The 72,089-nt window shown below is 42.5% G+C and overlaps 2 protein-coding genes across 4 annotated transcripts; both read right to left on the reverse strand.

The window, feature by feature from the left end:
- Positions 1 to 5,705: 5,705 nt before the first annotated feature.
- Positions 5,706 to 6,399, reverse strand: PRND (prion like protein doppel). Its single transcript, XM_067705164.1, has one exon. The coding sequence runs from the start codon at positions 6,397 to 6,399 to the stop codon at positions 5,863 to 5,865; it is 537 nt and encodes a 178-aa protein (XP_067561265.1). The 3' UTR covers positions 5,706 to 5,862.
- A 15,767-nt stretch (positions 6,400 to 22,166) lies between these two features.
- PRNP (prion protein (Kanno blood group)) lies at positions 22,167 to 34,223 on the reverse strand. Of its 3 annotated transcripts, none has more exons than XM_067707556.1 (4): positions 34,084 to 34,223; positions 31,311 to 31,409; positions 23,808 to 24,468; positions 22,167 to 23,124 (listed from the first exon to the last, which is right to left on the reverse strand). In XM_067707556.1, exons 3-4 carry the CDS (start codon positions 24,456 to 24,458, stop codon positions 23,038 to 23,040), a joined length of 738 nt encoding a protein of 245 aa, XP_067563657.1. In that variant the 5' UTR covers positions 24,459 to 24,468; positions 31,311 to 31,409; positions 34,084 to 34,223; the 3' UTR covers positions 22,167 to 23,037. The 3 variants fall into 3 exon arrangements, with proteins under 3 accessions (XP_067563657.1, XP_067563658.1, XP_067563659.1); XM_067707557.1 differs by having other exon boundaries at positions 34,088 to 34,219; XM_067707558.1 differs by having other exon boundaries at positions 22,167 to 24,468.
- Between the last annotated feature and the right edge of the window lie 37,866 nt (positions 34,224 to 72,089).

The following is a 72,089-nucleotide window of genomic DNA, read 5'->3' on the forward strand; positions in this document are numbered from 1 at the left end:
TCCAATGGTTTGGTGAACCAGGAACCATGGATGAAGACCAAATATATATGAGAAATGGATTTGGTCATCTGAGTGACCAGAATATGACCAAATATATTGATACAAAAGAGGCAGCAGGCCCCAAATGGAGTCACCTGTACTAAGCCCATGTCACCAGATTGAGACTTAGTACCTAAATTAATTACAATTTCAACCTCTCCTAGGAGTGGACTCTTAAGCCAGTCAGTCTGGAATTACCTGGTCAGTACTAGTAAGGTAATCTGCCTGTTAGACCGCTGCTGTCCCCTAAAGGAAGGTGACCTTGCCACAAACAATCCACTCTTTGCTAGTAACTTCCTTTTCCCACCCCCTTCTGTAAATAAACGTCTTCCATTTTGTACAGATCTTTGGAGCTCCTCTCTATCTGCTAGATTGGATGCTGCCTGATTCAAATTAATTTTTGCTCAAATAAACTCAAAAATTTTAACATACCTCAGTTTATCTTTTAACAATATATTTCTTATAAACCACAATATTACAGATGCTATAAGGTCCTTCATTTTGTTCTTGATTGCTAAGTAAACTTGAGTCAAAAGAGCCAGTTAAAAAAATTAGAAACCTGAATTATGGATTTGGAAATTCAAGGAGAAATTCAAGTGTTCAAGGAGAACACGACTGATATGGGTCCTGCCTAACCAGGACCTTACCCTGGATCCTTCCTGCTGCTTAGTCCTTGAACATCTCTCTCCTTGGTGTTGAACCTTGTTTCTTGAGCCCAAAGCCCTGTTGGATGCTGATGACACCTCTGATGAGCCTGAGTGAGTAATTCTTCCCATAGATGGTGTCGACTGAAAAAAAAGGTACAATGTGAGAGCTGTGAGCTAAGTTTTATTTGGGGCAAAATGAGGGCTATAGCCCAGGAGACAGCATCTCAGAGAGCTCTGAGGAACTGCTCCAAAGAGGTAGTGGGGGAGGTCAGTATACATGTGATTTTGGCAATCAGGCACACATTTTGGCAGAAGTTTGCTGTTAGTCATGAGAAGCAGATGTCACTTTAGTGATTTTAGTTCTTTTCTGGATATGAGGAGATGGAAGAATTTGGGCTCATAAAATCTTCTCCTGAAGATATCTAACTATCTGAAGGCCCGTTCTGCCAGTTTCTCCCAGAGCACAGAGTGCCTCATTCCTGATCTCCGCCCTGAACTCCCCTCAGGATGTGTTGAAGGTCAGCAACTGCAGTGGCTAGTGATTTAATCCTTGTAGAGGCAGATAGCAAGTGACAATTTTTAGTTGGCAATGGTCTTCTCCTAGCAGTCTCCCCAACCCCCCAAACCTCTCACCCTCACCCACCTCCATCTATCCAGGGAGACCAGCTGTGTTAGGTCCTCTGGCCCTGACCTGTTTCCAGCTTCCTTGAGTTCCTTTCTGGCCTTCTGCCAACTTCCTTGTATAATTTAAGGCCAAGCCTATTGGAGTTAAAACAATTCGTATTGTTTAAGACGGCAATGATTTCCCACAGAAAGATTTGGGAATTCCAAGGGAAGACCAGGGAGAGGGTGGATGAATGGAGATAAGAAATTCAGACCAGATAGAGGGAAGCATCTTGGGGATGCAGTGACACTTAGGTATTGGAGGATAAGCTTTTTTGGGGGGTCAGCTCTGGCCTGGGTGCAGCTGCCAGGAAGGTCCTTTTGGAAGTGGGGTGGTCAGTCTGAGGCCTCTCATGGGCCCAGGGGAAGGCTCCCATTTGCCAAGGGAAGCAGTTGAGTCTGTTTTTCTGGAGCAGGCTTTTGATGGGATGGGCTAAGAGATGTCTCAAAAACATAGCACCTTATTTCCATTTTGCAGGTGTCTGTTGTTCCCAGTAGCAGGGAAGTTTGGCTCCCTTCTCTTCCACCAGGAAAGCTGGGTGCCCAATTGAAACAGGGTCTCCTACCAGCAGTGAGGATAAGAGAAGAACGAGCCCTGTGCTGTGTCTGACTGCATGGGCTTGGGGCAGAAAATGTGAACACACAGGTGCTGTCCTGAGCTGGGCTTGTCAGAGGTCTGCTCTTCAACTGAGCAGCACCTGAACTTTCAACTGGGAAAACTGAAACTTGTCATGATGCCACATCTGTGTAAGCCTTCTTGATTACTCACCTGGCATGTGTGGTCTGCCCATGTATTACCACTGCCTGCATGTGGGTACGTAGGCCCCACTGTCAGCATTTCAGGTGAGACCCTGGCAGACTCCAGAATGTGCCACAGAGCAACACATCGGCATCTTACGGCATCCCTGTCCAGCCATATACAGCACATGAAGAAAAGGTAGAGATGAAAGATGTGACCAAACCGAAGGTGCAAAGTAAGGCCAAGGGTCCACTTTGGGCCACTGCCCAAAGCCAGTCACTTATTATCGGAAAGCTTGAGGTAAAGGGTGTGGGCAGCTCAAGACAAACTCATGGCACTACCTGGGACACACCTCGTTAGGACCAGAGGGTGGGGTTTCTGAAGATTGCCAGTCACATCCTAAGCCAGGTGGGGTGTGAGGGGCTCCAGGGGATGCTGATTGTCTGCCCAGACAACTCAGAGGAAAGGAGTAGTGTGGACTATTTACACTGTGTGCTCGATTCCTGCTTCTTCTGATTTTTATGACCTAGAGAGCATTCCTGCTGGAATGCAGATACTTGCATTTCTTATTTTACTGCAAATTAATAAAAAGACCAAGACCAAACATCACACTATGCCTCCCCTGACTGTTGGGGAGTGTGGAGTTGTGCAAGCATACCACTCTCTGAGCCGGAAGCCTGCACACATTCTGCCTGCTTTCCAGATGTTTTGGGCCGAGGACCAGGTGTAGGATGGAAATTGCTAACAGCTTTAGAATTTTCAATTGGTTTTTATGGTCAGAAATTAGTTGGGAAGGTTTAGGTGTGTCGTGTGCAAAGTAGAGAAGATGCTCAAGCACCATTTGTGGAAAAGGCAGTTGCTCTTACTTAAATGAAAGTCTTACATGGTAGCACCATACATGGCAGGGGGATGCGAAATGCTCCAGCTATGTAGGAACATAATCTAGTCATGTCTAGGAAAATTTTAATTACACACAGCTTTGTTCCAGAAACTTTCACGTGTAAATCTATTCCACGGAAATAAAAGTAACAGACTGCAAAGTTGTCTGTACAAGGATGTTTATTGTTTGCAGTGGTGAAAAACTGGAAACAACCTGAAGGTCCGTCAACAAGGAAATGATTAAATCAATCCTGGTCTATTCCATGGGATGGAACATTATGCAGCATTCTAAAAGGACAGGTTAACTAACTAGGTAGCTGTTGCACTGGAGCAAGGGTCATGACTCAGCGTTAGAGAGGTAAATTGCAGAGGATTAAATGTGAGATGTATGATTATAGTATTTTTAAAAGGAGTAATCAAACAAAAAACTCTGTCCTACATATCTGAGCACAAGGAAAGTGTGGAGGCTACATCTCAGGCAGGAAGGAGGGTGGGTTGGGGAAGGCAGAGGGGGAGGGAAGAAACCCCAAATCATAGAAAATGAAAAAAGCATAGAATAAAGTTGAGCAAAAATTTAGAATATACAAGCTCACTTACATTATTATTGCAAATATGTACATTTGTATATGCAAATGGTAAGGACTAGGAGGCTATAGGGCAAAACGAGAACCCTGACAATCAGATGCTGGGACTGTGGGCAATGTTTTGGATTTCTGTTGTAATTTTAGTGTCACTTTTACAATAAACTTACATTAAAATAATGAATGCTCAGAAAGGACAAGAAATCAATGGTTGGTGAAATTATTCACATTTAAAATGACTCTGTCAAGAATAATTCAGAAATCCTTCGTAGTCTTGTCCATAGTAGGCACCAGACAACCCTTTGCTAAAGTGAAAACTAGACTCACAAAGCCTTGACTTGATCTCATAATTCATCAATATGAACAAGGATGTTCAAACACATACAGAGTCAATTAAAAGTTCCTTAAATAAATTTTGCATTTGAATCACTATATACCAATTCACTACATGCCCACTTAAATCTGGTTTCTGGAACTATTAATGAAATGAGAAAAGACGGGAATTATAGAAAATGTACTACATCATGGCCTGAGTGTTTTCACATAAGTAATGAAGTCATTTTGCTTATGAGGCTGTGTGTGCCCTTGTAATTAAACTCAGGAGAGCGGGGACTTGAAATGTCAACATCAGCCTATAAGTACTTGTTCTTTCTGTTTTTATTGCTATTGTTATTATTAAAAAATTGACATGTAGGAAATAACCTGTATGTGTTCTGGACTTTAGTCTTTGTCTCTGGTCTAGAACTCACCAGGATTGTGGAAGATGGGCACCGTGCTAGCAGCACGAGAGCCACGGAGGTGGGCGTTCCTCATGTGCTGTCAGGGGTGTGCGGCAGGTCCCTGCACACCCTGGGGAAGGTGCTCCACTGGGCTGCCTGGCTCCCAAGTCTTCCACCCACTTTCTATGTTAAAACCTTCCAAATGTATCCTTGCAAAGAACACTGATTAGCAGTGGAGGTTCAGAACATGAGGTACCATTATCAACACTCACGTTTTAAAATACCTAGGATAGATTGTCTGACAAGGCACATTTTTTCACCCTTACAGACAATTGATAATATTCAGCAACTTTTATCTCCAAATACGGTTCAACAACTCTTGGGGGTGGTCTCTGAGCATACTCCCAGAGGGCCTGTGGGGTGTCTTTTAGAGCATTAGATTCATTATTCTTATTTAAACTGTATTCATATTTTGTCATATATACATAGTTTAACTAATGATAAGTAGAGGTGTATCTGCTCTTGATTGTGGCATGCATGAATTCTTGTTCTTCCGAAAGACATAGTTTCTTTTTAACCTTTCTGTCAAGGCATTGTTTTTTTTGAAGCTGTAAGTGATTCACAGAAATGATGGCTCCTTGCCAAAGTGGCAGTAAAAGAACGGCTAGAGATTTTATCGAGTACCTGTACAAAGGGAGTATATTTAAAGAAGCTCATATGCATGTACCTTAAAACACGCACACAGGGTTGGGGGAACATTAGAAAGCAAACATGCTATTTAGAAATAGTTTCTTAAACACATGGACTATTTCAGAGATGGGAATAGAAAATACTTATCCTTCTTGAGAAAGAACATCTTTGTGCCACAGGCACATCCTGCGAGTAGATCTAGTCTACTCAGAATCAGCAGTACTTCAAGGAAAGGAAATATGGGCTTACAAGGAAATATGGGCTTTTGTTTAGCTTTTATTTCTATTTTAGTTTAATTCCTTTATTATATCTTAATTTAATTAAACTAATTAATCAACTTCCATGTAATAAGGTATCAAATACATGGCCATCAGCATCAGTCTTTTCATATTTCCAAAAGTGGGACTGTACAGAGCAGCAAATCTGGGGTTAGACAAGCCAGGGTTGAATTATGGCTATGACATTTTCTAGCTACTTTACTACTTTACGTCTTGGAGCTTCAGTTTCCTCATCTGTACAATGGGAATAACACCTACCTCTAAGAGTTGTTGGGAAGTATTGTGGAGTGCTTGGCACAGTCCCTGGTGCATTCTTTTATCTGCTTACCAAACATTTATTGCATGATATGGTGTGCCAGACGCTCCACCGGAGCTGAGAATGCAGGGATGAACAAGCCACCCTCAGGTAGAGCCTGGAGAGAATTGATGCCCACACATTTATCAAATACAAACAAGAACCTGAGTGAATACTTGGGAATGTTATTTGAAGTGCTGAAGAATCAATCACTGCTCTTTGGTACCTTCAGAACAGGTGGGGGTTTGGGGCTTGGGGAGAAGAACTGAGATAACTCCCTCATGGTTTGCTCACCCACACTCATCTCTGTGGCTACCAGCCTGCTTGCAAACTTACTTCACAATAAACCAGATGAAAACCAGCAGGCAGAGCATCATGGGCTGGTCCAGAGTGACCCGAAGTCCTGCTCCTCTTTCCAACCAAAAATCACACTGTTTGTTGGAGCAGAGCTCCCTGATCAGCTGCCACAGGACCCGCTGGTAAAGATTGTTGTCTTGTTTCTCGCGGGACAGTTCCTCCTGGTTCACCGCCTGGGTGGCATTGATGCAGCTGGTGACAAACTTCTCCTTGGTGACGTTGGCCTCAGAGCAGCCATTGTAATGGATCCCATCAGGGAACTGCCAATAGTTGGCCTCGTAGTATCTATTGCCCTCAGCTCCGAAGTTGATATCCAGCTTTCGGCCTTGCCTGATGAAGGCCCCTGGGCGTATCTCTGCAGTGTGGGCCTCCGTGACCTGGGAGGTACTTGGCAAGGCCTTCCGGTTCCACTTGATTCTGTGCTTTATGCCTCTCGCCTTGACTGAGGACAGCTGGCTGAAGAGCAGGACGCAGACAATGGCCAGCCAGCATCCACCCAGATGCTTCCTCATTGTGTCAGAATCTGCAACAGAAAAGGCTGGAGCAGTTAACTTCCCCAGTGGGGTTCCCAGTCTCCCCTGCGCCCTCCCACATGTAGGAGATTCTATGAGAGGAATGGCATTCTTGCACCCTTTACATTTTTCTGGAAACATAATTGTTTTCGCAGGCTTGGGCTGTACAGGGTTAAGTCAATTCAATACCAAGTTTCTTGCTTTTGCCTGAAATTACATCCATTCAGGACAGTGATCTTGGTTTTCTCAGACAGATCAGAAGCTGCAACAGGCAGCTTGATTATTCATAGATATCCTTTCCAGTCTTACCCTGGGGACAGTGTGACCCCACCCTCCTCCCTCAACTAGTTTCTTATTGCACTTACTACGTGCCAGCCACTGACATTGCCTAACGTAATTCTCACATGGGGTAGGTACATTATTACTCCCACTTTATAAAAGTTGTACTGGGATTCAGAGAAGTTAAGTAATTTGCCCAAGGCCACACAATAGTGGATGGCAGATTTGAATCCAGCTCTGTCTGATGCTCTTCCCATGTGCCCACTTGCCATGCATGCCCCACTGCCCTTCTGGGCTGCTGGAGGGGATGGTGCTCGAATTTTGTGCTTTTGACTCACTGGGCATGAAGGGCAGCTCCGATAGCCCCTAAGCTAAGTGAATAGCAGGGCCTGTGAGGAATTTCAGAGGAAATGACATGACAGGGAAGACAAGAGGGCTTGGGGAAACACTGAGAGTCAAGGTGGCCCCAGGGCATCTGAAAGGCTGCTGATGACCTCAGGAAATATCCCTCCCCCTTAAGCCCCCCAATCTGGTAGTTCGTCACATCTGGTTCCTGAACTTACAATAGTTACTGTGGAAATCCACCTCTCAAGGTCAACTGTTCAAGGCACTCCAGCACCTGGACCTTTGTCCTTGTGGATCAGGGATACAGGAAGAGTTACTACAGCAGAGCATGCTTAGGCTATCTCCTAGAAGAAGATTTACTGTGTCCATGAGTACCAGAGCTGGTGGAGGTTGAAAAGTTAGCTTGCTTAGGCCCTAACACATCCTCCCTGCAGTATTCCTAAAAGTGATTAGTACTTCTCTGTTAAAATGTTCAACTCTAGTGTGACACTGGTTCCTATGCAGAAAAAGAGGCAAAATGCAACCTAAGTGCACACCCAGGCTCCTCTGAACTCCTGCAAAGAGACCTCTGCTGACTTCTCTTTACTTGCAGGCACCGCCCCAGGGTGGGTACAAGTGTGCCAGGCAGCAGCCTGAGCACCCGGGCTTCCAGCATCCACCCCTCACTTTCCCCCAATCACAGTGAGCTCAGATGAACTTTTTCCAAAGAGATCCAAGCGTGAAGCAAACATTCATTAATCTCCTAAGCAGGGGCTACACCCATGTCATCAGCCCATACCCCTTGGTAGGAGAAATCTTAAATAACAGTAATAATATAAATTATGGGTGCATCAAATTAAAAAATAAAAGCATAGAGATCTTGAGAAAGAAATTAGTCTTCAGAGGCAAGGACTTAAAAGCAGAAGAAAATCCCAACCAGCCAACCCTAAACTAGCATTTTATTGTAGGACCAAAACATAGGCAAGAACACCAGTGATGTCTGAACATTCTCACAAGTGTCCCCAGATGTGGGACCCATCCCAGGAGGCGAGAGTAAAGAAATCATTGCATGGTTTACAGTCTGATTAAAAATAAACAACCTTGGCCACAAAAATGGAATGCACACGCAAATACTGCCCCCCACATACCTTGGGATCTCTCTGGGAGTGCAGTGCACCTCTGGAGCCACGGGTGCACTGTCGTCTTGCACACCTCCTGCACACACTCCTGGGCCTGCCCGGCTATGTAGGAGCTGCAGGGGGAGGTGCATTCCTGTTGCTTTCCAAATATGGGAGCCCTTCCCTCCCTGGCATGACCAATCAGGGGTTCCCGAGTGCTTCTCTGCCTTGAGACAGACGGACCATTTCATTACTCTTTACTAATAAACACCATGTGAAGAACTTGATGAAGTCCAGAAAGACTTGAGAGGTATCTTTTATTTATCTAAGTTATTTATTAAAAATATTTTATACTTACTATTTCTGGTTGATTATAAAGGATATAAATGAACAGCCAGATGAAGAGGTACATAGGGCAGATCTGGAAGGATTCCAAGTACAGGAGTTCTCATGGATTTGGGGTACACAACTCTCCCCGAATGTGAGTGCATTCACCAACCTGGAAGCTCTTTGAACCCCATGCCAGAAACTGGGAACAAACCAAATATAATAAAAAATGCTCCTCTCACCCCTATCACTCAGGAAATGACAAAGTTTTAGCAGCTCTGTGCCAGGAACTGGGGATGAAGATCAAATATATATTTCTTATTATATCACAGTGTCACAGCTGTACAGATAAGTGGCTGCATCTGTCCAAGGAGTCTGGTTAGGGCTATTTTTAAGACTGATATTTGGAGAGGTGTCTTTTAGAATGAAATGAAAAATGTTAGAAGGAAAATGTTTTTCCTTCAATATCTACAAGAGGGTATTTTAACAAATCTTTCTGGATATGCATACTATCCTGCACCTAAAGACCAGTTTCAGAAGCCAAGGCGCCTTTGCTGGGCAGCCTCTGTGGGAAGGGTCATGTTGGGAAGAGGGTGAGAAACCAGCTGGACCACATGACCCACAGCCCAGAACCACAGGGAGTGAGGGACCAGTTTTCTTGGAGGAGCTTCCATGGACAAGCAGGGCTAATGTTGGGTGGAAGATAAATGAGAGGACTCACCAGGACTTTGAGTTGCTGGGGCCATGAAGAAATGCTTGAAACAATGAATTATTCAAAAGGCCGAGTTGAAGGTTTATGGAAACCCAGGGGACAGAGACAGAGGAAGACGAAACCCACACTGTTCAAAGATGGTGCGGGCTGAGAGCGGATTTCCTCAGAGTGCCTCCCTCTCTAGTGGTGCCCAAGCCTAGCTGGGAGGGAGCCAGAGGATCTGCCTTTCTTGGCACGAGGAGCTGTGCGTAGTTATCGGGTGAACGCACAGAAGGGACTAAGGTGTCCGTGTTACAATCATTACTGCAACGCCAAATCAAAAGTGAATTCTGGAGGTGAGATTGGAGTGAGATTTACCTGTAAATAGAATATGATCTTTACCCTGAATATGACCCTATCGATGGTTTCCAAATTCACTTCAAAGCCCCCTTTTAAACCACATTAAGTTGTTGCTTCTGGGATGACCAGCAGATGACGCCAGAAGAGTTTACAAAAACTTTTCACCCTGGAGGAGGGAAACCCCAAATCGAATGCTGTCCCTGCAGGGCTTCCTCTGCTCTAGGTGGATTTTTGGCTTCCACATGGGCCTTTCTTTCTCCCCTGCCTCTACTTTTAAAATTTATCTGATTTTCCCCTCTTAAAAAAAATTTTTTTTTTCATTTTCCTTCTAGAATCATAGACATTTTGGTTTTGTGAACATACACATACACACACTATTAGTAGTAGAAACTTAGTAGAAACTATTTGCAAAATGCAGAAGAGAGGAAGAAAAAGACTCTCAATATTTTGCTACCCCCAGAGACAAGGGTCAGTACACGTTTGTTCAACATAATAGATGCTTAGGGTAATAATTAGGTTTGGGATGTTTAGAGCTGGAAAGGACTCAGAATCCTCTAGTGCAGCTCCTTCACACTATAAGGTCATGGGGCCCAGATAGGCCCAAGGTCACACAGCCAGGAGGCTGTGCTGCCCCTGCAGATCCATTGCCCTGTTCTGTACTCTGTGTACTGTCCACCCTGCCTGTCCCCATCTGGTGCAATTACCTCCATGCCCCCTCCCCTTCAGGCCCTCTTCATTCCCCTTCTTTCTATGCCCTTCCAGAGGAGGACTTTGCCCACAGTGTAGTGGGAGGTTGGTTTAGAGCTGATGAGGCTGCAGATTCCTCCTGTTAGTGAACAAAAGACTGTTCTCAGAGGCACAGAAGAGTGTAGAGGGCTGTGAAATGTTTGAGAAGATGGGAGGAGCTCTGGAAGCTGCAAACAAGCAAGAAAACTGTTAACCAGATGCAGAGCGTACAGAACTGCTCCAACCCTGCCTGGCACCTGGCTCTCACCTGTAAAGATGAACAAACAGCCAAGGAAATAGTGAGAGAACATTAGTTTCTTCAAATGACTGAGAGGCCAGAGCTGAGTAACTTGTGTCTTCTGGCATCGATAATTATAGTAGGAAAATAACTGAATGTAGATGGTCTTTGAGAAAACTGGGAGAATGAGACTGATTCCACAGTGTTTGGTGCTCCATGACACAAAGGACTGTGACATATTTCTCTCCAATGTGAATAATAGAAAATTATGTGGATTAAAAAAAAAAGCAACAGGGAAAGACTGAGTTCTAGAATGCATGAATGGATCATTATTATAGCAAATCCTTGTCTGATTAGATCTTGGACCTTTCTGAAAACATTTAGAAATAAATAAATTGATCGTTAAGATAGGAGATGCCATGGCAAAACAACTGTATCCAGAAAGGTTAGTGTGTGGGAAGATCACCCACCATATCTTGGCTTCTTGAAGATTTATCAAGTGTCTGTTATGTGGGAGAGCATAGAGGTGAATAGGGCAGGTAACGTAGCTCATGGCCTAGTGGTAGAGAAAGAATTGAAATGTGTTTTGGAATAAAATACTTACTAGATAGCTGTGTAGCTGTCTAAACAGCCATACTCAATATTTTCTTTTTATTGAAGTCTACTATACACACAGAAAGCTGAACATATCCTAAGTATACAGCATTATGTAGTTTTACAAACTGAATACACCCATGTAACACACACCAAGATTAACAAGATGAACATGACAAAGCTCAAAGCCTCCTATCTCTCCATCAGGTCACTGCCCCTCCCCTATACTGACCACTGTCCTGACTCCTTACACCACAGATTAGTTTTGCCTGCTTTTGTACTTCATATAACTAGAATTACATAAAACACAATCTTTTGCATCTGTCTTGCTCAAATTACCTGTGAGATTCACCCACATTGGGTGTAGTTGTAGCTTGTTCATTTCATTGTAAGACTTCTCCATTCCCCTGTTGGTGGGCGTTTGGGTGGTTTTGGCATGAAGAGCACTGCCATGAACATTCTTGCACATGTCTTTTGGTGGACCTGTGATCACTTCTCTGTTGGATGTATACTCTGATAGGTAGACTTGCTGGGTCATAGCATATGCCTACGATCAGCTTTTATATTCTTAGAATTTCTATTATTGCCTTGTGCAAACCTTAAATATCACCTTCCTCTATGGCTTGCTCACTCTTCCCAAGCACAGTTAGGGGTCTTCACGTGGGTTCTCATAGCACTTGGCACATAGCCAGCTAGTCATCTGGAGCATTCCCTTGCTGTTCATATGTTCAGCTGAGCACACAGAAGTTGAAGGACTGTGTTTCATCCGCATCTCTTTGCCCCACACCTAGCACAATGCCTAGAATCCAGATGCATCTAGATTCCCTTTATCTCTTCCTTATCAGTGGCCTGGTTGAGGACACGGTTGTCAGAGCTGCACATAGATCAAAGCTGCCAAGGTGGGCTGTGCACCAGAGGGCAGGCTCAACACTCCAAATCGCAGCAGGTCCGGATATATAAAGGCAGCAAGAGGAAATTTAACAAAATAAATGCAACAGTTTTATAATTTAAAAAAAAGAAAATAAAGGGCAGCATGGTGAAGACCCGTCATGGTGGTAGTTGAAACTCCATGGCAGACAGTTGTCTAGAAGAGCAGTATGAGGCACAGGGTGAGCAAACACTTGCAGAGCATAGGCTGCACTAATCAAAAGGTCATTTCCTCTGCAGTCTCTGCCCTTCCCTGCTCAGGCCACAGCTGGTGTTTGGAGCTGGGCTGTGGGGGATTGATTCAGGGCAGGGAGGTGGGAGGAGTGGGAGGGAGTGAGTGAGGGTTGAGAAGTGAGGAATTCCTTCGTGGCACATCAGGGATCACTGAAGGCAATTACTCATCTTGGGCATCACTAAATGTTTGTGGAATAGGATGCTCATAAGTAAGAAGATAGAGAACCACTGAAGATTTAGAGCAGGGGTAACAGCATGAAGGCTTTGCTTTAAGTTGATCCAGAAAGGACTGGACTGGGAAAGGGCTGAAACTTCCACCCAAAGATTCTAAGAAGGGCAGAGGATGCCAGACTAAGCCACCATGTTGAAGTTCCTCATTCAGCCTCCCACCACTTTTCTCATGTTTTTGTAAAGCATAATAATTAAAGCATAATTTGATCTGTGGTTTGTCTTCTCTCCCTAATATGCAGGAAAATGTCCCAAAGGAGAAAGGCCTTCCCCAGAGTGAGGTTACCTGGAGCAGGTGAGAGGGGCCATGTACTGTGTCAGGGCAATGACACCTTCATTATCCACAGTGCCCTTCATTCTCAGGAGGGACCCTGGGGATGCTGCAAAGAGAGAGAGTGTGAACTCGAGACCCAGGTTCTCATTCCCACGCTGCCATTCTCTGCCTCTGGTGGCTTCAGTTATCATCCGTCAGAGGAGACCTTAGCCTTCTCTGTCATGTAAGCAGCACTTTGTCTCAGAAAACAAATGGCATCTTTGGGGCAGGTGGAAGTTCACCTTGAGAATCAGTTTTCACATCTGTGCAAGAGGTATCACTCTGCCCCACCCCACCCCCATCCCCAACTAGGGCTTATCAGACACTGCTTGGCACTGTTGGAATCACAAAATTCAATATAAATCTTTTGCCTGAAATATTATAAAGGGAAGTAAGCTAAGGCCTAAGAGCTGCTTTGAGTGCATGGGCATGTGTTAATTATTGGTCTGCTAGAAATACTAATGAAGGATTTACTGCTATGAAGGCAACTAACAAAGGCTGAAGAGGTTGGTTCCAAAGGCTGGGTCTGTGATGGCTTTCAGCCAGGAGAAAATCAAAGCACTATCAAGACAGTTCACATTTGGTGGGGAAATTAGTGGTCAAGCTGCAGAGCTTATCAAACTGGACAATGCAGGGAGAGGTCACTTCTTGATATTAATGGCTGTAGGGACCAGATTCACCAGCAGATGGGAATGAGGGACCCAACATTGTAAAGAAAAGTATTTACTGAAGTATAACATGAGTACAGAAAAATGTACATTCATAAGTGCAGGATTCAAAAAATTTTCACAAACTGAACAAACTTTTGTAACCAGCAGAACATTCTAAGCCCTTATGCCCACCCCCACCACCCAACCAAATGGTACCCACTGTTCTGACTTCCAATGCCCAAGCTAGTTTCACCTGCTTTTGTATTTTATACAAATGGAATCATGCAATACGTGCTCTTTTGTTGCTGGTTATTTTTGCTCAGTATTATGTTTGTGACATTCATCAGTGTTGTCGTCTAGAAGTGTTATTTTTCAATTCTCATTCCTGTATGATATATGGCTATATAAGTAGGCCACAATTTATTTATCTCTTCACCTCTTGATGGATATTTGGGTTGCTCCTCACTTGGAGCTATTATGAATTCAGTTGCTTTGAAAATTCTTATGTACATCTCTTGGTGAACATAGCTCTCATTCTTGTTGGGCAAATCCTCAGGGACAGAGAGGCTGGGTCATCGAATAAGTGTCTTTTCAGTTTTAGTAGAAGCTGCCAAGCAATTTGCCAAAGTTGTTCAACCAATTTAGATGCATCTGCATAAGAGGTCTCCGAGGTTCCTCTTGCATCTGCTGCATGCCGGCCCCTCTGTACAGGAGACTTCTTTTAATTCTTTGCACCATTGTAGGAAAGGTGCTCAATGGAGAAATTTTGTTGTGTTGTTTAAATAAACAGTAACAACAGTTTGGTAATTTATAGTAGAGCTTAGAACAAAGCATAAAGGTTAGGGGAGATTAGGCCTAACTTCGTCCTGCTAGTTGCAGGGGTTCTTAACCTGGAAGGGGGCTGTCCATGGATAGAATTTGGAAGATACATGAACTTAGGAAAAACCATCATGTCTTTATTTCCACTAACCTCTACCTGAAATGTAGGCTTTCCTCCATGAAAAATGTAGGTAGCAGACACAGTAGCATTATTGTACTTGTGACCATAACCCACTAGAATCACAGATGTTTTCAGGTCACATTACAGGTAGGGTGGCCAACTGTCTCAGTTTACCAGCGATTGAGGGGGCTCCCAGGACATGGGAATTTCAGTGCTAAAATGGGAAGTATGGGGCAAATCAAGACAAGTTGTTCACCCTAATTCCAGGTTTAGCAAATCTCAAAATATCCCTTACACTTATCACTGTGAAGTCATTCGGCCCACTAGTAGATCTTATTTAGTGAGTTTTAGATATTTACATTTAATCAGTGTAAAAATGTTTTGATAACTCTATTTCAGCATAATTGGTTTCCTATGTAACCTCTGTATTTTATGCATTTAAAGCCATTATTCTGAGTAGGGTCCATATGCTTCATCAGACTCACAAAGTGGTCTGGCAGGGATAGACATTTCAGCTGGGTCTTGATGTATTAACAGGAGTTTGTCAGGTGGAGGGGGGCAAGGAGGACATTTCAGGTGGAGTGAACAGCATGAGAAAAGGAATGGAGGCATCCTGAGAGTGCCTCTAAGGCACAATAAGGTAAGACTTCATGATGTGTTTAAATATACCTTTAAAAATTATTCTTGGGGTAGTGATGGTGGTAAGCTGTGATTGCCAGTATGAAACAGCCCCTTCGTTCAGTGTGTGTGACGATAGGTACCAGGCAAGGGTTATCAGAGTGCAGAGGAAGTGGTGATCATTGCAGTGGAAGTCTGCAGATAAAACTGTCTGGAAGGAAGACAATGAGACTAGTTTTTGGAGGGAAGTGAGGATGGGCAGGGGGTAGTGTCTTATTTCAGGTGTGCCAATGGAGGACCAGATTGCCACTGAGAGGGCTGTAGGGAGGAAGACACAGAGAGGGAGAGTTGATGTCTTTGATGTTCTTCTGGATTTCTTTCACAACTGTTTCTGCCCTGCAAATTTTTTTCATCCGACTCAGCTTTATGGTCTGTAGGAAGGGCTAGCACTGAACAATGCATTCTCTTTTCTAGCCCTGGATGATGGTCACTGCCAGGGGAACAATCCGCCCAGCACAGATATGTCTCTACTAGCAGTTCACACTCCATATCCAGCTCTACAACAGATGTCTTGACTTCAAGAGTTGACCAGGTCCTCTCACCCCTTCACTTTAGTTGCCATATGGAAACATTTAGAATTTTCCAACTGGACATGAACCAATACTCCTCTTATATTTTCTGATCTCCTGACCTCAAGTGGAAGTGACATATAGGTATGAAATGACACACAGGAAAGGAGGATCAGGTATAAACTTGGGAGGGAAAACCAAATAGAAGGAAAGCCAACGGAGGGAAAGCCAAAATATCACATGCATTATTCAGATGGGTTCTTAAGTGATATAGCAAGGCCCCTGAACAGGGCAAGCAGGTCAAGGTGAGTAAAACAGGGATGTAATGTGGGCAGCTCAGAAGCTAAGGCTCATATGAAGGCCTCCATTTCTCAAGGCCTGGGTGGTATTCACACCACCCAGTCTTGCCAAAGACTTAGCTCATAGCATGAGAGGGTGTGTCCTTATTCATCTGTGTAACTTCCCTACTAGGTGGAGAGGAAACAGCTGGGGCTACCTCTGCTGGGCAGATTGAGAAGTCAAGAGGAATGCCATCTTTGGGGAAAAGGGTAAAGTTTCCACCAGGTGGATGAAAGTTGTTGAAACAGTTTGTAGGAGGAGTAACTTGTAATGTAGTAGAAAAGGCAATCATCACAAAAACAGGTGCACGAAACAACTTCCAGGTCCTTCATTCATTTTTCAAAGACCATAGCTTTTTCTTGAGGAAATTTTAGCATTCAATGCTGAGTAAAGGGGGTCGAATTTTCTCCACATACAGGTAACAGATTTATTTCACCTGGTAACAATTCTTTCAACTCTTGACACCGGCAGGTCCTCTATAATATATTGGAGGAGGGGCAAGCAGGTTCAATCACTCTGTGGTTAACTATTGTGGTGCTCACCTTTTTAAAGGCAAAGAACGTTGTATTACATCTTTCAGCTTTCATTGATTAGGCTTTGATTCTGTGGCCAGAAAAGGCTTTGGACCCAAGGGTATTAGGAGAATAACAAGTGGGCTGAAATGTTCTTATAACAATTAAATTTCAAAGACGTGCCCGAACCTCCCTCTACCCTCTCATCACTTATATTCTTAGGTAGGTAATTCTATGCTTAAAAAAAGTTTCATTGAGACATAATTCAAATACTATGGAATTCATCATTTCACATTGTACAATTCAGTGATATTTAGTCCATTCACAAAGTTGTTCATTGTCACTATCTTATTCCAGAATATTTGTATCACACCAGAAGGAAACCCCAAGTTCATTTGCAGTCACTTCTCATTATCCCCTCTCTTCAATTGCTGGCAATGAATAATCTACTTTCTGTCTCTATGGACTTGCCTATTCTGGATATTTCATATAAATGGAATCACACAATATTTATACTTTTGTGTCTGTCTTATTTCACTTAGCATCATGTTTTCAAAGTCCATTTACATTGTAGCATACGTCAGAAGTTCATCAGCCTTTTTATGGTTTACACCCATTACCCTGGAGAACACAAATGCTCTTCCATTTGATATTGTGGTTTGACTATTGCAAACTAGGGGACGCTGAATAAAACAATGTTTCTGTTGTTCAAGTACTCTTCAGGTGATTTTGTCAAAAGCAAGTCGTGGCTTTCACCGTGCATTTTCCATAAGCTGGCTGGACAGAGCCAAGCAGCCCAACCTGGTTTATTTATTGCATCTCCTGGCACGTTCTGAGGAATGTGGCCACCCCAGCTGTGGGAATCAAATGAGCAGCAGAGCCACAGTGGGCCTCCTCCATGGGTGGCAGTGAAAAATCATTCTCCTAAAATTCTCAAAGCTAAGAATGGTCTCTGACATATTTACAGGGGGAATCTGGGCTTGACTGAGCATATCATCATTCATGAAAGGTCCAGAGATGTTTCTTGAGGAAACATTAGCCCTGTCTGATGGCCTTAACTGGAGGTGAGAAACCCTTCTTCTGGGCTAGTCTGGTCCACAAAAATAGCCTTGGTATTTGCATGATGCCATGGAAATAACAAACCCATGATGTCTCATCACCTCCTGGAAGGCAGTACAGAGAAAAGAGTGGTTGGAGAGAAAAGGCCTCCTTGGAGGGCTGGAATAAAAGGAGATTCAGAGGGCTTCCCTGGTGGCGCAGTGGTTGAGAGTCCGCCTGCCGATGCAGGGTACACGGGTTTGTGCCCTGGTCCGGGAAGATCCCGCATGCCGTGGAATGGCTGGGCCCGTGAGCCACGGCCACTGAGCCTGTGCTCCGCAACAGGAGAGGCCGCAATAGTGAGAGGCCCGCTTACCACAAAAAAAAAAAAAAAGGCGATTCAGAGACATGCAAGGGAATGGGGAAAATAAGCCTGGACAAAGAAAACATGGTCTCCTTTCTCATTGAATTCCTGGTCTGTGAGTCTAGCCAATGGCAAGACCACCTGGTGGGCCTGGAATCTGTGGGGTTCTCCCTGCACTTTGGAGTTGGGGCCTTGGGAAGATGAGCTGGAGCCATAAAGAAACCTGAGTGGGCCCGTTCCATGTGTGGACAGCTACCGTGAGCAGGGTGACGGGCAAGCCTAGCATTCAGAATTTGGCAGCATTGCGGGGATAGCATCTTGCCAACTTTCTGTCGTACCCCCTGAATTATAGCTAACATTCCGTCTTATGTTAATTAACTCATAATCAGTATAATGCTAAGCCAGGTGTGTTTGCAGTGTATTTGTGTGTGGGAGGAACATTATCTGGCTTAGAGTTTTAGATCTTCATTAGTATGAGCCAAACTAAACAACTTTGTTTGATTACGAAACTCTTCACTTTGTGTGAGCCATGGGGGCGTGGTGGCTGGATTTCAGGGGCTGTATCCAGAATGGAAGCATTTCTGTTTGCAATGGGCAGTAGGAGGTAAGCACCCTTGGCAATCCTAAGTGGATCGGTGGGCAGTGGCCCGGTCTTTTGAAGGCATAGAGTGATCCAGATAACGGTGTAGTGTGTGAATGTGGGGCACCCAAAAGGCCCTCTTAGTCCTGGGACTGCCTTTGAGCTGTATTTAGAGTGACACTGACATACTGCTATGACATTTCTTGATAGGTGTTGAAGTCCTAGTCCCCAATACCGAAAAATTACTGTATTTGGAGTTAGGGCCTTTAAAGAGTTAATTTAAAGTTAAATTAAAATGAAGCCGTTTTGTAAAGCAATTATACTCCAATAAAGATGTTAAAAATTTTAAAAAAAGAAAAAATGACACCGTTAGGGTGGGCCCTAATCACATTTGATGAGTGATGTCCTTATAAAAAGAGATTAGGACACAGAGACACACAGAGGGAAGACGGTGCGAAGACACAGGGAGAAGATGTCCGTCTACAAGCCAAGGAGAGAGGCCTCAGAAGAAACCAACCCTGATGACACCTTAACCTCAGACTTCCAGCCTCCAGAACAGTGAGAAAATAAATTTCTGTTGTTTAAGCCCCTCAGTTTGTGGTATTTTTTTATGGCAGCCCTAGCAAACTAATCAAGATGGTATATTCAACAAGAAAGGCAATGAAACAAGGTCCTGTAAAGTTTTCTGAAATGATTGGGTTGAGTAAGGGTGTTAAAGGATGGAGTTACTGAAAACTGTTATCTTTACCCAATATAAAGATTAAGATAATGACCTTGCTTTTGTTTATTGTTTGTTTTTAGAGAAGGAGGGAGGAAAGATGTAGGTTTGCCAGAACAGTTACAGAGAAAAAAGCCCCCAGCCCCAATCACCCTGGTGGCCTACAGCCTGGGGGCTCCAGCAGGAGGTGACTCGTGCTCTAGGGCTCAGGGGACCATGGTTTGGTTAGAGAGGGCCACCAACCAATGGGTCCTGGCTGCAGGTCACCTCTGAAATAATACAAGGGAGGCATGTATGGGAGTGATGGAGGGTCTGTCTAGGGAAGGAGGCATTTTAGGCTGAGATTGCTTTTAGGATTTCTGACCTTCCTTCAGATTCCCCTTGGAGTCAACTGAGTCCCCTCAAGCTGGAGCCCTGCAGAAGACCAGGGGGCGCCCTTCACAGAGGCCATGGGTTGTACACAGTGCCCGAGGCCTGGCACCTTTGAGCCAAACCCTTAAATATCATCACAAACCAAAGGCAAAGAGTTTCCACAATGTACTTTTGTGAATATACTATTTGTGTGACCTTGGACAAGTGACAGAATGTCTCTGGGTCTGAGACTTCCCGCAGGAGCAGTTAACTAGCTCTGTTTGGCTCTGAGATAAGATAGAAGCTGACTTCACTGCTGCCTGCAGGTGGTTGATTCTTTTAACTCAGGCCAGGCAGGAGGATTGTGCTGTGAAAGCAGGAGAGGCAGCACTAAGGGCTAAATCAAGAGAAGGTAGACTCCCTGCTGGCCACTCCCCACTCCCCCTGAGCCTTCAGTGCTTCTCCAAAGTCTTGGCCAGGGTTAGAAGAGATGACTTGGGCCTCTAGGCCCTTGTTTCTCGGTGTGGTCCTGGGACCAGCAGCATCACATCACCTGGGAGCTTGCAGAAACACCAAATCTCCGAGCCCACATCAAACTTGTGGCCTCAGAACTGCATTTTGACAAGGTTCTCAGGTGATGTGCATGCCCATCAGAGTTTGAGAAGTGCTACATTTGCAGGGTGGGTACCATTCCAGGTTTAGCTGTCTCTCACTAGTGGTGGGCCTCAGGACTCACCTGTGCTTCCAGCTTTTCAGGTAGCAGGTGTTAACCACCTCCTTACACCTCCATGGCCTTTCATCTTTAGAGCTCCCATCTTTCTCCTCCCCAGGGAGAGTTCCAGTCAGGTTTTTAGTCTCCCTAACAGCTCTGTATTTCAGGGCCAGGCCACCTTCTATTTCCTTCACATCTTCCTGTAGAGCAGTGGAGCTCCATGTGCAATCTCCACATCGAGAGCAGCATTGCTATGGAGTTTGTTAGAAATGTACATTCTCAGGTCCTACCCTGCACTCCAGAATCAGAAACTCTGCAGTGGGGCTCAGCAACCTGTGCTGAACAAGCCTCCAGGAGGTGCCAATGCAGGATATAGTGTGAGAACCCTGAGGGCCTTGTGTCAGTGAGGTTTCACAGAACCAGCATGGCACCATCTAGGAACTTGTGAGAAATGCAGAATCTTGGGCCCCAGTCAGTGCAGATTGGTGAGCACATTCAAATTTGAGGAGCATTGCTCCAAGGCAAGAACAGAGCACCGGCTCTGGAGGAAAGGACAGATGTACCAAGGCAGACGTGAATCTTGTAGACTGGGTGTACGCAGTGGAAGGCGTGGCTTCCTGGAGAACAGGGGTAGGCCTCACAGGAGTGGGGCAAAGGATGGAAATGTAAGCTTAATGCAGGAGGAGCTGAATCCTCCAGTTTTGAAGAGCCAGAGAGGAACTGACCTTTCTCAGGTGGAAATGAACTGTGTAGGTCAGTCATGCTTAGACCAATGCAAGGTCAGGGCCTGAGCCTGGGGAAGCTCAGGTTCTTGCCAGATTAAGGCTCCCACTAGGGTGGGAAGCAGTACAGACCCCAAATCCCTTCCAAAGGCAGGGGACACTTATTTGGCTTTAACCCCAGAGAGAAAGGAAGGGAAACAAAGGTTGACACCTGACACTTCTCTGGAAGAACCCTCTGTGAGGGTTAGACTCAGTTATTTAAAATTGATTTAAAATTTTTTTTAGTAAAAATTCCTTTAGCACAACTCATAGTAGTTGGAAGTAACAGGAAGAAAACATGGTGGCTGAGAAAGATACAGATGTGTATCATTCACTTTGGCCCTCCAAATACCTATGCTTTTAATGATTGAAGCCTTCTCAGTGGGCTATTTTGGAGAAAGTATGATTGGCAGATAATGAATAGTTTGTTTTTAAATAATTAGAAATATGGTCAAAAGGGCTGAATGAAAATAGTCCTAGAAATTTTTGTTAATGATTAACTTGGAGTAATGCTTTTGAGTCTTTGTATATGTCATTTGTTTTAATAGTTTTGTGAATGATGGGGTTTCAAGATGTTTTTATCTTTTCATTTTTAATGCAAAGTTGATCCTCTGTTTAGATATTGAAGGATACTGGCATTTGCTAAGGTATTAATAAATATTATGATTTCAACCACTGTCATTTTTTATGATTATTTCCTGCTGTTGGTAAATTACAGATGCAGAAGAAAACCTCTGTGAAGGAAAACTGAGAGCTGGTACTTCACACTTGTGAAGAAGAAAACATGAAAAATGAGTTGAAACCCTGTGACAAAGAAAAGTGGCTTATTGACCTTACGGTGTTGAATTTCAATCCAACGAGTGATTGTTACCAGGTCTCACAGTTTATAACCTGAGTTGGTGTTGAGGGCGGGGATGGGCATCAAGTAGATAATTTAGTTTGTTAAGTCTCATCTTAATCAAGAAAATCCTCTATTTCAAAATCCAGAACAGAAAAAAGCTTCCAGAATTCAAGGACTGTTTTCCTCTGCTGCAGAAGTGACTTTGCCAGGTACTTGTGGAAAAAAATGAAAAGGCAGCAGAGAATAGCTGGCATATGACTGGGAGTAAGGCTGAGGCAGGATCAGGAGTGGGTGTGTGAAACATTGGCCACCACAAGCAGTGAATGCGCCACTTTGCTCAGATTAACCCCCAAAATGAAGCTGCCAACATGGGGTGCACAATGGTGAAGCACAACTGCAAACTTCAAGGAAGATGCTCCTTTTAGCTCCTGTTTAATATTAGTCAGATATTAAACACTTATAAACTTTTAATACAACAAAGCAAGTACATGCAAAGTTACAAATATAGAAAATATAAAGCACATGCGTATTTCAAATACCACTCTGTATTCTTATACAAAACTATTCAGTGCACATTGTAAGCCTAAGGACCACACAAAAGGGTTTCCTTTAAGTGTTATTAAGTATTTAGTACCTTACAAAAACAGGTAATGCATTAGATAGTTCAGATGTTAATCGCTCTAACCAAAATTTCTAATTTTGTCATATGCAATATATATATATGTATATATATATATATAAATTTTTTTTTTTTTTACATAGGATACCCACAAAGTGCAAGCCAGTAATAACAGTGCAGAATAGTAATGTAAATCTGCTAGGTGACAATATTGAACAACCCAGGGAATAATTTTACCTTACTTAAATAATGGTAACAGAATTGCTTTTTCCACTTTGAATGGATCATATTCCTACCATCTCTAACCTATTTTTCTTTTGGAATGCCTCCCTATTCTTTGATTCAAAAGCCAATTCCAGAAACTAAGGACCTGAATACCGTGTTTTTTTAGCTGCTGTTTCCTCTATGTTAAAATCTCCTGGCTTCATCCAAACAATGTTAAAATCATTCTGCTTTCCAGGTACACAAACAAAAGAGATTTGCTCTCAGTGTCCAGAAGGTAGTTTAATTAAAGTATCTTCATTATCTATAGTTTACATTACTAAAGAAAAGAATACCACATAAAGGTGCTTTAAACATCCAAAATGGGAGGCTGTCTCCGAGGGCACCTCTTCCATATGCTGGAAATTTTTAGTCTCAGAAGCCTTTCATATTATGTTAGTTATGTTCATTCCCTGTGAAAATGTCCTCTGCCCTGAAGTCTAGTGTTGCACGAATATCCATTCTTGATGCAATAGCTGCTGTGTAACCCGTACTGCAAAATGCAAAACATCCTTACAGTTCTCTGCAGACACAGGACACATGCTTTCCACCGGGTTGAGCCTGGGCCCACAAGCTAAGGATTTCTAGTTTTATTTTTTGAATGAATATTATGCAGCCTCCTTCCAGATTTGGCAGAAATGCTGTCTGAACAGGGAAATGCAGTCAGGTTTTCTTAAAACAAATGAGGAAATTGCTATAAAATCACTGCTAAGATGGGGCATTAGTGTACTGAGCTCTAGCTGGAGAAGGAGCTGGAGGTATTTAGGCAAAGGTATTTGAAGACTGCTTTGAGAATTGTTTTAGCCTCAATCTGTTGCACTAGACAAAAAATAAGCCTAGATCAACCAATGATTATTTGCTGTTACACTTTTACCAGCTCAGCACTAGCGTTGGCCTATGAAGGATTAAATCAAATGGGGCTTGAATAAATAGCATTTCAGATCTACTTTCCATTTCCCAGTGCTGTAAGTGCTAAGGGTATTAACCTACAGGTGACGAACAGAGAAGCAAGAATGAGACACCACCACTAAAGGGCTGCAGGTAGATACCCCCTCCCCCAACCTGGTGAAGATTAAGATGATGAAAACAGGAAGGCCTTCCTCATCCCACTATGAGGAAAATGAGGAAAGAGATGAGGAGGATCACAGGAGGGGAGGAGAAAAGGATCACACTTGCCCCTCTTTGGTAATAAGCCTCGTATTCTCTCTGGTACTGGGTGATGCACATCTGCTCCACCACACGCTCCATCATCTTGATGTCCGTCTCAGTGAAGTTTTCCCCCTTGGTGGTGGTGGTAGTGACCGTGTGCTGCTTGACTGTGATGTTGACACAGTCATGCACGAAGCTGTTCTGGTTGTTATACTGATCCACTGGCCTGTAGTATACCTGGTTGGGGTAACGGTACATGTTTTCACGATAGTAACGGTCCTCATAGTCACTGCCAAAATGTATAAGGGGCCTGCTCATGGCACTCCCCAGCATGTAGCCACCAAGGCCCCCTACCACCGCCCCAGCTGCAGCAGCTCCTGCCACATGCTTCATGTTGGTTTTTGGCTTACTGGGCTTCCACTGATTATGGGTACCACCACCTTGACCCCAGCCTCCACCACCATGGGGCTGTCCCCAGCCACCACCGTGGGGCTGACCCCAGCCTCCCCCTCCCTGGGGTGGATAGCGGTTGCCTCCAGGACTGCCCTGTCCTGGGTATCGGCTCCCCCCAGTGTTCCATCCTCCTCCAGGCTTTGGTCGCTTCTTGCAGAAGCCCATGTCACTCCACGTGGCCACAAAGAGAACCAGGATCCAATTGGCTATGTGGCTTTTCACCATGATGACTTATCTGCAAAATAAAGAGGGTGTCAGCATTGTGTGTTTATGTTGAAAACACTTAACGTCTGCAGCATAATGACTGCATAGCAGTGGCATCAGCTATAAATGTTCTTGGTCATATATGTTCTTCACATTCCATGTCTGTTTTGCAACCCTTACAGCAAAAGTAATTGTAGGTAAAGGGTTAACACAGCTCTTTCTCCTTCTCTCAGGACAAATTTGACCTTAAGATAATTTCTGGCTCTGTTTCCTAGAAACTTGATAAAGGTGGAATGCCAGCAACATTGCTTATGATAAAAATAACCTCTGGTTGATACATTGTATCTAAACTGGAAGAAACTATTAACACCTGGTGGGTTTGCCATAGCTTTGAGCTTCTCTGAAGTAGTGATTTGGGCTGTTATGAGGGATATGAGCTCCTGGAACCTCCCGGGACCCTGGCATGGCCCCTATGGAAGTGATTCTAATGTCCAGTTAGGAACACCCCCAGGTAGGTGCTGAAATCATTAAATCATTTTCTAAATAGCTGGCTCATGTCCTCTTTCCTCCCGCAGGAATGTAAGCTGGAAATGTCTCTTTTGTTCACTGCTGTCTCCTCAGGGCCTGGCACAGAGCATATACACAATAGATACCTGTTAAGTGAAGGAATTAATATCCTCTGAACATATAAATGCCAACAAGAATTTCCTCAAAGAAATTCTCAATACAATAAATTTTTGGAAACAGGAAATGTGCAAGATTCTGCAAGCCCACCTATAAATTCATTTTTCTCTCTACAGACAGAAACAAATGGGGCTGTTCAAAATGGGGTAAGGAAGGCTGTGTTCACAAGCTTTGCAGTCACTCACTCACTGAATGAGTCTTAGTTCAGCATTTAATGGTTCGTGAGTGACTTATTTTCTCCTAATTTTTGGTAGAAAAGACACATATCTTATATGAAAGGGCTAGCGTGGCTTAGGAATAAACAAAGTATCCTGCATGATAATTTATGAACCTTTGCAGAATGTACATTCATCAATTAAAAACCTCCTTTCAGATTGAAGACTCATTCACCCTGGGTGCTTGGTGCCAAGAGCAGAGATTAAAGACATACAGTAGAATGATCATTAGTTTCTACTGTACCCCATGTCAAACCATATGCTCCAAAATACCATGTGCCACAAAACCAAAAATGGCATACGTTGTAATGCTGATAGTAGTCTTATCCCCAGCACTGGGACACCTTCAAATAAAAACGGCATCTAATATTATAAAATTATTTTTCATAACCTTCAGAACTAAAGACTAAATTGGATAATATTCAGAGGAAGACTGATTAAACAAATAAATGAATTAACATCATGTTTGTTTCTACTATCACTATTGAAATGTCTTGGTGTAAATAAAAATATATTTTAAAGTTATAAGCCCAGCTAAACTGCTCAGAATATGCCAATTAGGATTTTTGGAGGCTCTTTTGTGTAAGGTCAGAGGGACAGGGTCCTGGGATATGCTGACTGGCCTCAATCTCGCATCCACATCTCCTGGCACTCAGTCTTCTGCAGGTCTGCTTCCCTGATCTATTTTCCATTTGCTAATGGGGCTCAGCTCTTGGCTTCCAGGCTGCTCACAATTCTGCTCAAACACCTCAGGGAATTCTGGAAAGCTTGGTGTTTGACGTGGAAGATGAAAGACTGGAAGAATCGAGGTGGCACCCAGATTTCTGGATTGGGCAATTGTGTGGACAGAACACGGAAGGTGGAGCAAGTCTGGAGGGAGACAAATGTGGTGTGTGGCTTTGGCAATGCCATTATCAAGCTACAATGCCATTATCAAGCTGCCTACTGGGACAAGAGATACCAGTAGGCAGTTAGCTTGGTGAGTCTGGAGCTGAAGAATGACCATGGACTGGAGATACAGGTAATAGGGCATAAGGGCCACGGGCATATGTTGCTGATCAGTACTTTAAAACTGAATATTAAAGTTGGATGATCATAAACTATATTAAGACAAGATCATTTTAAAATCAGTTGAGAACAACAATAGCAACATTTAATTATAAAAAGCATAAAAATTAACAACTACATTTTGAAGCAGAGAATCATTTCTAAGGATAAGGACTCAAAACTTAATGAGACCTTGGAGAATCTTTCTGTTTGTGATAAAATAAGGAAGATCTTATATTATTTAATCCAAACTTCTCACTCTACAAATTAGCCACCAAGATTCAGAAAAGTCAAGTGACATATCTGTGATTACAGTGCTAATTAGTGAAATTGCTAGGAATAGAGACTAGGTTTCTGAATGTCTGGCTGTGCTACGACACTTCATATAAGATGCTCTCAGAGAACAGTCAGGTTGTGGCCTAACACTCTGGCACATTTCAAGACACTAAGTATTTGACAACAGTCAATACCTATTTATCACTAAGAAAAATACTCTTAGTAGACTAGGAATAGGAGGTAACTTCCTTAACTTAATAAAGATTATATAACTAAAACAGCAAACACAATAAGTAAGTTTTGAATGCAGTCCCTTTAAGATCAGAAACAAGACAAGGATGTACACTGCCACAGGACTGGAAGTCCTTCCAATGCCATATGCAAAGACAAAGAAGTAACTGGTGCAAGAACTCCAAGGAAAGAGCTCCAGCTGACATTATGTGGAACTAATGTGATCATAAACATAGAAAATTCAACAGACTCAACAGAGGTAACACGAGACAACTAGAGGGATAGGTTGTGGGATACAAGATTGGCCTACAAAAATCAGCATTTCTCTATACCAGCAATAATCAACTAGAAAAAAATTAATAAGATAGTAATAATTTCAACCCAAACTATAAAGTATCTAGGATTGACTTAAGACTGGGGAAAGAAAAATTGAACATTAGTAAAGAACAAAGAAGATGATCTGTAAACATGGAAAGGTTTTGGTTGGAACAACTTAGTACTATAAAGATATCAATTACCCCCAAATGAACTTATAATAATAAAATGACAATCAAAATTCCACCTGGATTTTTTGAGGAATTCAATAAACCCACAAGAGGTAAGAAATGTCCACAGGTAGCAAACTCAACCTTAAAAAAGAAGAGAAAAAAGGAGAGAATCTACTGTTATCAGACATTAAATCCTATTACAAAGTCATAGTAATAAATATGTAATAAATAGGGTAACAGTCTAGAAACGGACCTACAGATCAAAGGAAGGAGAATAGCAAGTTCAGATATAAACCCATGTATATATTCTTTAGTACAAACCTGATAAATGATAAATCAGACACCACAAATCAATGGAGAAAGAAACATTTGTTTAGCAGATGCTTCTGGGAAACTAGAGGAAAATAAAACTAGGACCCTAACACCACATGCAAAAGCAGACTCTAGAGACCTAACTCTGAAAAGTAAAAGTTTTATGAATTAAAAATCTTTGTGGGATGGATTGCCTTCCTATTAAATTATAAAAACAGATGTTAGAATCAATGCATTTAACAAATATTTATGGAACAGCTAGTACGTGCCAGTTTTTAAAGAAATAGAAAACTTGACGATAAACCATAGGAGAAATGGAGAAAAAAGTTACTGTACAATAGCCATTGATTAGTTTAACAAATATTTGTTGTCTTCTAAGGGTCTAGCATTGTGCTGTGGCTGAGGACACAGTGGTGAGTAAGATGTTTAGTTTGTGGGTTCAAGCACTAAGGAAGATAGGTATCTGGAACCTGAAAGACAGTGGGAAGCCATTAAAGGGTCTTAGGAGAATAACATCACAGGATCTTTTTCTTTTTTTTAAGGAAGTTCACCCTGTTGTGTAAGTAGAAAATTTGGGGGGCAAGAAAGGAAATGGTGAGACCACTTATAAAACGATTGAAGGAAGATGGTGGTGTGGCCTGGGACTGTGCCAATGCAGTTGAGGAGCTGTGAAAAAATGGGATGTATTTTGCAGAAAGAACCAATTAAGCAGATAGAGTGGATGGAGAAGTGAGAGTTGATCAGGTTTGTGGCTTTCATAGCCAGGCAGATGGTGGTGATGCCATCTGTTGAAACAGAGGAAACTGATGGAGGGCCATGCTTGTGAGAGAAAATAAAGTTTTAGTTTGGACATACTAACTTTGCTACATCTACGAGCCATTCAAGTGGGAGTATCAATTCAGGCAATTGTTATAAGAATCTGGAACTCAGCAGAGATAAACACTTGGGCAGCTTCACCTGAGAAGTGCTGTTAATAGCCAAGGGAATAAAGGATCGAGATTCAAACTCCAGTATTCTGAGTGAAGGGCTCACACTCTTAGCTATCCAACCTCCAGCAACATGGGTGCCAAAAACCAAAAGAAAATACCACCAAGCTGATTTTGACAGTTTAGTAAAAGAAGAATACACTGTGACCAATAAGGATTATTTAGGAATACAAGGATGGCTTAAAATCACAAAATCAAGTAACCTATTAGTAGGTTAAGGAAAAAAACACAAAGATGCTCTGATGTTGAAAGTTTTCAATTAAAATCTACATACATTCCTGATTTTTTAAGGTTAAGCTGTTGAAAAAATTTCCATAGAACTAGAAAGTAATCCCTTTCCATCATCAAGAACAGCTATCACAGACACACAGCCCACACCCTACCTTAACTGAAAGAGGAAAGGCATTCTCCTTAATATAATGAACAAGACAAGAATGCAAGCAATTGCTGCTATTTTAGACTGTTATGGAGGTTCTAGCCAGGTATGATTTTCTTTTTCTTTTTTTTTTTTTTTTGCCGTACGCGGGCCTCTCACTGTTGTGGCCTCTCCCGTTGCGGAGCACAGGCTCCGGACGCGCAGGCTCTGCGGCCATGGCTCACGGGCCCAGCCGCTCCGCGGCATGTGGGATCTTCCCGGACCGGGGCACGATCCCGTGTCCCCTGCATCGGCAGGCGGACTCTCAACCACTGCGCCACCAGGGAAGCCCTTTTCTTTTTTTTTTTAAATTTATTTATTTTATTTTTGGTTGCGTTGGGTCTTTGTTGCTGTGTGCGGGCTTTCTCTAGTTGTGGCAAGCAGGGGCTATTCTTCGTTGCGGTGTGTGGGCTTCTCATTGCGGTGGCTTCTCTTGCTGCGGAGCACGGGCTCTAGGTGTGCAGGCTTCAGTAGCTGTGGCACACGGGCTTCAGTAGTTGTGGCTTGCAGGTTCTAGAGCTCAGGCTCAGTAGTTGTGGTGCACGGGCTTAGTTGCTCCACGGCATGTGGGAGCTTCCTGGACCAGGGCTCGAACCCGTGTCCCCTGCACTGGCAGGCAGATTCTTAACCACTGCACCACCAGGGAAGTCCCAGGTATGATTTTCTATCTGGAAAATCCAGGAAAATCATCCAAAATTGTGTCCTAGAATAAATAAGTGAGCTTATTAAGGCGGCAGCTTTTGAAATCAACATATAGAAGAGTGAATACTCAAATCAGTTGTAATTATTTAGAAGATTTAGTGTGGAAAAAAAATCCCACTCATAGTGGCAACAAAATATTCAAAATATCTAAGATTTAACCTAAAAATAAATAGACCTTTTAGGAAGAAAGCTGGAAGACTGGAAAAAAAGAGAAAGACAGATAATGTTTTTGGTTGGGAAAATCAAGACTGAAAGATACCAATTCACCTCCAAATAATCATAAAGTCAACACAATTTCAGTCCTAATTTAAAGAGGATTTTAAGGAATATGATGAAATGATACTCAAAATTAAGAAGACTAAAGAAATTATTTAACAGGAAGAAAATCTAGGGTATACTTGGCCTGCCAGGTACCAGAATGCATTGCAAAACTAAAATAAATAAGATCATGTGGCATTAGTGCATGAGCCGAATGGCAGAGCAATGGAACTAGAGAGAAGGAACAAAAAAAAGATCCATATATTATGCCATTCATCCTATTCCCATGGGGAATACATGGAACTAAGAGCCAGGAGGAACTTGTCCAGTGGTCATGTGCCAGGGGCCAAACTTCTGATACTTAAAACATGTTACACCCTTGACACTTAATTGGTTAAATTGGGAACTGGCACACCAAATAGTCCCCCTACCCCCGACTGCCCCGGAAAAATTTCCTGTCTTTCCTGAGCTAAGTGGAACTCATGTGTCATATTTTTATCTTTTGAGGTCATTGCCCCTTAAAGAGCCTAATGCAAGCTACTCAAAATTTTACAAACCGCTCTGGGGTGGGGGTTTTTCACTGGCACTGAGGCCTAGCCCTGGACTGAATAGGGCAAAGGGCCTGAACCTGATCCATCCTCAGAATTATGTGAACAGCTTGAAAAAAAAGCAACATTGCTAGAGCCTACCCTATACCCCAGGAGAATATGGTTAGAAGAAAAAGGAGGAACAAACAGAAAATTCTCCCAAATGTAAGAATTACTACACATGCTATTCACTCAAGGATTATTTTGCTGCAGCCATCACAGCTTTTAGATACAGGCATGTTTTGAATGTTTCACATGCAGCAGTTCACAACTGATAAAGCTGGCTGCCTTGGAAGAGGAAATAAGATCCGAAAAGAGAGACTGGAATAGATAAATTAAAACTACAGCTTGGAAAAACTGTCATCTCATAAAACCTTTTGTCAGTGTTAATTTAGTGCAGAAATGTTTGTAATGTTACTGCTTTTATTATACTATTTTTAAAATGGTTGCTTCCTTACATAACTCAGAATGATTCTAGAGAAAGCCCTTTCCCTGCAAAATCAAGATGATTTTACAAGAAAGGATGGTATAATAGGTGTGGGTTACATATATAGATCCAAGTTGCCTCCAGAGCAAGGATTTGTGACCACAGCCTTTCGAGGACCTTATCTTCTGTGACAGTTGGGAACTTTCAACCATCACAAGACCAAAGGGATTCCACAGGGTACGTACATCTGCTTTGGCTCAGCTAAGTTGGATTTGTGTCCCTGGGAAGACAGAATGCTTCGGCTTGGCTGAAACTGTTCAGTTTTCAAATATATTCAGGAGTCCCTAAAAAAAAAAAAAAAAAAAAAAAAACAGAAAAGAAAAAACTAGAATTGATAAATAAATCTAAGAACTGATTCTTTAAATGAAAAACCCAATATATAAATTACTAAACCACTTATATATCTACTCAAGGAAAAAAACAAGATAATATTTGAAAAAAAGAAATGAGGTCAGCTCAAAAAAGCAGCAGCAAACATGACATTGAGCTCTCCCTCTCCCACACACAGAAAGCTGTGGGTCCATTTCCTTAAAAAAATTAACTATGAACTATTTTAAAGATGTTATTTAGAAAAGCAATATAGCAACAAGAAAATTAAAATAACCTGTATTTCTATTAAAACTTCATTTTTATTCAGATTTTTCACATATACATTAATAAACTGCATCTGAGTAAGTAGATGCAGTTTAGTAATCTGTACTTTGACTTGTCAGTTTTTTCCAATATATCGCAGACAGGCTCCAAAATCATGACTTGATGGTTACACAATGTTCCTTGCAGTTAATGTGTCATGATTTTCTTAGCTGCTGCCCTGCTGTTATACACTTAGGTTGCTTCTCCGTTGGGTTTAATTTTAGATCATTCTGAATGTGTGTGCATATGGCTTTTTTTTTCCCTTTCCTGTTGTTTCTTCCATTGCAAGTAAATTCCCAGGAGTGGGGTTTCTGGGTCTTGGCTTAAATGCATCACCAGATTGCTTTTCACAAATTTCACACAGATTCACTATGTCCCCAGTGCAGTGTGACTAGGAAAAGAATAAAGGTATACATACCAAAGGTCAGTTTTACACAAACAGTTAATCTTGGCAAACTCCTGAAATAGGTATAATTTCCTCTAGCGTATGAATGGACAAAAGGAGGATGAGGAAATTAGGTAACTGGTCCCAAGCTGTGAAATGATTAGTTGCAGAGCCATCTTTCTAACCCCAAAGCCCTGTCACCTCCCAGGATAACTGAATATGCAAATTTCTAGGCAACCTTCCAGCAGTGGTTGCTGTTACTGTTGTTTTTGCTAATAGCTGCAAAATGATAATCCAGACTTACTTTAATTTGCATTGTATTCTATAAACGATCATCATTTCACCATTTATCTTTTATAATCTCGATATTCTTTCACAAGTATGAAAAATTTGTGTCAGATAAAAACCATATACAAATCACATCCTAGCTCTGCTTTCTTTCCCTTTCTGTTTAGTCCTTTTTCATTGTAAGAGCTCCTCAGTGTTTGGGTAGGTAAAATTGTTCCTTTTCATTGGTGATATTTTTTTTTCTTCTTCAAATCTGAGACAGCTGTTGATTTTTCCAGAGATCTGACATTTTTATTCAATTTTCTGTTCCTATTTTTTCTGATAATTTGATTTGTGAAAATCTTTAATTCTATTCTACCTGGATTTTTTTTGCAAGGAAAAGGGAAACAATTCAAATGTTCAGCATGCTGGGAACTGCTTATTAAACCGTGATTGCTCTAAGCACAGGAAAATAACTCGGCCATGAGATGAGGATAATCATTATCAGCGAGGTGAAACTGCATTGTGTTGTGTACGAACTGGAGAAGAGGAAACTGCAAAACAGAAGGCAGTGGCTTTGAGATGGTGAGGGTGGATGTGATGGTGGTGGGCTTATGATTTCAAAAAATCTATTTGCCACTGCTGATACAAATAGAAAAGGACAAAAACGAAAATGGACTGCAAAAATGGACTTCTTCCCGTTGTTCAATAATCAAACGTGAAGGTGCCACCCATACCAGCGGAGGAATGTGGTTCTCCGAGGGGCGCTGCCCGGCCCTGATCCCCGCTCTCGGAGTCCCCCCGACGGCCGAGTTCTCTCCTTCCACAGGGACAGTCGAGACGGCGAAAAGCAAAGCCTGTGAGTCCACCACACATGAGCTCGCAGGAGACACTCTGCCGCCTGCCCCTGGACGTCTCAGGCCCGGGAGCGAGGGCGGGGTCGCCCCAAGACTCCGTCCGCCGAGGCCGGAAGTCCAGCTCACGCCAGCCTGTGCCGGTCCCCGGGGGTGCCAGAGACCCGCCCGCTGCTGCGTCCCAGGCACCGCCCGGCCGCGTGATGGCAGGCGGGGCCCCCTCTGCGGAGGAGGTCGGCGGCGGCGGCTGGGGAGGCCCCCAGACGCCCCGGGACTCCTCCCTAACGAGGCCCTGGACTCGGGTGGTCGGCCGCGTCCCCTCTGGGTATCGGGAGGGCCCAGACCCGCGCCTCTCCTTGGTCCTCCTCGCTGAGCGCCCCAGCGGAGCCCCTTTGCGGCCCTCGTTGGGTTCCGCGCGCCCATTCCCCGGACCTGTGGCCCCCTTGCCGGCGCTACTCGCCCATCCCACTCCCGCCGTGGACTTGCCTGGGAGGGGGTCAGACTCCTCGACACTACCCCCAACCCTCCAGAGGGGCCCCGGCCAGCCGCGGCCCCCGCCCCCATTCCGAGTAAATGGAGCTCGCCTAACCAGGAGGGCAAAACCAAGCCACGGCGTCCGAAAACCAACGAGCTCGCTGGGTAGGCCTGACACGTTGCGCGCCCTCCGGAAGCTCCCCGCCCTCCTCACTGTCAAGGTCGGCCTCCCGCCCGGACCCGGCCGTGCGCCCTCGCGCCTCGGCCCCAAGGCAGGGGTTCTGACTGCCGGCCTCTGCGCCCACGGCCCCAGCTGGGAGGTTAAAGGGCAATGCGGCTGTTTACCTGCCTCTGCGGGAGAGAAGAAGCTCGCAGCTCGGCGGCTGTCAACGACTGGCGGCGAGGGCCGGCGTCAGCGCCGGGCAGAGGAAGAGACGCGGGGGCGGGGCCCGGAGGCGGCTGCACGCGCCCGGGGTTTACGCGCAGAGGCTCAGCCCCGCCAAGCAAGCCCGGGAATCTGAGTCCCTGGGAAAAACGAGTTGGGATTCGCTTAGACGCGTGCGTCAACTAATATCGCCTCCCCGGCTGGCTCGTCACTCCTTGAAGTTGCTTATTGACTATAAAAATCATCTTTAAAGGAAAATTCGGCCCAAAGCCCCAGCTCCACGTTACGTAATGGAGAACACGAGAAATTGAAAGATTAGGGAATGAGAAAGCAATTTCTGGATCTTTGGTAACCAGAAATTTCTAAAGAGGAAGAAAATTCTGCTACACTGGATTGAGCCCAGTTTGTGAATTTACACATATATCCTTAAAATTTGAGGCCTAGAAAGGACATTAGCCATCACCTGTTCCTTCATTTACTCAGCTCCTGCTCACTATATGCAAAAGAGATGATTTAGATTATGATATTCACAAATGAGGAAAATGCTCTCCATATAACCATATAACAAGTCCACTCTGGACATTACCTGAGGTTTCTTGTATAAACATTGTGTATTCTTGATCATTATTCCTGCCAAGAAATTAGGTAGGGGTTTGTCTCATGTGAAGGATGGCAAATGATAGAAGACAGGCGTTAGGGTTAGGGGGATCATATACATTATTACCCAAATTGGGGCGCTTTTGAGAGTACCAATATTAATTAAGCTGGGTCAATAGGCATAATGGGAAAAATGAGACATCTAGTTCCCTTGTTATGGGCAAGAGGCTCCACTAAGCTTGTAAGGAAAGAGGTTTTAAAATATTGAGACACCCATTGGAAACAGGATTTGGTTTAAATACTTGTATCCCAGGGCGGCTCACTCAAGTGGGAGGGGACAAGTGAGGGAGGGGAGAAGCCAGGAGGATTGTGTAGAGTGGAGCGATGTGAAACAGCACTGGGGTGATGTTCATATGAATGTGGGTGAAACAGTCCTGGTGATGTTTATATGAATGTGGGTCTGAAAGGTCTGCTTGGGAAGCGGAAATGAGAGGTAAAACATGACCATGGGATGGAGATGATTCAGTAACAGAACTGGATTGTGGCCAGTTAGAAATGAGTGTTAGGCAGCAGTGCCAGGGCAGTTTTCTGTCCAATCAGTCTTACATAATGATTAGGTTGACAGTGCTTTTAGAGCCTTACCTTCTTTCCTCAGAGATGGCTTATTGTGAGGTGAATTGGGGGCAGTGAAGCATCTCTTTGAGTCTTGAGCTGGGGTGGGGCTGGGAGTGGCTGACCAGATCAGACTGGGCAAGGGGCTGACTTTCCCCTGCCAGGAGGGGCCCAGTAAAACTTGGTTAGAAGATGCCAAAACTCAGCTTTTTTCTCAAAAGAATCCTATGTCTACTGGCTGAATGCTTTCCTCCCTCCCCCCAACCAGAAAAATGCTCAAAAGGCAGAATACTTCTTGGGGGTTTGAGGGAACCGAATGGGATTGCCTTATGACCTATTCTGGACATTATTGCTATGTAGCAACTACTCCAAAGCTTAGAGGTTTAAAGCAATCACCGTTTTATTATGCCAATGGATTGTGTAGGCCAGAGAGTTGGACGGGCACAGTGGGAATGTCTGAGGCTGCAGATGGGAAGACTCAATGTCTGAGACTGGCTTGATAGCTGGGGGTTGGAAACAGTTGAAGGCTCTGTCACTTGCATGGCTGGCATCTGGGCCGGGAGGACTTGCAAATCAGGTGTACTGATTGATGAGTCTGGCTAAAGGTTTATCAGTTTTGTTTATCTTTCAAAACAAAAGGTTTTTAGTTTCATTGACCTTTTCTATTGTGTTTCCTTATTGATTTTCTGTCTGGATGATCTGTCCATTGATGTAAGTGGGGTGTTAAAGTCCCCCACTGTTATTGTGTTACTGTCGATTTCTCCTTTTGTGGCTGTTAGCATTTGCCTTATATATTGAGGTACTCCTATGTTGGATGCCTATATATCTACAATTGTTATATCTTCTTGGATTGATCATTATGTAGTGACCTTCTTTGTCTCTTGTAACAGTCTTTATTTTAAAGTCTATTTTGGGGCTTCCCTGGTGGCGCAGTGGTTAGGGACCTGCCTGCCAATGCAGGGACATGGTTTCAAGTCCAGGTTCAAGTCCTGGTCTGGGAAGATCCCACATGCTGCAAAGCAGCTAAGCCCGTGCTCCACAACTACTGAGCCTATGCTCTAGATCCTGCGTGCTACAACTACTGAAGCCCGTGCACTTAGAGCCCCTGCTCCACAACAAGAGAAGCCACCGCAATGAGAAGCCCGCACACTGCAACAAAGAGCAGCCCCCACTCGCCACAACTAGAGAAAGCCTGTGTGCAGCAACGAAGACCCAACACAGCCAAAAATAAAAATAAATAAAGTCTATTTTGTCTGATATGAGTATTGTTACTCCAGCTTTTTTTTGATTTCCATTTGCATGGAATAACTTTTTTCATTCCTTCACTGTCAGTCTGTGTCACTAGATCAGAAGTGGGTCTCTCATAGACAGCATATATAGGGGTTTTGTTTTTATAACCATTTAGCCAGTCTACGTCTTTTGGTTGGAGCATTTAATCCATTTACATTTGAGGTAATTACTGATATGTATTTTTAAAATTTTTAATTTATTTATTTTTGGCTGCACTGTGTCTTCGTGGCTGTGCGTGGGCTTTTTCTATTTGTGGCGAGCGAGGGCTATTCTTCGTTACAGTGTGTGGGCTTCTCATTGGGGTGGCTTCTTTTGTTGTGGAGCACGGGCTCTAGGCACAAGGGCTTCAGTAGTTGTGCACATGGGCTTAGTTGCTCCGCGACATGTGGGATCTTCCCGGACCAGAACTCAAACCCGTGTCCCCTGTATTGGTAGGCAGATTCTTAACCACTGCGCCACCAGGGAAGCACTGATATGTATGTTCTTACTGCCATTTTGTTAATTGTTTTGGGTTTGTTTTCTTCCCTTCCTCTTTTGTTCTCTTCTCTTGTGATTTGATGACTATGTTTAGTGTTGTGTTTGGATTCCTTTTTATTTTTTGTGTGTATATCTATTGTAGATTTTTGGTTTGTGGTTACCATGAGGTTTTGGTACAGCAGTCTATATATATATAGAATTGTTTTAAGCTGCTGATCTCTTAATTTCAAGTGCATTTCCAATATCCAGCATTTGTGCTCTCCTCTTCACACGATTGTTTGTTTTGATATCATATTTGTGTGTGGATGATTTCCTACCTTTACGGTATGTTTGCCTTTACCAATGAGCTTTCCCATTCATAATTTTCTTGTTTCTAGTTGTGGCTTTTTCTTTTCCACCTAGAGAAGTTCCTTTAGCATTTGTTCTAAAGCTGGTTTGGTGGTGCTGAATTCTTTTAGCTTTTGTTTGTCTGTAAAGCTTTTGATTTCTCCATCAAATCTGAATGAGAGCCTTCTGGGTAGAGTATTCTTGGTTTTAGATTTTTCCTTTTCATCGCTTTAAATATATCATGCCACTCCCTTCTGGCCTGCAGAGTTTCTGCTGAAAAATCAGCTGATAACCTTATGAGGATTCCCTTGTAGGTTATTTGTTGCTTTTTCCTTGCTGCTTTTATTATTCTCTCTTTATCTTTAATTTTCGTCATTTTGATTACCATGTGTCTTTGTGTGTTCCTCTTCGGGTTAATCCTGTATGGGACTCTGTGCTTCCTGGACTTGGGTGACTGTTTCCTCTCCCATGTTAGGGAATTTTTCAGCCATTATCTCTTCAAATATTTTCTCATACCCTTTCTCTCTCTCTTCTCCTTCTGGTACCCCTATAATGCAAATGTTGGCACCTTTAGTGTTGACCCAGAGGTCTCTTAAACTGTCCTCATTTCTTTTCATTCTTTTTTCTTTATTCTGTTCCATGGCAGTGATTTTCACCATCCTGTCTTCTAGCTCACTTGTCTGTTCTTCTGCGTCATTTATTCTGCTATCGATTCCTTCTAGTGTATTTTTCACTTCAGTTATTTTATTGTTCAACTCTGTTGTTTGTTCCTTAAATCTTCTAGCTCTTTGTTAAATATTTCTTGTATCTTCTCTGTCTGTGCCTCCATTATTTTTCTGAGATCTTGTATCATCTCTACTATCATTACTCTGAATTCTTTTTCAGGTTACTTTGCCTATCTCCATTTCATTTAGTTGTTCTTCTGGGGTTTTATCTTGTTCCTTCGTCTAGAACATATTCCTCTGCCATCTCATTTTGTCTAACTTTCTGTGTTTGTGGTCCCATGGACTGCAGGATTGTAGTTCCCCTTGCTTCTGGTGGCTGCCCCCTGGTGGGTGAGGCTGATCTAAGAGGCTTGTGCAGACTAACTGGTGGGAGGGACTGATGCCTGCCCACTGGTGGGTGGACCTGGGTCTTGTCCATCTGGTGGGCAGGGCCATGTCAAAGGGTGTGTTTAGAGGTGGCTGTGGGTTCAGGAAGACCTTAAGCAGCCTGTCTGCTTATGGGTAGGACTGTGTTCCTGCCCTGTTAGTTGTTTGGCCTAAGGCATCCCAGCACTGGAGCCTACAGGGTGTTGGGTGGGGCCAGGTCTTGGTGTCAAAATGGCGGCCTCCTGGACAGCTTACACCAATCATTATTCCCTGGTACCTCCACCACGAGTGTGCTTGTCCCTGCACTGAGCCACAGCTGCCCCCCACTTGCCCAGGAGGCCCTCCAAGACCAGCAGGTAGGTCTGTCCCAGGTTCCTATGAAGTCACTGCTTTTTCCCCTGGGTTCCAGTGTGCACGAGACCTTGTGTGCACCCTCCAAGAGTAGTGTTTCTGTTTCCCCCCATCCTGTGGATTTCCTGTGATTAAGCACCGCTGGCCTTCAAATCCAAACATTCTGGGGACTCCTCCTCCTGATGCCAGACCGCCAGACAGGAGCCAGACATGGGACTCAGAACTCTCACTTCTGTGGGAGAACATCTGTGATATAATTTTTTTTAATAAATTTATTTTATTTTTGGCTGCATTGGGTCTTTGTTGCTGTATGTGAGCTTTCTCTAGCTGCAGAGAGCAGGGACTACTCTTTGTTGCAGTGCGTGGGCTACTCATTGCGGTGGCTTTTTCTGCAGAGCATGGGCTCTAAGAGTGCAGGCTCAGTAGTTGTGGTGCACGGGCTTCGTTGCTCCACGGCATGTGGGATCTTCCCAGACCAGGGCTCAAATCCATGTCCCCTGCATTAGCAGGCGGATTCTTAACCACTGTGCCACCAGGGAAGTCCATCTGTGATATAATTATTTTTCAGTTTATGGGTTGCCCACCTGGCAGATATGGAATTTGATTGTATCATGAATGCACCCTTCCTGCCATCTTGTTGTGGCATCTTCTTTGTCTTTGGAAGTAAAATATCTTTTTTGGCAGGTTCCAGTCCTTTTTTGTCAATGGTTGTTCAGCAGTTAGTTGTGATTTTGGGGTTTTCGTGAGGTAAGGTGAGCTCAGGTCCTTCTACACTGCAGTCTTGTCCTTGACCCCCAATAACATCTCTTAATCTTGGGCTACATCAAATCAGTACAATAGTGCTATAGTCTTTCTGATAGTTTTTCTTCACCAAGTCTCTGGAAATTTTCAAAGATCCAGCATTCCCACTCCCGGTTATTTTTCTGTGGTGCAGGAGGGCTCCTCGCTCCTAATACCTGAATCCTCCTTCTCCACCTCCCCTCCTCTTTCTCCCTCCCTCAGTCTCTTCCAGGCATTTGTGATGCTGGCCAGGTCTGACCCAACCAGAAACGCTCCAGTTTCTTCCTTTTCTATTTCTGTGGCTTTCCCAGAGCCAGAAAATGTTTTTGCCACACAAGTTCTGCTACTCCACAGAACTCAAAACACTAGCATGTGCTGTTGTATTCCGGTGTTGCTTTCAGTGACCAAACTATTTAAACCTCAGGGACTAATAGAAGAGTTACTATATTTTTCTTATGGGCTTTTGCATTTTCAAAACTCATCCTGAATGATCTGAATATTTGGGTTTTATTGATTGGGAAAGACTACAGAATCACTCTGTGGCTTAAATTTTATCCCATCTATAAGCCTTCTATATCATCTGCCATCTGGAATCTCTGAAGTGTTCTGTGTTAACTATATTTAAGAATTAGATATATACAATGGAATATTACTCAGCCATAAAAAGAAACGAAATTGAGCTATTTGTAATGAGGTGGATAGACCTAGAGTCTGTCATACAGAGTGAAGTTAGTCAGAAAGAGAGAGACAAATACCATATGCTAACACATATATATGGAATTTATGAAAAAAAATGTCATGAAGAACCTAGGGGTAAGACAGGAATAAAGACACAGACCTACTGAAGAACGGACTTGAGGATATGGGGAGGGGGAAGGGTGAGCTGTGACAAAGCGAGAGAGAGGCATGGACATATATACACTACCAAACGTAAGGTAGATAGCTAGTGGGAAGCAGCTGCATAGCACAGGGATATCAGCTCGGTGCTTTGTGACCACCTGGAGGGGTGGGATAGGGAGGGTGGGAGGGAGGGAGATACAAGAGGGAAGAGATATGGGAACATATGTATATGTATAACTGATTCACTTTGTTATAAAGCAGAAACTAACACACCATTGTAAAGCAATCATACCCCAATAAAGATGTTAAAAAAAAAAAAAGATTGTCCTCAAAATATTAAGATTAGAACTACCATATGACCAAACTATTCCACTTCTGGGTATTTATCTAAAGAATACAAAAACATTAATTTGAAAAGATATATGCACCCCTGTGTTCATTGCAGCATTATTTACAAAAAGCTAAGATATGGAAACAACCAAAATGTCCATCAATGAATGAATGGATAAAGAAGATGTGGTACACATACATAATGGAATACTATTCATCCGTAAAAAAAAGAATGAAATCCCATCATTTGTGACAACGTGGAGGGAACTTGAAGGTACTATGCTATGTAAAATAAGTCAGATGGAGAAAGACAAATACTATATGATTTCAGTCATATGTGGAAGGTGAAAAAACAAAGCAAATGAACAAACAAAAACAAACCCATAGATACAGAGATCAGATTAGTGGTTACCATGGGGGAAGGGGGTTGGGAGGTGGGTGAAATTGGTACAGGCAGTAAAGTCTGTGATGATGGATGGTAACTAGCCTTGTGGTGGTGGATCACTTTGTATTGTATACAGATGTTGAATTACAGCATTAGCTGTACACCTGGAACTTTAAAAAAAAGAATTGTACAGAGTACAACTATGTAAAAAAAGCATAGATAAAAAGCCTATGGGGGGGCTTCCCTGGTGGCACAGTGGTTGAGAGACCACCTGCCAATGCAGGGGACACAGGTTCATGCCCCGGTCCGGGAAGATCCCACATGCCGCAGAGCGGCTAGGCCCGTGAGCCATGGCCGCTGAGCCTGTGCGTCCGGAGCCTGTGCTCCGCAATGGGAGAGGCCACAACAGTGAGAGGCCCGCGTACCGCAAAAAAAATAAATTAAAAAAAAAAAAGCCTATGGGGACATGCATCCCAATATTAATTGTGATTAATTATGGGAAAGTAGATTCTGGGCAACTTCTTCATAATTTCCCTCCAATTTTCAACTTTACTACCATTAATACGTATTAATTTATTAGTTATAAAAGTGTTTTAAAAGGATAGAAAATATAAGTTTGTATATACTATATAAATCACATGTATGTAAAAAGTAGTATGTACATTAATAGCACTGTAAAGAAATGTACCAAAATATTAACAGTTTTGGGTAGTGGTACAATAGATGATTTTTATTCTCTTCCTTTTGCTAATCTGTATGTTCCAAGAATATATTTGTATATTCTTTATTCTTTTCATAATGGAAAATTTAATTTTCTCTTTAATAAAGTAAATAAAATTCTTCCAGGATGTACTAGGTATGGAGTTCCTTTTTCACTGACGTTCCCTGTGATGTAGAGAGTTCTTTTAATCTAAATATTCACCTTTATTTTTTTTTTCTGACTTGAGACAGCTTTCCCTAATTATGTTTTTGATCATTGGTTCTAGTCTAATTGTTCTTGCTTCTTTAATGGTTCTTGTTTTTGTATCCATTCAGCCAGTCTGTCTTTTGGCTGGAGAACTTATTCCATTTACATTTAAGGTAATTATGCATATGTGTGTTCTTATTGCCATTTTGTTAATTTTTAAATTGGTTTTCGTAGGTCTTTCTTCTCTTTCTTCTTTTGTTCTCTTCTCCTGTGATTTGATGACTATCTTTAGTGTTATGTTTGGATTCCTTTTTCTTTTTGTATGTATATCTATTATAGATTTTTGTTTTGCAGTTACCATGAGGTTTTTATATAAGTTGTTTTGAATTGCTGATCTCTTAATTTCAAATGCATTTTTAAAACCCTGCATTTGGACTTCCCTGGTGGCACAGTTGTTAGGAATCTGCCTGCCAATACAGGGGACACAAGTTTGATCCCTGGTCCAGGAAGATCCCACATGCCATGGAACAACTAAGCCCATGAACTGCAACTACCGAGCCTATGCTCTAGAGCCCACAAGCCACAACTACTGACCCCGTGCGCCACAGCTACTGAAGCCTGCACACCTAGAGTCCGTGCTCCACAACAAGAGAAGCCACTGCAATGAGAAGCCCATGCACTGCAATGAAGAGCAGCACCCGCTTGCCACAACTAGAGAAAAAGCCCACACGCAGCAATGAAGACCCAACACAGCCAAAAATAAATAAAAATAAATAATTTTTAAAAATCAGGGTAGAAATGACAAAAAAATGGACAAAAGATAAGAGCAGAAAAAAAATCTAAAACAAAAAAACCCTGCATTTGTACTCTCCTCACCTCACAATTGCCATTTTTGATATATCATATTTTACATCTAGTTGTTTTGTGTTATTTGCTTATTGTGGATACAGATGATTTTACTACTTTTGTCTTTTAATCTCCCTACTAACTTTGTGTGTGGGTGATTTCCTATCTTTAATGTATGTTTGCCTTTACTGGTGAACTTTTCATTTCATAGTTCTCTTGTTTCTAGTTGTGGCCTTTTCTTTTTCACCTAGAGAAGTTCCTTTAGCATTTGTTCTAAAGCTGGTTTGGTGGTGCTGAATTCTTTTAGCTTTTGTTTGTCTGTAAAGCTTTTGATTTCTCTGTCAAATTTGAATGAGAGCCTTGCTGGGTATTCTTGGTTGTAGGTTTTTCCTTTTCATCTCTTTAAATATATTGTGCCATTCCCTTCTGACCTGCAGAGCTTCTGCTGAAAAATCAGCTTATAGCCTTATAGAAGTTCCCTTGTGTGTTATTTGTTGCTTTTCCCTTGCTGCTTTTATTATTCTCTATTTATCTTTAATTTTTGTCATTTTGATTACCATGTATCTTAGTGTGTTCCTCTTTGGGTTAATCCTGTATGGGACTCTCCTTGCTTCCTGGACTTGGGTGACTGTTTCCTTCCCATGTAAGGGAATTTTTCAGCCATTATCTCTTCAAATATTTTCTCATACCCTTTCTCTCTCTCTTCTCCTTCTGGTACCCCTATAACGCAAATGTTGGTGCATTTAGTGTTGTCTCAGAGGTCTCTTAAACTGTCCTCATTTCTTTTCATTCTTTTTTCTGTTCAGCAACAGTGATTTCCACCATCTGTCTTGCAGCTCACTGATCCATTCTTCTGTATCATTTAGTCTACTATTGATTCCTTGTAGTGTATTTTTCATTTCAGTCATTGTATTCTTTATCTCTGTTTGGTTGTTCTTTATATTTTCTAACTCTTTTTTAAAAACTTCTAACTTCTTGCTCTGTGCATCCATTCTCCTTCTGAGTTCTTTGTTTATCTTTATGATCGTTACTCTGAACACTTTCTTGGATAGATTGCTTATCTCCACTTCACTTAGTTCTTCTTCTGGGGTTTTATCTTGTTCCTTTGTCTCTGCTGCCTCATTTTTTGTCTAAGTTACTTTTTGTATTTTTATGTATGTGGTAGGTTAGTTATGTTTCTTGACCTTGTAGAAGTGACCTTCTGTGGAAGATATCGTATGCGGCTCAGCAGTGCACTCCCCTCTTTTCACCTAAGCTATATGTTCTAGGGGTTCCCCCAAGAGGACTGTGTGGGTCCTTCTGTTGTGTTGGGCTGACTATGTGGGTGGTCTGGTAGGTTTGGTTGGCCTCTAGTCCAGTTGGCTGCTTGGATACTGCTGGCTGCTATTTAGTGGGGCCTGGCCACAAGGCCACTGATTGCAGAACCCTAGGGGGGCCCCAGAGCTACTGCTGGCTCACTGGTGGGTGGAGTCAGGATCCCAAAGACTATGGGGCTATTGCCCACCCACTGGCAGATGAAGCCAGGTCCTGGCCAGTGCCAGCTTACTGGCAGGCAGAGCTGGTTCCTGGAATCTGGCTGCAGGGCCTAGGGATCCCAAAGCTCATTTCAGATCATTGCAGGAGGGCCGGCTCCTGAAACAGTTGGATATGGGTCCCGGAATGTTCTAAAGTTTGCGTTGGCTTGCTACTGGTCAGGGTCAGGGCCCAACTGGTCCCAGGGTAGGGTCTGGCTTGCTGTTGTTGGGCTTGGACCACAGGCTGTGTGATTGTAGCTTTCTGGCCCCTGGTGGGTGAGGCTGGTCTAGAGGCCAGTGCATATTTCCTGGCAAGAAGGGCTGGTTCCTGCCACTAGTGGGTGGAGCTGGGTCCTGGCCCTCTGGTGGGCAGGGTCATGTCTAAGTGTGTGTCTGGAGGTAGCTGTGGTCTCAGGAAGTCTTTAGGCAGACTATCTGCTGATGGGTGGGACTGTGTCCCAACCAGTTAGTTGTTTGGCCTGAGGCATCCTAGCACTGGTGCCTACAGGCATTGGGTGGGGCCAGGTCTTGGTGCTAATGAGCCAAGATGGCAGCCATCTGCAGCAGTGTTCACAGATTTGGATGTTCCCTAATATGTCTGACACCAGTGTCTATGTCCCCAGGGTAAGCTACAGTTGCCCCCTGCCTCTCCCGGAGACTCTCCAAGACCAGCAGATAGGTCTGGCCCAGGCTCCTATGAGATTACCTCTTTTGACCTGGGTACTGGTGTGCATGGGGCTTTGTGTGTAGCCTTTAAGAATGATGTCTCATTAAAAGGATCATACACCATGATCAAGTGGGATTTATCCCAGGGATGCAAGGATTCTTCAATACACACAAATCAATGTGATACACCACACTAACAAATTGAGGAATAAAAGCCATATGATCATCTCAATAGATGCAGAAAAAGCTTTTGACAAAATTCAAACGTTTTATGAATTCAAAAGCTTTACCCATTTATGATAAAAACTCTTCAGAAAATGGGCATAGAGGGAACCTACCTCAACATAATAAAGGTCATATATGGCAAACCCACAGCAAACATCATACTCAGTGATGAAAAACTGAAAGCATTTCCACTAAGATCAGGAAGAAGACAAGGATGTCCACTCTCACCACTCTTATTCAACGTAGTTTTGGAAGTCCTAGCCACAGCAATCAGAGAAGAAAAACAAGTGAAAGGAATCCAAATTGGAAAAGAAGAAGTAAAACTGTCACTGTTTGCAGATGATATGATGCCACCAGAAAACTACTAGAACTAATCAGTGAATTTGGTAAGGTTGCAGGATACAAAATTAATGCACAGAAATTTCTGGCATTCCTATACACCAACAACAAAAAATCAAAAAGAGAAATTAAGGAAACACTCCCATTTACCATTGCAACAAAAAGAATAAAATACCTAGGAATAAACCTGCCTAAGGAGACGAAAGACTTGTACTCAGAAAACTATAAAACACTGATGAAAGAAATCAAAGATGACATAAACAGATAGAGAATATATCATGTTCTTGGATTGGAAGAAACAATATTGTGAGAATGACTATACTACCCAAAGCAATCTACAGATTCAAAGCAATCCCTATCAAACTACCAATGGCATTCTTCACAGAATTAGAACAAAAAATTTTACAATTTGTATGGAAACACAAAAGACCCTGAATAGCCAAAGTAATCTTGAGAAAGAAAAACGGAGCTGGAGGAAACAGGCTCCCCAACTTCAAACTATACCAAAAAGTTACAGTAATCAAGACAGTATAGTACTGGCACAAAAACAGAAATATAGATCCATGGTACAGGATAGAATGCCCAGAGATAAACCCATGCACATATGGGCACCTAATTTATGACAAAGGAGGCAAGAACATACAATGGAGAAAAGACACCCTCTTCAATATGTGGTGCTGGGAAAACTGGACAGCTGTATGTAAAAGAATGAAATTAGAACATTCCGTAACACCATACACAGAAATAAACTCCAAATGGATTAAAGACTTACATGGAAGACCAGACACTATAAAACTCTTAGAGGAAAACATAGGGAAAACACCCTTTGACATAAACCACAGCAAGATCTTTTTTGACCTACCTCCTAGAGTAACGGAAATAAAAAGAAACATAAGAAAATGAGACTTAGTTATACGTAAATGCTTTTGCACAGCAAAGGAAACCATAAACAAGACAAAAAGACAACCCTCAGAATGGAAGAAAATATTTGCAAATGAAACAACAGACAAGGGTTTAATCTCCAAAATATACAAACAGCTCATGGAGCTCAATATCAAAAACAAAACAAACGATCCAGTTAAAAAATGGGTGGAAGACCTAAATAGACATTTCACCAAGGAAGACATACAGATGACCAAGAGACACATGAAAAGACGCTCAACATCACTAATGGAGAAATGCAAATCAAAACTACAATGAGGTATCACCTCACGCTGGTCAGAATGGCCATTATCAAAAAATCTAGAAACAATAAATGCTGGAAAGGGTGTGGAGAAAAATGAACCCTCCTGCACTGTTGGTGGGAATGTAAATTGATACAGCCACTATGGAGAACAGTATGGAGGTTCCTTAAAAAACTAAAAATAGAATTACCATATGACCCAGCAATCCCACTACTGGACATATACCCTAAGAAAACCATAATTCAAAAAGAGACATGTACCACAATGTTCTTTGCAGCACTATTTACAATAGCAAGGACATAGAACCAACCTAAATGTCCACTGACAGACAAATGGATAAAGAAGATGTGGCACATGTATACAATGGAATATTACTCAGCCATAAAAAGAAATGAAATTGAGTTATTTGTAGTGAGGTGGATGGACCTAGAGTCTGTCATACAGAGTGAAGTAAGTCAGAAAGAGGAAAACAAATACCATATGCTAATGCATATATATGGATTCTGAAAAAAAAATAGTACTGATGAACCTAGTTGCAGGGCAAGAATAGAAAGGTAGACATAGAAAATAGACTTGAGGACATGGGGTGGGAGGGAGTAGCTGGGGTGAAGAGAGAGTAGCATCGACATATATACACTACCGAATGTAAAATAGTTGGCTGGTGGGAAGCAGCAGCACAGCACAGGGAGATCAGCTTGGTGCCTTGCAGTGACCTAGAGGGGTGAGATAGGGAGGGTGGGAGGGAGTCTCAAGAGGGAGGGGATATGGGAACATGTGTATGCATATGGCTGATTCACTTTGTTGTGCAACAGAAACTAACACAGTATTTTGAAGCAATTATACTCCTATAAAGATCTATTAAAGAAAGGAGAAAAGAAAAAAAAGAATGAAGTCTCTATTTCCCACAGTCCTGTGGGGCTCCTGCAATTTAGCCTCACTGGCCTTCAAAACAAAATGTTTTGGGGGCTTTTCTTCATGGTGCTGGACCACGAGGCTGGGGAGACTGACATGGGTCTCAGAACTCTCACTCGTGTGGAAGAACCTCTGCAATATAATTATTCTCCTGTTTGTGGGTCACCCCTCAGGGATATGTGATTTTATCACAGTTCTACCCCTCCTGCCTGTCTCATTGTGGTTCCTTCTTTATGTCTGTAGTTGCAGAAGATTTTTTCTGGTAGATTCTAGTCATTTTCATCAATGATTGTTCTGCAGATAGTTGTGATTTTGGTGTCCCTGTGAGCTCAGTGTCTTTCTACTCCACCATCTTCACTGTTTTCCCAAATTTCCTCAGTTTTTGTTTGTCTGAGGAAATATTTATTTCTCCTTCACTTTTGAAGGATGATTTCTCTGAATATAAAATTATGTATTGACAATTTCTTTCAACACCTTGAATGTTTCAGTCTTAATTTCTTTTTGCTTGTATGGTTTCTGATGAGAAGTTTGCTCTAATCTTTGTTCTATAGTGAGGTGTTCCTTTCCCCTGGAGACTATGCTACTGTTAGGGATAATAAGAGTCTGGATAGGTTTGAAGATGCCTACTCTTTTCTTCTCCCATCCAGGCTAGACAAGGATCTTCCTCAGATTATCCCTGTGGGAACCTGGTGAGGTTCCTGGAGTGACAGTCCATATAATCATGGTCCACACTTCCCCTGCCCATGGCTGAGGGGGCCAGCAGAGTGTCTCACTCTCACACAAGTCTGCACTCAGATTACTCTAGTTCATCAAACTGATGATTTAAGTGCTTCTACCAGCTCACTGATTCTAATGGCTTTTACTCCCGGAAAGCAAATCTTGGGATGCATCTCTCTCTCCAGAGTTCAGTATAGTGGCTTGTCATGTGACCTCAGTTATCTGATGGCTCCAAGAAGAGTCAATTATGTTCCCTTTGTCCAGCTTTTTCCTGTATAGATGGGTTTGATGACTTCTAGGCTCTTTACAGTTTGGAGCTTGGTGTTTGTTTGTTTGTTTCTTAAAGTTGCTTGAACAGGGACTAATTGCTTACTATAAGAACTTTGTGTGTATGCTTCTCAGACTGAAACCCCAGTGGATGTGAGTTAAAATCCAAGCCCTAACCCCAGTTTGTTCAGCCACGGATTCTCTCTTCTTCCTTCTCTCATGTAAGGTGAGAGTTGGATTAAACCAGGGCTGAGGTTTTGCCGTGTGAGAGAGGGGCAGAGAGTTGATGGTGTATGCAAGGGAGCAAGTGTAATGGCAAATCATAAAATCCACGCTTGGTAAGTAAATAGGAGAGTGAGGGTTGGTGAAAAAGCAATAGAACCTGTTGTAGGTCCTGGTTTCACTTATGTAGTTATTTCTCTTCTCAGAAATTATTAATGACTTCTTTATTTAATAATTTCAATTGAAATGAACAACTATTTTGGGACCATCACTAGGCAGAGCACTGTGTTAGTTGATGTGGCACAAAAAATATATGTGTGCCATCCAGGGGAAGTAGACATGTAACTCAAGGAGAATTGATTTGGGAGTGAATCTAGACTCTTCAGTTGACCATTCAAAAGTCTCCACAATGGGATGATAAGCCATTTTTTGGTTTTATCACCCCCACTTCCCTGAACAATTCTAGTGTGAGTCCATCATTATTCCTTGAACTTGCTTTCCCTTTCTTCCTCCTCTGCACCTTTGTAATAGGGACAGGGCAGGTGTGTAGCCTTTGGCAGGCGGCCATTACCACTACCATTACCAGGCAGCTGTTACCTGGAGACTGTTAGAGCAAGACTGCTAGCCCAGCGGTTGGAGGTTCCATCTGGCCAAAGTTCAGGCCGGTCGTGGTTGTCTGGCAGAGAGTGAGGTATGAGGCAGATCCTGGGCTTCTCCCCAGGGCTCTCCAGGCCCTCCGGCCTTGGACTGGCGGGTGAACTGGGGGGCCCAGGGAACAGGCTGGGGGCTGTGTCCTGTAGGGCTCCAGAGCCCTTGCCAAGGCTGTCCACTGGCCGGGCCCAGGCCTTGAGGCAGCAGTGAACCTCTCCCCCATCCCTGACTCTGTGACCTAAAGGCAGCTGCAGTCTGCATGGGACGCAGTCTGCGGGACCTGGCCCCTGCTGTTTGGGCAACTGGAGGAGCCTAAGGGCCAGTTGGGTCCTGGGCACCTGGTTCCCTCAGTGATGATGGCTGGTCAGGGTCTGGGGACCTGACCCTGAGGGCATCACCAGCTGAGATCCGCTTCTTCAGCTGGGCCTGGGCACTGGCAGGAGGAACCAGCCTGGGTGCCGGATGAATGCTCCTGAGCAGGGTAATTGACCCCCACAGGGACCCCCTCCTCTCAGCCAGGACCTGGACCTTGGAGGGTGAAACCTGTGCCTTGGGACCTTGCCGTATCTTGTCAGAACAGAGAATAACATTTGTTTGGTGGGGATTAACAGGAACATCATTACCTGACTGTGACCTGACCTCAAGAACAAAGAATCTGACACCAAGAATTATGCAACAACTAACCTCGCCCCTCCCTCACCTTTCCTATAAAAGGGCTTTGCTGAAATATTTCAGGGAGTTTGGCTTTTTTTTTAAATTTATTTATTTTCTTTTATTTTGCGGTACGCGGGCCTCTCACTGTTGTGGCTTCTCTCGCTGTGGAGCACAGACTCCGGACGCGCAGGCTTAGCGGCCGTGGCTCACGGGCCCAGCCGCTCCGCGGCATGTGGGATCTTCCCGGACCGGGGCACGAACCCGTGTCCGCTGCATCGGCAGGGGGACTCTCAACCACTGTGCCCCCAGGGAAGCCCGAGTTTGGCATTTTTAAGGCATGAATCACCCATCTTTTGCGTGGCCCTTCAATAAACCTTTCTCTGTTTCGAATTCCGATGTTTTGGTATTGTTTGGCCTCACTGTACGTCAAGCAGAGGACTTGCGTTCAGTAACACATTAGCATGCTGGTGATATTCTCCCTGGAATGCCTACCTGTGTGCCTTCCCCCAGTAAAACTCACATGCCATCCTGAGTTCAAATGACGATTCCAAGAAACTTTTCTGATTTCTTTAGCAGGAAGTTGTCCCCTCTCCTCTGAACTGTTCATACAGCATCTGTCACACCCATAAACTTGTCTCACCTTTTCCAGCAGACAACATGGATATTCTCCTATCTGTAAGAAAGTGTGCCTGCTCTCAGTATAAAGCAGTAAGCCTTTAAGGAAAAGAGGAAAAACAAGCTTACAACCAAATGGTTAAAATCAGTCACTGCCTTGGGTTTTCTTGTTGTCATGGACACTGTATTTTCTATTGTTGGTAACTCTGGTATCTATGGTGACCCCCACACTTAGAGCTAGAACCTAAGAAAGGCTAGAGATGGGATTGGAGGTGGCTCACTTCATATTTCAATGAAGAGAGGAAGGCAGGTATAGGGAAACATAAATTGGGAAAAGAATAAAAATAAATGTGTGGTTTTCTAATGACTTTCCTCTTGCAACAAATACATTTTAAGTTGGGTTAAATCTTGTTTTATATCTATTCCATTTATTCCCTTGCAATATAATTCCCTTCACCTTGTGACTCCCCCCTCATCACCTTACAATCCATGGTAGCTCTTAAAATAATTGATTGACTATGAAAGGTAGGGAAAAGTAATCTCGGCAAAAAATAGATATTTCAAGGGATATGTACTACGTGTGGTATATATAGGACAACACTGAAGATGAGATTGAGGGTAAGCTCTCTGATCCCCCTTCTAATAAGTGGATGACACCCAGATGGAACCCTCTAACTCAAGTGATGAGACATGGAGGCAAGGGTGTTAGGGACAAATGAGAGGCTTTCAACACATGAGCTACCTTTTGCTCAGCACTGGCTTTAGCCAACATAAAGCAGCAGACTTAGGAAAGGTAGGGTATAGCCCCAGCTGGCATCTGGAATAGTCCACTACCTGGAGTTAGCCAAATTGTGATAGTCTCCACACAAGACCACTTTCATTTCTGACATCAACTGTAAATTTGTGTGTTCTCCCAAACCACCCTCAGGTTTGATAATTCATTAGACTCATAGAGCTCACCAAAAATTATTTTACTCATGATTAGGGTTTATTACAGGGAAAGGATACAGATTAAAATCAGCAAAGGAAGGAAACACATAGGTCAGAGTCTGAGAGGTTCCACAGGTGAAGCTTCTGTTGTCCTCTTCCCATGGAGTCATGTTACCCTCTCCGTATTGATGTAGGACAATACAAAGTATTGCTAATCACAGAAGGTCACCAGAGCCCAGAGTCCAGAGTTTTTATTGGGACTTCATTAAGAAAGCAGAATTGATGGATTGACTGCCTACTTGGTTGAACTCAGTCTCCAGGTCAACTGATACCATATTGCCCCAAAGCACTCACTCCAAATCACATGGTTGTTCTTATGGCATGGCCATCCCCTACCCTAAAGCTCTTGTGTGTGCCAAGCCCCACTTTCAGATTCAATGTGGTCAGCCCCTGCCTTAAACAAAGACACTTCTATTAAATATGGCAAAGATTACCCCCCAAAAGCCAAGGCATAGGCCAGACTTCATTTTGCAGAAGGCCAAATTCTTTGCTACACAGCCACACAGCAAATTAGAAACAGTGAGTTAATTCACAGGATGATAGTTTTGCCCAACAGAGAAAAACAGAGATAAAATTCCCTTGGTGGGAGAGCATGGTTCTGCTTTACTTTTCTTTCTTGCCAGGGTTGCTGAATTGTAAAACTGGAAATGCAAGTTTATATCAATTGGCCTTCTAGCCTAAGAACTGAGTGAGTTAAAGATACTAATAGCAAAGAGGCCTATAGTGAAGGCAAAATGTTTTCCTTATCCACAATCCAAACACTAAGATTAGACTGATTATTCTTTGTTTAAAAATTAGTGAAAAGAAACAAACTAATGTGGCAGCTAAGAAAATATTTTATGACTAAGAGATGGAGAATCAAGATAAAAAGTGCAGAGTTCTTTGGGAAAATATCTAATTCAAGAAGGAAGAGCATGTTCCAGAAAACACCTGCAATGCGTTCTCAATATAATTAAGGTATGTACTCAAAGTAAGAGGTGAATGAAGTGTGATAATATCGCAGAGGTGATGAGGTAGGTGGCTGATGAGCAATCATAAATGGGGGTTAAAAGAAAAGGAAGAGTTTAGTTACAGAATTTAAATCTTCAAAAGATCAGTAGATTGGAATCAAACCTGTATAAAATCAAATCAGTGATAGGAAGAGAAAATTGAGAAGTTTCCCAGAATATAGAGGAAAAGATGTAAGATGAAAAAGATGGGAGAAAAAATAGTAGACACTGAGGAGGGAGGAAGGAGCCCCAGCATCAGATAATTGGTGATTGTGAAGATTAGATGCAAAGCACAGACATATCAGGGGATAAAAAGAAGAAACTTTTCTTGATCTGAAGAAAAAACCTAGCAGAAGAAAAAAATAATTTTTAAGATTATATGTCTACTCTCCAAGATGGCCCCTAAAGATCTCTGCCTGCTGGTATTCACATCGACTTAGGGTAGGTCTGTGTGACCAATGAAACACGGCAGAAGTGATAGTCTGTCGCTTCCAAGATTAGTTGTTGTTTTTTTTTTTTGCGGTACGCGGGCCTCTGACTGTTGTGGCCTCTCCCGTTGCGGAGCGCAGGCTCCGGACGCGCAGGCCCAGCGGCCATGGCTCACGGGCCCAGCCGCTCCACGGCATGTGGGATCTTCCCGGACCGGGGCACGAACCTGTGTCCCCTGCATCGGCAGGCGGACTCTCAACCACTGCGCCACCAGGGAAGCCCCCCAAGATTAGTTTATAAAGACACTGTAGCTCTGTCTTGGCAGTTCTTTCTGTTGGATCACTCTCTGCTGAGGAATCAAGATACCATGTCATGTGCAGCTTTATGGGGAGGCCCATAAGGGGAGGAACTGAGGCCCTCCTACCAGCAGCCATGTGATGACCCTCCTGCTCTAGCCAGTCTTCAGGTGACTACAGCCCCCAACAACATCTGGACTGCAACCTCAAGAGAGATACTGTGATAGACCCGTCCAGCTAAGCTCTTCCCAGATTCTTGGAGAGAAAATGTTTTTTGTTTTAAGCTGCTAAATTTTGGGGGTAATTTGTTGTGGAGCAATAGGTAAATAATGCAACCAGCCATAAAGTAGAGGTGGGAGATTGAAGGGAGTTTAGGAGATAACTGGAAAGAGAGAGAAAATCCAAGTGATTAGAACATATCTAAATGTTAATGGGAAATTTCAGTAGACAAGGAGAAAGCGTGGGGATACTGTATGGAGAAGCGGATGTGTAATAGAATAAGGTTCCTGAGATGGAGGGTGGGGTGGGATGCAGGGGGCTGGTATAGGGATTGACTTTCAATAAAAGCAGGAGCATTTTTAAGGTACTCACACTCAAATGCTCATTTGCCTGCCCACTTAGGCATTTGAGTTTGAGATCCTATGAGAGAGGCAAAACTCTAACAAGCTTAATTGAGAAAATACAAACATATAACGTTAATAACAAAAAAGGGAATATTATGGGAAATATGAATGAGATTAAAACCGTTGTAAGCAAAATGATATACCATTCTAAACTGAATTCAGGTGAGGTTTTCTCCTAAGACAGTTATTAATTATTAATTGCCAGAATTGTTTCATAGAATAGAAAAGTCAGAATAATAAACATGAGAGAAATGGAAACAGCTGCCAGAGAATCACATCAAGAAAGGTGTTGGACATGTATGATTTCACAGATTATTTCATTTAAACTCTAAAGTTGTGTTGTCCAGTACAATAAGCGACAAGTCCCATGTAACTATTTAAATTTAAATTAACCATTTAAAATTAAATACAATTTAAAATTCAGTTTCTCAGTTGCACTAGTCTCTTTTCAAGTGCTAAATAGCCAAATGTGGCTAGTGACTGCCATATTGGACAGCACTGATAGAGAACATTTCCATCATCGCAAAAAGTTTTATGGGCCAGTGTTGCTCTAAAGGAATAGATAATTTTTGTCTGATAATTTTTGTTTCCAGGCACATAAAGAGGCCATGAGTCTTCCAATTTATTTTGTGAAACTATAATAACTTTGATGCCAAACACTGCCAAGATGACATCACAAAAGTTAGAAATCCATCTTGTATATGAATAGATGTAGACATTCTGAATAAACCTCTGGTACTTCAAATCTAGGTACTCATTCAGGAATAATCCAACACTGACATTCTGGAAGTATAGTACAAGGATTTTATAATAATAGGAAATTCATTAATATAATTTAACACATCAGTAGAGAAAAGGAGAAAAACATATTTGTCTTTACAAATACAAAACAAGTATTTGATAAAAATTAAATAGTCATTCCTAAATAAACTGAGACAAGAAAGAACTTTGTTCAGTGTGCTAATGCATAACCTTCTCAGACATCAACATCTTCCCAAACCTCATCCCAAATAGCCCAACCTATATTTAATGATAAAATACCACAGGCATTCCAATTACAATAAAGAATAAGACAAAACCAAGTCTGCTCTCATTTCTATAATTTAATATTGCTCTAGAAGTTTCAGTATATAATAATAAAAGAGTAAGAGGTATAAATAAAGGAAAGGAAGAGAGAACTTTTATCATAAATTTTTAAGACAATGTGGATATTTACCTAGGAAAGTCCAAGAGAATCAATTACAAAATAATATGAAAGTTCAGTGTGATAGTTAATTTTATGTGTCAACTTGAGTCAACTCAGGGATGCCCAGGGAACTGATCAAACATTCATTCTGGGTGTGTCTGTGAGGGTGTTTCTGGAAGAGATTAGCATTTGATTCAGTAGACTGAGTAAAGAGATTTGCCCTCATCAATGTGGGGGCATTATCTAATCTGTTGGGGGCCCCAGCCAGACAAAAAGGCAAAGGAAGAGTGAATTCTTTCTCTGCTCTTGAGTTGGGAATTTCAACCTCTCTTGCTATCAGAGCTTCTGGTTCTTGGGTCTTTGGACCCTGGGACTTAACCTCAGGCTGGATCTCCAGACTCCCAACTAGGGCTGATTGCATTGTTGGCTTTCTTTGTTCTCCAGCTTACACATGGCAGACTGTGGGACTGCTTTGGCCTCCCTAACTGTGTTAGCCAATTCCTATAATTAAATTTCCTCTTATATATCTCTCTATAAATCCTATTGATTCTGTTTCTCTGGGAACCCCTGATTTATACATTCAGTAAGGCATGAGAAAGGTAAGCTGGCCCCTGACAGCCAAGTTCTGACCTCACAGCCAGGCCGTGGTGTTTTCCCATTGAACAGAGATTATTATTTCATTCAGACAAGGCCACTCTGTGACCCTGATGGATCAAGACAAAACCTAAATCTCTCCATAATCATGTATGAACCCAGACAAAAACATGAACATTGTCTAAAACATGAAAATAACCAACAGCCTCCATCCAGGCTAAGAGACATGACTCTGCTTATTTACCTCAGTTCATTCCTCCTGCCTTCTAGACAAGAATGATTCAGATACCTAATCACAGAATTGTCTCTGTTTCATGACAGTATCCAATCCAGAGCAAAGCCCTGCTTCCTGAGCCCTCCCCCAAATCACCTCACATAAGTCCCAATCCTGTCAGTCCTTTATAACATCCTCCTACTGAGATACCCATGGTTCCCTTTGCTGTGCGTTTTCCCTTGTTTTAATGAACAACAAACCCAATTTGTTTAACTACAGGTATGTTCCTGGAGGTCTTCAGCTGATGGACATTGGCAAGTGACTATTAAAAAACACAGGTGCATATAGTTACACAAGATGTTATCATTGGGATATCTCTGTATTATTTCCTACAACTGCATGTGAATTTACAATTATCTAAAAGAATAATAATAAAAAAATGTACAACAATAACAACAGTTAACAGCATCAACAACCATAAATCTTCCTATATCCTCCAATAACCAATAAGGAAAACACAATGGAAAAAGCACACACACAGAAGTTTATGCATTTTTTAAAGTCCTGAAGGGAAATACAACTAAATATTAACTATGGTTACCTCCTAGTTTGTAGAACGTGGAGTGATTTTCTTTCTTTAATTGACCTATTCTCCATACTTTCAATGATGAACATACAGCATTTTAACAGCCAGGTTGTTATTTTCTGAAAGGAGTGACTAACAGGAGATAGTTGAAATTCTAAAATGAGATCACTGTGTTTGGAAATCATAAGGGTATAGAAAATAGGCTGCAGAACTGAAAGAATCCTCCAGATTTTCAGTGTTTTCCAGCTCACAGGGAGCTCATGCCTGCTCCCAAATGGGATGGAACAGGGGAGGTGGCAGATGAGGGCACAAGTAAAGCTGATGTCCGAGATGCGACAACTCTTCCCACTTGTTCTGACAACACAGATGCTCCTTTCTGCTTCTGGGCCAGCAAAAGCATCACATGGCATTTTCAGGCCTCTTAGATCCTGGCCTTAAGTGTGGCCATTGACAATGTTGAATTTTACCCAAGTCCTATATTCCTGGAAAACTGTGATGATTAAGAAATTCTCCCACCCCTTTGTGTTTGGGAAACAAAAGGTGCTTACTGCAAAGAACCACCCTTCCCCATAAAATTTAGACAGGACTCACAGATGCCTCCCTTCCACCCTGTTTACCTAAAGGCCCCTCTAATTTTCCATTCTTTGCCTCACAAACAATTGGCTAAACTGCTTGCTCCCACTAATTGGAACAAAATGCTTGTTTACCAAACTCTAGTTAAGATTCTCTCCTTTCCCCAGGTGCTTGATCTTTGGTCCACCCTCAGCCTGAGCTAAGACACAGCCCATCCTCAACAGCCCCTCCTGTGTATAGGCTGGCATGAGGGTAAAATATTCTCTAACCTACAATCTAGCCACTCCCCTTCACCCCTTGTCCCCTCATGGTTCTTTCTCGCTTGTTTACTCCTCCCTGTAAAAGAAAACTTCTTTTTGCCTAAACCCTGGGACACTTGCAGACTTTATGGTCAAAGTTAATCCCTACTGCAATAGTCCCTTCCCTTCCTTTACAATAAACATGTTGCATAAGATCTCTCCTTACTAAGTACAGATTCCTTTTTTACTTAACTCCATATAAATACGAAAGAAAATAATACAAAAGTGAAACACCAAATTCCACTTACGTGTAAGGATGGGAGTCAATATGAACATCCACTCACAGGAAGAAGTTCCAGAACCCAAACTTTAGTTGAAAATAAGGCACCTACATGGATGGAACCAATAACAGCAACAACCCAGGGCGGAGAGATGTAAGAATGTGGTATGAAAAGTGCCACATTGCAAGCCAAAGAGAAAAGGGTGTCAGCTCCAAAACCTGACTGTAAGTATTGCTGGGAAATATTATAAAGCATGCAGAATAAAAAGATGATCCATTCTATATAAGCTTAAATCTAGAGAAAAAGTGTTCTAGGAGACAAGCTTTGTTGTTGCAAAATCTGTGTAGGATTTTCTTGGTTTGCCAGTTTTCCTGAGAGAATATTTTTTGCATGTGGTTTTTTTTCCAACGCCACATTTTCAAGCTCATGTTGTTCTGGTGAACAAAAACAAGACTCTGATTTGGTTTGACACTTCATGCAGAGCAGAATGTCAGCTCTCTGAAAAAAAATGATGTTCCACCTGTAGGAGGATTATTAAAAGGCATAAAACTTTATATCCATTAAGCAAAAACAGGCTGATAGTTATGCTTATTAAGGGTAATTATAGCATTTAACCTTGAGGGCATGAATTGGTCAAGTGGGTAATTTAATCTGGCAGACATCAAAATTATGTTTAAATAGTACAGAAAGGAGACAAAGCATGCAAAGATGGTTGTGGGATGAGCTCAAAAACTTTTTGAACACCTTTCCAAGTCTTGTAACTATTTCCTTTTATTTCTTATTTCTCTCCCTACTTTGAGTCAGTTTCATCTGTAGATTGTGGCTTTTGGGAAAATTAGGGACTGTTCTCACTCAAGTGCGATTATAATCACTTCAGTTTATTGTCATCCACTGAATATCTGAACTCCATAGCCACTCAGATTTAGTGGGTCTTCCTATGAATTAGCAAAGTGGGGAGGAATTGAGTGACTGAAAGTTAATTCCTTGGTTTCTGTTTGGGTTATAGAGCTCAGTGTTTCTGAAAAATTGATCAAATAAAGGACATGGTACTCATCTGAGTAGTCCTAATATTTTCTTCGAGAAACAAGCTATAAGACATTACAGCAGCTGGGCCTCATTTTTCTCATATGTAACACAGGAATTTGCATTAGATATTTTTTTTGAGAGAGAATCTCTAAGTAACAATGGGGAAACTTGAGCCACAGTCAACACATACTAATGGAAATTAGACTCAGCCATGATCCACCTCTTTCCTTCTGGTTTTAGTTTAGTTAATATCTACCCATATTTCTGATCTTGGCTTGTGTCATTTTCTCAGGTTTGCAATTTTTCATACAGTCATAGGTTTATTTCATTAATATCTGGATTCTCCACTAGGCTTTGAGCCCCACAAAAGTAAGGATATTGCTGTTTTTTGTTTCCCTTACCTACCCTCTTACTAGCACAATACTTGACCTATAGTAGGTTCTCAATAAATATTTGTTAAATGCTGAGTGAATGAGAAGACAATGGATCCCTAGGGTGAAATTGTTAAAGGAGGTCCCTCTTGGTACAAACACAGGAGCAATTAGGCTGGATAACCTGTCACTAGGTTTTTTGGTTATTCCCACTCAATGTGTATAGTAAGAAGGTCTTTTCTTCAGCCCTGTCCTACACTCCTCATCCCTCACCCTTCAAGGCCATCAACCCATTTGTCTACTCACTGACATCGGGATAACTCTGGTGAGGTCACATGATCTTAACCCAGAATCTATAAGCTTTAGGACATCTCCAACTCTGAGAACAAACAAACATTCACCAGTATTTCCAGGAATTCAGATGCTATTTTCTTTTCTCTCCTCAACTTATTATTAAAAACTTCAAGTCTGCAGAAAAGTTGAAGGAATAGTTCTAAGAATACCTTCAGCTAGATTCACTAATTATAAAAATTTTGCTGATTTGTTTATACTTCTTTTTATATATGTATGTTTCTTTTGCTGAACCAATTGAAAATAAGTTATAAACATCAGGATATTTTATCCCTAAATACTTAACATGTATCTTCTGAGAACAAAAAACATTCTCCTACGTAACTATAATACTGTCACAGCTAAGACATTTAATATTGATACAAAAGTCTAACACACATGAATATTTAAATTTCTCCAGTTGTCCCAACAATGTCTTTTTTTTTTTCAAGTCTAAAACCTAATAAAGGATGATGCATTGTATTCAGTTGTCATGTTTACTCATTCTCCCTCAATCTAGAACAGGTCCTCCCTTGTTGGTTTGGCCTTTGTTAAAGACTTTAACATTTTTGGAGGGTCTAGGCTGTCCGTTTCATGAAATGTCCAAGCCTGTATTGATTATTACGTTGGAAGTTGAAAAACAGCAATTTTCCCAATTCTGCCATTCCTTCTATGTTATTTAGCTGGTAAGAATTGCTTTTCTTAGCACCTTCTGCATTGACCTCCTCCTCTGTCATCTTTTTAATCTTCTTTTGATGGTTGCTATGGTTTCTTTTTTAATTCAATAAAAACATATTACTGCCCTCATTCATTTATTGTTGATGCACAAATTGTCCCAAATTTGCCTGGTAGGAGCCTCTTCAAACCAGATCCCATGTTCTTTTGATAGGACACTATTTATATCAGGTCCTGGGTTTCTGGAGCAAGATGCTCCAAGATCACCTTGATCTTGCCCTCCCCCAGTCCTGCAATTGGGCCTTTTCTCCATGCACCCATGGTTCCTTTTAGTGGAGAATGGCATTTAGAAACCAAGATCTGTATGTTAGGTGTGCTCCTGGGCCTGTATTTGTTTTGCTATAGAATGTGTATAATATATATGACAAGATCAGTCGTGTTCAGGGTGGTATGGCTGTAGACAAATGTGTATGATATATCCAAAACACAATTTGTTATGAATCATTTATAAGACTGAACATGTTACATACATTTATATTTTGTATTCCAACTTGAACTCCTATTTCATGGTTATGCATATTGTTTTAGGGAATTTAGACATCATCATTATGTGTTGGGTAGATCTGAGAATGGCCAAGTTTCCTGGTTCTAATCTGATTTTGGGGACAGGACTCAGGGGATGGGAATGCTTAGAGAAGCATCCTGTTTTCATACTCCTCAGCACGCAGAGCAGGAATCTGGCTTCTGCCCAGCTTTGCCTGCCTCAGCCAGAGCCAGGGACTTGCCATCACCCACAGAAGAGCCCTGTGCCTTTGGAGTCTCATCCATAAATGGAACTCACTATTCCTACCCTCCACCCCCACACTCTTATACCCAGAGCAATAGGGAGATGATGCCACTTAATTCTCTGAGCTCTCCAGGGAGAAGTACTCTTATCAGAGTATAACTGAAATCAACTCAAGGGACAAACACTCTGGTGGGTGCTGGCAGGGAGAGAAAGAGAGAGAGAGATCAATCTTGGGTTGAACTGCCATCAGAATTGGGGCTTTTTCTTCTTTTTTGATTTCCCTTTTTGACCACTTTTCCTTGTGCCCGCTTCCCTCCCTCCCCAGGTCTCATCCTGTGAAGTGATCATTATAGGAGAGTAAAGTAAAAGTAAAGAGGTGAGTAGGCAGGGACTTGTATTCCAGCACTGGAGTTCATGTGTCAACACATTGCAGTTTGGAGTACAGTGTACCCATTTTTTCTCTGAGCCCAAGAAGCAAGCTGAACTCTAATCTCTGCAGTGACATGCTAGGTTGCCTACTGTCTTAGTTCATTTTTGCCACTGTGATACTGTGTAGCAACCCTCCCCACAACTCAGTGGCTTGACACAACAGTCATTTACTTCTCACCCCTGGGTCTGAGGGTCAATTGAAATTTGGCTGGTGAAGCTGGAATCCAGGTTCTGGGCGAAGATCGGGTCCAGGTCTGCTCCATGTTTCCTGTACGCTTTGGACTTGTTACCTAGTGTGTGTTCTTCTCAAGGTGAAGGTCAAAGGTCCCAGGTGGCCAAGCAGAAATACACAAGGCCTTCAAGGCCCAGGCTTGGAGCTGGCACTCTGTCATATCTGTCTGCACTTCATGCAGAAGCCATGTTAGATGGCCAAGTCCAAGATCAATGGGGTGACGAAGTATGTGCCTCCTATGGTGGGAAGGAGTAGGAGTGACTATTTGCTAAACAATCATTCAAGCTCTCACGACCACCAAAAGTTGCTGGCATTCCCTCCATAACTATTACTTGCCATTTGTAACATAGAGGAACATCACCGGTTTAATTCTAAAGGACTCAGTGGAGCAATTGTCAGTCAGTGATACAGTATGTGTAACGGAGAAGTCAGTGTGGGCATCTATAATCAGGAAAATGCCATTTTAAAGCTTTTTTCTTTGCTAGTTCTGTTCAAACCTGAACTCTGAAGGATGGGGAGGAGGGAATTTTTGCATCTGAAATTGATAGCTCCTTGCCCAAAGATGAAGAGTGGATGGGGTCTTCAGGGCTCCCAGGAAGATGCCTCTCCCATAGAGAGCATTGAAAACAAGCTATTCTCCTCCTCCTCCTTTAAAAGTACCTGGGAAGGATTCCCCAGGAACTTGGGGAGAGAAAGGGGCTTGGGGCTTCAGTTCTTATTACAGAAAGATGCTTTTTGTCTCAAGGTTGGAGGGAGAAGCAGATGCCTGTACCAGTTCTAAACCAACTCAAACATCTTGAAAGAACCATAATTCTTTGGAGAGAGAGAGGAAAGGTGGGGAGGAGGGAGGGGTGGAGGGGGGAGGGAGAGAGAGAGCGAGAGACAGAAAAAGAGAGAGAGGTGAGAGGAAAGGAAGAGGGGATGCATGGGATGATGTGCTGGAAGCAGATGTTCCTGCTTGTGGGAGTTGATTATTAAATTTGCAGAAATTTGCAAGCCAGTTGATGTCCTGAATTAAGCCATGGTGGGAATATTTATACTATGGGGATTTGCAACTGCTACAAATCAGGGCTTTCCTTCCTGAAGAGTAGATTTTTAACTATTTATGAGCACATCACTACCTGCATGGAGTATAATGTTCTACCTTAACTACTGGGGGCAGTTAGGTAGAATGAATTATTTGCCCCCCCGCCCACCACTGCTGTGAGTTCAATACCACATGGGATCAGCGGCATTGCTTGTAAGGCTGGGTTAGAATATGTGGCAGGCCCTATACATGGCCTGAATTCCCACCTCTGAATTTCCAGGTAGAGGAGCTAGAGAATGCACACCCTACTACGCTTTCCTGGTATGCTGGGGGAGTCTGGAGGCACAGGGACTAGTCTTTCTTGTTACTCATGGGCTTAGGGGCAAGGCAGAGGTATCTCATCATTGCCCTGTTTCAAAGTGTGTCTCTTCCTGAAAGTTGATACCTGAGGGTGAAGCCGAAACCGGCCTCTGTACCCTGACACCAAACTAAATCTCAGAGACAAAGTTTTGGGTGAAGTAGAAAATAGCTTTATTGCTTTGCCAGGCAAAGGGAGCCGTAGCGGGCTAATGCCTTCAAAACTGTGTCCCAACTTGGAGAGGGTAGTGAGAAGTTTTATAGTAATAATTCAAAGAGGGCGTGATCAGCTTGTGGACATTCTTCTGATTGGTTGGTGGTGAGATAAGTGGGAGTCAGCATCATTACCTAGTTCCAACTGGTCTGGGGTCTACTTGCTTGTGGGCAGCACACCGTCATTAACCATTAACTTCTCCCACCTGGTGGGGGTTTCAGTAACTGCAAAACAGCTGGAAGATATTGTTGTGTATATCCCTTGGTGGGGAACCAGGACCTTGCCCCAAGGCTGCACTATTGTTTCTCTTGATTGTTTCTCCCTTGTCTCACATCCCCTCCCTCCCCTAATTAACAACTGCTTAAATCTGCCCATTGGAACTCAGAGAAGGTCATGGAGGCTGAATGAAGCCTATTTCTTGTAATCAAAGAAATGCAGAACACAGAAAGGCTTTTGTGCCCAGGAGCTCCACTGGGCCCTGCTCAGTATCGAGGGCCCCATCTATCAGGGAGAGACACCTGATATATCTAAATGCCTCACTATGGAAACAGGTAGGAAGGATTACAGGTATTTATCTTTAATGTTCAGTTGAAGTTAATTACAGAGCATGGGCGTATATTTTATCTGATTTTTTCCAATCATAAGGAATCAAAGGATGAGGGTTAAGTTTTATGCATTGTAGTGTCAATCACTAAAATTAGCCACTCATGAATTATGTTACCAAAGATCCTTAGTATAAAAAGGCAGACTTGTGTCACTTAACTGACAATCACAATGACAAAGATGACAATTAACATTTATTAAGCACTTTCTGTGAGTGGGGTACTGTACTTAGCACCTTGTATGGATGATCAATTTAATTCCTATAGCCATGAATTATCTATTAGCATGCCTGCTTTACAGATAAAAATCGGAGCCTTGGGAAGGTTACATACCTTGCCAAGACACACAGCTAATAAGTGACGGAGCTAGTTACTAATCTGGGTGTTTATAACTACTTGCATGTCCACGCCCCTGAGATTTTTGCTTCCATTCCAAGTGAAGTCTGTGTTTAGAGGGTGTGTGTGTGTGTGTGTGTGTGTGTGTGTGTGTGTGTGTGTGTGGTGGGTATGGTGGGGGGAGAGGTTGTTGGGGGGCAGGTGAGGCATTTTATTTTTATTTTTATTTTTATTTTTTTCAGTACGTGGGCCTCTCACTGCTGTGGCCTTTCCCGTTGCGGAGCACAGGCTCCGGACCTGCAGTCTTAGTGGCCATGGCTCACGGGCCCAGCTGATCCGTGGCATGTGGCATCCTCCTGTACCGGGGCACGAACCCGTGTCCCCTGCATCGCCAGGCGGACTCTCAACCACTGCACCACCAAGGAAGCCCGAGACATTTTAATATAATAGGGTCTCAGCTAATATTGTCTTTAAATTTCTTGCTTATTCATTTGTTCTTATGTTAATTTTTCATTTCCCCAGTAGAATGGAGCCCTAAGATACCTATAACTCAATGTTTTCTTTCTTCCCCCCCCCCCCCCCCGTCCTGGTTTTACATTTTCCATCCACTTACTTTCCATTCTTATTTTGCATTAGTTTTCTCTGCCACCTCACATCATAATTATCCCTCTTTTTGTGGGAGCTCTTGGGGAGGGTGGTCATTAGATAGATGAACTCAGGGATCTAATTCCTGTTTCTGATTTTAATTGCTTAGCTACACCATTCTTCCTGGAGGAGGAAAGTGGATAAGTGGTTGAGGGGGATTTGAGGTTTAGAGAAAGAAAAAAAAGGATTAGGGGGTGGATGGTCACCTTGGAGAAATTCCTGTTGTTTTTAGTAACTCAGTGCTAGCACCAAGGGTCAGAAAAGCTATCTGTTCACAGTGGGGATTTGAACTGCTAATAGCATGAATTGCAAGTAAGGTTAATTCATTAGAGTCAGTATTTGTTGAACGTCTACTACGTCAGACATTTTGCTAGTCATTGCATATACTCTCTTAAATTTAAATTCATATCAAATCCATTGAGGCCTGTAACCATACCCTTATGTGAAAGAAAGCTAAAACAAATATCAAAATATTTTAGCTACTTCCCTAAAGTCATTCACACCAAGGCAGGGAAAGTAGATCCTGCTACCTTTTACTGTATCAATTCCATATTATTTGTGAACAGTTTCTGGAGACCTTCTTGATGAAAGCTACATGCTGATGGTGTTTTCTTTCCATCCACTTTGACATATGTTGGCATTAGTGATTCTGTAAGATATGCCATCTTCCCCCAGGGAACACCTGTACTGTGTATCTGGAAAGAAAAGTGAGATGTGGGCTTAGCAACTGCCTTATCCATTTAAGTCTGGGTTTATAGCCTAATCAGAAATTCCATCCTGTTTACCCCACTGCTGTGAGCTGAAGGAAAACCCACATTTTGTTGGGTTTTGTAGAAGAGGTGTCACCCTCAAATGTGACAAATATCACATTGCACCACTGTTTATTTTTCCAACAAGTTGAGTAGATAGATGGCTTCTGAGAGCACTGGGCAGAGAAGTGTTAACTCAAAGGCAGATCTGTTTTAAGTGAATTCAGTAAGAATGTTTAGAAGCCTTCATGGTCACATGTAGGCCACAGTGCCATGGGTTCCTGTGGCCTTTAGAAGCCCTTCCTTGCCTAGCATGTTCTCATCATATGTTGTTTCTTTTGCCCCTGATTTGCGGCCCCTGATCACTCAACCTAGCTGCCTCCAGGTGCAGGTTGGTGAGAAACATCTCAGCAACACATTGTTTCCCAGCATTTATCAAGAGCCTGGCTGAAAAAACTTGCTGAGGAAGAACTAGCCAGAAAATGTTTGGGCTGCTCCTTCGTCCAATTCCTCTCTGATCAGGTCTAAGAGCTGTGCACCTGGGCTGACCTGCTGCTGCAGGCCCCCGAGAGGGCTATTACTATACTTCCCTTCCACACAACTCTGACACTTCCCCCAGTGATGTGTTAAACAATCCAAGAAATGCTTCTGTTTTTCCTATAAATTACTATCTAGGGATAGAGACATGATTAAATATAGGTTTCATATTTTTGAAAACACAATCTCATGGGAGGTGTTGTGTACTTTCTTTAGGAGGTCCATAATTCTGGTTGTCCTTTTTTTGGTGACCATTGCCTAGATTGATGTATGAATTTAAAAGCTTATTTTGACTGCTCTGTGGAGAGAGGCTTGGATAGGGTGAGAGTAGAAGCTGAGGAGGCTCTGGCAGTCGTCTGGTGAAGGTAGTGGTGGTAGAGATGGGATGTATTTGAGGCTTTCTGGAGGCAGAATTGATAGGATTTAGGTATTGGATGTGGGGGGATTAGAGAAAAGAAGGAGCCAGGGAGGATGGTCTAGCTTCTGGGCATAGTTACTGGCTGGATGGTGATGCTATTTCTTGAGACAACTGTGGAAGGACTTGGTTTGAGTATAAAATGAAGAATCTTCTGTTTGAACACCATTTTGAATGCCATTTGGTATATCTCAGTGGAAGTGTTGAGGAGGCAGTTGTATCTGTATCTAGAGCCCAGAGGAGAGAGGAGATCCACAAGATGAACATTTGGGAGACTTCAGTACATATCACATTTAAAGCCTTAGGGGTATGAGATCACATAAGGAAAGTGGTGATGTAGAAGGGAAGTGGTCCCAGGATACAGTATCCTGAAGAAACCATAGCATGTGAAGGGAAGGAGCAGCCAGCAAACCAGGAGGAAAACCAGGAGAATGTGGTATTGCAGATGCCAAAGAGGATGATGTTCTAATAATGAGTGGTCAACCAGGAGGAGAGGTAGTAAGAAGTCAGATGAGGCGGGGACAGAGAAAGGACCACTGGTCATTGCATTTGGCAACATGAAGACTACAGTAAACTTGCCAAGAGCAACTTCTGTGGACTAGGGAAGCAGAAGCCAGATGGAGAGTAGGTCAAAGAGAGAACCAGAGGCAAGGAGGTAGGGATAGTGTGTGTAAACAACACCTCTGAGAAGTTTCACTGTGAAGAGGAACAGAGAATACTGTCTTCCTTCTTAGCAATTGGCTTCTTTTTATCATATGAGAATGGTGTTGACTGGGTTTATTCTCATGTTTGCATACTAGAATGCAGCATAAATTTGTGGCCCACTCATGAAAAAGAGTTTAGACTTCATGGTGTACATTTTCAACCCTGATTCAATTTTATGTCCCTACTCTTGTTTTTATTCTGTCTTGACTCTGACTTTTAACTAAGACCCTCTTCTTGATTAATTGATTTTGACAGATCCTGCCTCAGGTTTATTTGTACAAATAGCACAGGAGGACACCAGCCCCATGCAGGTAGCAGCCCAGAGGTCATACCAGTCCTTCTGTCCTTGAGTCAGCAGAGCTGACTGGAACCTTCTTGGAGGCCTGGCCACCTTTGGGAGCCTGAGCCTGAGCTGAAGCCAGGGCAAGAGCCACAGCAGCAGCCTGGGCCTGGTTTGAGCCTTGGACTTTGGCCAGCAGAACCTGAGACCCTTGGTAAAGCAGGCACAATAATGTTTCCTGAGATTGGGGTGAGTGATGTAGGCAGGTTGACCAAGCTTGGGGCTGCCGCCCTTTGGGATTTTGGGCTTGACCTCCTTGGGTTTTACGAGTGCCTTGATAGCCTTGGCACGTTCACTCATGGCCCTGGCGTTGTTGGCTTGCATCTTCTTAAGGCCCTTCTTTGTACTTCTTGGCAAAGTCCACGTTCCTCAGGAACTTGGGGTCTACTCCCTTAAGAGTTTCATATCTTTGTGACTGGGGCTTCTTGATGCCATTCCTGTGCCAGTTTTGGGAATGCTTGTTCATGGTATGGTTTTTGGACTTGGTCATGTCTGCACTGAAAGCCCGTGGATCTCACAGTGCCTGGGATTGAAAAAGAAAGAGCCATCTTGTTGATTTATGTACTATGCCTTAAATATTTCCCAGAGAAATCTGAGCACGTAAATGAATTAATAGGCTCTAAGGCACTGTCTGCGTCAAGTAGCAGCCTCACTAAGTTCAGTGTACTTTTTTTTATATAAAGAATGGAGACTATTCTTTTTTAATTAATTTATTTATTTTTGCTGTGTTGGGTCTTCGTTTCTGTGGGAGGGCTTTCTCTAGTTGTGGCAAGTGGGGGCCACTCTTCATCGCGATGCATGGGCCTCTCACTATCGCGGCCTCTCTTGTTGCGGAGCACAGGCTCCAGACACGCTGGCTCAGTAGTTGTGGCTCACGGGCCCAGTTGCTCCGCAGCATGTGGGATCTTCCCAGACCAGGGCTCGAACCCGTATCCCCTGCATTAGCAGGAAGATTCTCAACCACTGCGCCACCAGGGAAGCCCCAGTGTACTTTTTTTTATTTTGATAGATAGTAACTAATCCAATTCTTGGCCCTAATTCCACTTTATGTCGTATCAGGGCATTAGTATCTACATTGTCATCAGAAACTGAAGCTTGTTCCTGCTATGGTGTTGAGTGAAGTTGGTAGTGAGATGTAAGCTAGAGACTGGGCCCATTGTGCCATTTGACATGCAGCAGCATCTGCACACGTGAACACATCCACTCTAGAAACTCTAAGGGCTGAAAGCTAGCACCTCTCAAGCTTTATTATGCATCTGAATTGCCTGGGAATAGGGTAAAAATGTATAGGGGATCAGATGCCACCCCAAAATATGCCACTTTGGCATAAGGATTATTCTGAGCTGAAGACAGTTGAGAAGCAGCACCTGCCAAACAAACTCTTTGTCCTCCTCTATTTGCTTAAGAGCAGGATTTATATTTCCATGTGTTAGGGTGTCTCCCTCTCTCAGGAGGAAGAGGAAGACAGCTCTAGACTCTTAGTAGCCCAGGAACAATACCAAGAGGAATCTACATAACAAACTTTACTAAAACAACCCTTATCTTCCATTAGTTTCCTCCTATATATATTTATATCTATATATCTTTCCACAGCTTGCCACCCTTAAAACCTCAAATCCTTTCTCCTTTGTCTTTTCACTTCTGTACAAATTTATTGTTCCTTATTAAGATGCTAATATAAGCCCCAAGTTCTATTCATCTTCTTGAGTCATTCATCACTGAGTTTCGCCTACATGCACAATGCATATGTTAATAAACTCTGTTTTTCTGTCTTAATTTGTCTTTTGTCAGTTTAATTTCCAGGGCTTCAGTCATAGAATGTAAGAGGGTGGGCAATAATTTGTTTTCCTCCCCTACAATACAAATTCCGATTCAGTAGATTTAAGGTGGAGCCTGAGAATACATTTTTTTCTTTTTCTTTTTTGAATTTTCTTTCATTTATTTTTTTATACACCAGGTTCTTATTAGTCATCTATTTCATACACATCAGTGTATACATGTCAATCCCAGTCTCCCAATTCATCCCATCACCATCCCCACCACTTTCCCCCATTGGTGTCCATACGTTTGGTTCTCTACATCTGTGTCTCAATTTCAACCCTGCAAACCAGTTCATCTGTACCATTCTTCTAGGTTCCACATATATGCGATAAGATGCGATATCTGTTTTTCTCTTTCTGCCTTCACTGTGTATGACAGTCTCTAGATTCATCCATGTCTGTACAAATGACCCAATTTCGTTCCTTTTCATGGCTGAGTAATATTCCATTGCATATATGTACCACAACTACTTTATCCATTCATCTGGCAATGGGCATTTAGGTTACTTCCATGACGTGGCTATCGTAAAAAGTGCTGCAATGAACATTGGGGTGCATGTGTCTTTTTGAATTATGGTTTTCTCTGGGTATATGCCCAGTAGTGGGATTGCTGGGTCATATGGTAATTCTATTTTTAGTGTTTTAAGGAACCTCCATACTGTTCTCCATAGTGGCTGTATCAATTTACATTCCCACCAACAGTGCAAGAGGGTTCCCTTTTCTCCACACCATCTCCAGCATTTGTTGTTTGTAGATTTTCTGATGATGCCCATTCTAACTGGTGTGAGGTGATCACTGTAGTTTTGATGTGCATTTCTCTAATAATTAGTGATGTTGAGCAGCTTTTCATGTGCTTCTTGGCCATCTGTATGTCTTCTGTGGAGAAATGTCTTTTTACATCTTCTGCCCGGTTTTGCATTGGGTTGTTTTTTTTTTAATATTGAGCTGCATGAGCTGTTTATATATTTTGGAGATTAATCCTTGGTCTGTTGATTGGTTTGCAAATATTTTCTCCCATTCTGAGGGTTGTCTTTTCGTCTTGCTTATAGTTTCCTTTGCTGTGTAAAAGCTTTTAAGTTTCATTAGGTCCCACTGGTTTATTTTTGTTTTTATTTCGGTTACTCTAGGAGGAGGATCAGAAAACACCTTGCTGTGATTTATGTCAAAGAGTGTTCTTCCTATGTTTTCCTCAAGGAGTTTTATAGTGTCCAGTCTTACATTTAGGTCTCTAATCCATTTTGAGTTTATTTTTGTGTATGGTGTTAGAGAGTGTTCTAATTTCATTCTTTTACCTGTAGCTGTCCAGTTTTCCCAGCACCACTTATTGAAGAGACTGTCTTTTCTTCATTGTATATCCTTGCCTCCTTTGTCATAGATTAGTTGACCATAGGTGCTTGGGTTTATCTCTGGGCTTTATATCCTGTTCCATTGATCTATATTTCTGTTTTTGTGCCAGTACAATATTGTCTTACTTACTGTAGCTTTGTACTATAGTCTGAAGTCAGGGAGTCTGATTCTTCCAGCTCCATTTTTTCCCCTCAAGACCGCTTTTGCTATTCAGGGTATTTTGTGTCTCCATACACATTTTAAGATTTTTTGTTCTACTTCTGTAAAAAGTGCCATTAGTTATTTGATAGGGATTGCATTGAGTCTGTAGATTGCTTTGGGTAGTATAGTCATTTTCACAATTTTGATTCTTCCAATCCAAGAACATTGTATATCTCTTCATCAGTTTGTATCATCTTTAATTTCTTTCATCAGTGTCTTATAGTTTTCTGCATACAGCTCTTTTGTCTCCCTAGGTAGGTTTATTCCTAGGTATTTTATTCTTTTTGTTGCAACGGTAAATGGGAGTGTTTCCTTAATTTCTCTTTCAGATTTTTCATTATTAGTGTATAGGAATCCAAGGGATTTCTGTGCATTAATTTTGTATCCTGCAACTTTACCAAATTCATTGATTAGCTCTAGTAGTTTTCTGGTGGCATCCTTAGGATTCTCTATGTATAGTATCATGTCATCTGCAAACAGTGACAGTTTTACTTCTTCTTTTCCAATTTGTATTCCTTTTATTTCTTTTCCTTCTCTGATTGCCATGGCTAGGACTTCGAATATTATGTTGAATAATAGTGGTGACAGTGGATATCCTTATCTTGTTCCTGATCTTAGAGGAAATGCTTTCAGTTTTTCTCCATTGAGAATGATGTTTGCTGTGGGTTTGTCATCTATGACCTTTATTATGTTGAGGTAGGTTCCCTCTATGTCCACTTTCTGGAGAGTTTTTATCATAAATAGGTGTTGAATTTTGTCAAAAGGTTTTTCTGCATCTATTGAGATGATCATAACGTTTTTCTTCTTCAATTTGTTAATATGGTGTATCACATTGATTGATTTGCATATATTGAAGAATCCTTGCATCCCTGGGGTAAATCCCACTTGACCATGGTGGTGTATGATCTTTTTAATGTGTTGTTGGATTCTGTTTGCTACTATTTTGTTGAGGATTTTTGCACCTATATTCATCAGTGATGTTGGTTTGTAATTTTCCTTTTTTGTAGTCTGTCTGCTTTTGG

This window comes from Pseudorca crassidens, chromosome 15 (genome assembly GCF_039906515.1).
Source record: "Pseudorca crassidens isolate mPseCra1 chromosome 15, mPseCra1.hap1, whole genome shotgun sequence".
In the NCBI taxonomy this organism is placed as follows: Eukaryota; Metazoa; Chordata; class Mammalia; order Artiodactyla; family Delphinidae; genus Pseudorca; species Pseudorca crassidens.

What these genes read in the sequence shown, in the direction of transcription:
- PRNP (XM_067707556.1), bottom strand. Translation starts at nt 24,458, where the DNA reads ATGGTGAAAAGCCACATAGCCAATTGGATCCTGGTTCTCTTTGTGGCC. An exon ending in AGGCTTATTACCAAAGAGGG is followed by an intron (nt 23,125 to 23,807) that starts GCAAGTGTGATC and finishes TGCATTTTGCAG; the next exon opens with TACGGGTTACACAGCAGCTA.
- PRND (XM_067705164.1), bottom strand. Translation starts at nt 6,399, where the DNA reads ATGAGGAAGCATCTGGGTGGATGCTGGCTGGCCATTGTCTGCGTCCTG.